Below are 71,752 nucleotides of genomic sequence, written 5' to 3'. Positions count from 1 at the left end.
CTATAATATCCTCAATAGGTGCCACACCAATATGCCCATATATAATCATTCTATATATTTTTTTGTGTGTCACACATCCATCTTGGCATTCTCATTATCAGAATATAGTTGGTTTGATAGAGTTTGGTAGAGTTTCCCTTTGCGTCTCCAATCACCTTTCCTCCTTCTCTATTCCGCTGCCATTGATCTTCAAGAAGCAAAATACTCCACTGATGAAGAAGATTCAAGGCCTACAAGCTCTACATGGAGCTACATCATGTGGTATCAAGAGCATCTTCATCAAGGTGATGTTCTTTTGCTTCCTCTATCTTTTTGTTCAGTCAATTCACATTAATTCCTTGTTTTTCATCTTATTCTCCATGTATATCCTCCATTGTCTTGTGGTTTGGTGCTGTTTAGAGTAGATTCAAAAAAAATAAACCGATTAAATCTTCGATCTACACTTGTTCTTGCATTTCTATGGTTCAAATTTTATAGATCTACTCTTGAATCATGTTTTTGTGTTGATTTTAGGTTCCATCATTTTTCAGTCATAATCTTCTTGTGCTGAACCTTTAGATCTAAATTTTCTTCCAAAATATTGATTAGAAAAAAAACACAAAAATCTAAGTATAAATCACTTAATCCATGTTGCCTTAGAGTCATGTTTAGTCATAATAATTGTCACATAATGTTCTAAGTTTGTGTTGAATTTTGATTTTGTTGATTGAATTATAGATACATTTGTTCATGTATTCTAGTCATTCTTAGCCTATCTTTTGAATTTTGAGTCTAATTCATGCATGTTATTTAGTTCATAACATGTTCTAAATCAATTCCTAGAAGTAGTCTTGTTGTTGAACTTTTTTTTGTTTTCTAAGTTTCCTACATGATGCCTATGAAGAAGTTGAGTTGTGGTGCTGAGTTGTAGCTAGATTTGTGAATCAAAATAAGTCTTAAGCTCTCTTGAATTATGTTATTCAAGACAATTGAGCATAAGCAAATAAAAATTGTAACTATCCAAGCCTTAAGCAACATAAACACTACTATTGATTTCTAGGTTGAAATCGCAGGTGTTACCAGCTTGAACATACGAACTAGTAAAAATTACTTGGAATTGGTTGAGCTGAAATTTTTACTGAATTTTCTAGACATCTGGACCAAAATTATAAAAAAGGAACCAAGTGATTTGGATAAACAAAAAAAATAAGAAAAAGCATACATGTTGGTAGGAAAATCAGTGTCCAAAAAAAGTGAAAGGGAAGTGTACTTGTTGTTACGCTCAAAATTTGTTCTATAATTGGTGCCTATTTTATACCAATGTTAGTTATGAAATTTCAATTGAAAAGTAGTGTGTAAACAAGTCCCAAAACTAGAGGTTTCTTGATTTTATTTTTTTTTAGTTTTTCTACTCTACTCTAGAGCCATTCTAGGTTTCTCTTTGAGTCCTAGCTTGCTTTTATGTGCTTTTCATTGCTTTAATTGTTGAATAATCCTTGAAAATTTGTCTTGTTAAAACTCTATTGGTTTAGCTTTCATTTCATTTTTTTTGGTCTTTGGTTATTGCTTGTCTCTTTGTCTCCTTGTTTGTGAGTTGCCATATAGGGAATTAGAAAGGAGGATTGGTGCCATCCCTTGAGGAATTTGAGTCAAGAAGCAAGGGGCCAACCAACTTAAGAGCTATTGGACTAAGAATCACTCCAAATTGAGTAAATCACCAAAGAGAGAACAACCACCAAAATTGAGGACCGTTTTGTAATTTTGTAATTGGCAATTTACTTACCTTCATTGCGTTCAAGTTTTGTAACAAAAAGGTCTTTCATTGGAAGTGTGTTGGGAGCCTCCAATAGGTTACCAAGCTTTCATTTGTGTGTAATAATTTTAGGCAATTTTCCCTTAGGATAGTGAGTGTTTTGTTGGGAACCTTAAATGTGGTCATCCAAACACTCCTAGGATTTCTTGCTCTTTAATTTATTGCTTACTTTCATAGCGAATTTTCTTTACTAGTCACGCCTAGTTTATCTTGTAATTACATAATACTTTCTTCTTACTTATCACGCTTATCTTGAGTTCTTTTGAACCCTAGCTTTTACCTTTTACAAATCCTCAACAAGAAAGAACCACAACTTAGGAATCAACATGAGTCATCATTCATCTAGTGTTAATGGTGAGGGTACTAGTCATAAGGATCCTCTATCTAGAATCTTAGATGAGTTAAGTTCCCTCAAGTTATGGAAAGAAAAACTAGAAAGAAAAGAAAAAGGAAAAGAGAGGGTAGAAATAAATCAAGATGAGAGAGAACAAATAAGAGAGGAAGAAAGAAGAAAAATAATGAAAGAGTTAAGAAAAGAAAAATATGTCTCCTATAGTAGTCATGACTCTTGCAAAGCCTAAGTGAAGAACTGATGAGAATCCAAAAACTGCCCAAATACAGGGACCCATGACCAGGAGTAGGACCAAAGAATCAGTGGATACCCTCCAACAAATGGTAACAGACACACTTAACAAGACCCAAGTGGAGAAGGATGAAGGCCTAGAGGTAGAGGCACTACTAAGAATATTAATTGTTTCTGAAGGCCCAGACTAATTTGGAGGCCCATGCCAAACATGTTCTATTTTTTACATTTATAATTTTTCGTTGTAATTTTGGCTCAAACTGTTTTAAGGCCCATGTCTATTTCTATCTTTTTGTTCAGATACACTATATGTATGGATTTCATTTTCAATAGAAGGGACTTTTGGCATTTGATAAAATTTTGTGAGAACTTCTCTCTAGGTTCCTCGCTGAACCAATCTCGGTCTTATCAAGGTAATCCTTGTGGCGTCTACCCTGACTTATCTTCCCTCCCTGGAAGTGGCTTCATCCAAAACTCTGTAACCTGTATCAAGCAATCCGCTCCTAGTAAGGATCATATCATCTAGTATCAGAGCTTCGGCTCTTGTTACAGGTTCTATCCTATCCAATTTTTATTTTTTTCTCTTTGTAAATTTTCTCAGGTTCATGTTTTGTTCTGTTATTTGCGTTCTTGTTTGTGTCTTGTTGTGTTCTTGTTGTGTTCTTGTTCTTGTTCTTGTTTCTTTCAAATTCTGTGTAAAAAAAAATTCAAATTGTTACAAACAAATTCTGTTACAAATTCTGTTTGGGGAAAATTTGGCTTACTGGAAGAATTTTGGGGGTTTAGGGTTTAATAGGCCATTGAATTTCTCATTTTTGTTTGTTTGACTATTAAACAAATTTCCCAATTTCCAATTGAATTTGGACTAGTGGAATTGATTGAGTGAAAAACAGTTTATTCTCCTAGACGAATTTTGAAAAAGAAAGCAAAAAAAAAAAGCTGCAGAAAGTTTTTTAAAAAAATGGGTGTTTGAATCTTTGAACACGAATTTGAGGCAGTTAGAGGCATTTTATTTTGGCAAAAATCTGTTATCCAAGTTTGTTATCCAATCTGTTAGTTTGTTATCCAATCTGTTAGTTTGTTATCCAATCTGTTAGTTTGTTATCCTAGTTTGTTATCCAAGTTTGTCATCCAATCTGTTAGTTTGTTATCCAATCTGCTATTCCATAATTAAGTTGTCTTTCCTGTTTTATTACCTTTGTGCATCCAATTTGATTCATCCAGTAACTGAATAGGGAGTGAGCGATAAAAGGCAAGAGTGAAAAAAAACATCATACAAAAGCCTATATTGAGCGCATCAAACACGAGTGAACTACCATCAAAGAGAGAAACACGTGAGTAGAGTATGGTGAGGTCTTGTAATCTTTGTTTATATTACTGCAGAATTGTTTGTTCCTTAATCATGGAAAGAACTGGTGACGGTGGTGGTGAATATCATCAACTGGACAGATCTCAACGCTTATTACTGGACGTGATGACTACACAAATGCAACGTTTGTTGAACTGTAACAATGAAGAGCTCTACAGACGAATAGAAGGACTAGAGCACCAAATGAATCCAAATGTTGGGAGACCTTATGGTAGGAACAGAAGGGCCAATGATGGACCGAACCGAATGGAGGGGCAGAACATAATTGAGGGAGTAAAATTCAAGGTACCCCCTTTCAAAGGCAGGAGTGACCCAGACGCCTACCTTGATTGGGAGATGAAGATTCAACATGCATTCTCCTGCAATGATTACCCTGAAGAGCAGAAGGTGAAGTTAGCAGCAGCTGAATTCTGAGACTATGCCCTTGTTTGGTGGAATAAAAATCAAAGAGAGATGATGAGAGGGGAGGGGCGGGAGATAGATACATGGACTGAGATGAGAAGGGTTATACGAAAGAGGTATGTTCCAACTAGCTACAACAGAACCATGCGACAAAAACTCTAGAGGTTGTCCCAGGGAAGTTTGATTGTGGAGGAGTACTACAAGGAAATGGAGATGGCACTAGTGAGGGCCAACATTGAAGAGGACACAGAGGACACAATGGCTCATTTTTTAAGTGGCCTAAATCCTGACGTTAGAGATGTTGTTGAATTATAGGAGTACGTGGAATTAGATGACTTGCTACATAAGGTAGTTCGGGTTGAACAGCAGTTGAAGAGGAAAATTGCAGTAAGAAGGAACTCATCCAACAATTTCAACCAGAATTGGACCGACATATCCAAGAAGGAGGGAGGCAACTCGTCCAGTCCCCATGGAAAGTCAACAATTTCTAGCGCTGAAACCAAGCATAATTTTGCCTCATCATCCAACACTAGTACCAGAAACATAAAATGCTTCAAATGCTTAGGCAGAGGACATACTGCTTCTGAGTGTCCAACCAAGAGGACCATGATCATGAAGGCAGATGGAGAAATCACTAGAGAATCTAAAATTAGTGAAGAAAAAGAAGTGGAGGAAGAGCTTGAGGAAGAAGCTATGTAGGGTGATATGCTAATAGTGAGAAGGCTCTTAAGAAGTTGATGCAGCCACAAGACGACACCCAAAGAGAAAATATTTTCCACACCAGATGTACAATTAATGGTAAGCTTTGCTATTTAATTGTTGATGGAGGAAGCTATACGAATGTTGCAAGTTCCAGGTTAGTGTCCAAAGTGAATTTGGATACTAAGCCCCATCTTAGGCCATATAGACTTCAGTGGCTTAGTGAAGATAAACAGGTAAAAGTGACTCAGCAAGTTGAGGTGTGACTCATATACTGTTAGGAAGACCATGGCAGTATGACACCAAAGCAAGACATGATGGCTTCACCAACAATATTTCTTTCCAACACCATGACTAGAAGAGTATTCTTAAACCTTTATCCCCTAGAGAAATGTGTGATGACCAAATCATAATGAGAGAAAAGAGAGAGCAAGAGAAAGAAAAGAGTGAGGCACCAAAGAGGAATAGGAAAAAGAAGAGTGAGAAAAAGTGATACACATGAGAGAAAGAGTGATACACATGAGAGAAAATTTAATTGTTTAGCAAAGGCGAGTAAAGTGAGGAAAGTTTACTTGCTCATAAGCCACTCTATCTACTGTATTGCAAAGACAGTAAAATTTCTATTGACAATTCTAATGAGTTAACTATTTCTGTTTCTCCTAGTGTTGAGCCCTTATTGTAGGAATTTAAAGATGTCTTTCCCAAGGAGATTCCTCATGGACTGACACCTTCAAGAGGCATAGAACATCAAATTGACCTCTTTCCAGGAGCTTCATTGCCTAACAGGCCAACTTACAAAAGCAATCCCCAAGAAACTCAGCATAAGGATGCACAGGCTAAAGTTGGGTATGTGAAAAGATTACATGACCAAGTGAAGGCGCAAATTGCAAAGAAGAATGAAAGTTATGCCAAGCAAGCCAACAAGAATAGGAAGGAAGTGGTACTTGAACCAAGTGATTGGGTTAGGGTACACATGAGGAAGAAGAGGTTCTCTAAACAAAGGAAGTCTAAACTTCAACCTAAAGGAGATGGACCCTTCCAAGTACTAGAGAGGATCAATGACAATGCTTACAAGATCAATATTCCTTGTGAGTATGGAGTAAGTTCTTCAATTAATGTTGTTGACTTGACTCCATTTGTGGCAGGTGATGATTCAGAACATTTGAGGGCAAATGCGTTTCAAGAAGGAGGGAATGATGAGAATCCAAAACTGCCCAAATACAGGGACCTATGACAAGGAGTAGGACCAAACAGTCAGTAGATACCCTCCAACAAATGGTAGCAGACACACTTAACAAGGCCCAAGTGGAGAAGGATGAAGGCCTGGAGGCAAAGGCACTACTAAGAATATTAATTGTTGCTGAAGGCCCAGACTAATTTGAAGGCCCATGCCAAACATGTTCTATTTTTTATATTTATAATTTTTCGTTGTAATTTTGATCCAAACTGTTTTGAAGGCCCATGTATATTTCTATCTTTTCATTCAGATACACTATATGCATGAATTTTGTTTTCAATAGAAGGGACTTTTGGCATTTGATTAAATTTTGTGAGAACTTCTCTCTAGGTTCCTCCCTGAACCAATCTAGATACACATCCTAGACCTTACTCCTATAGGAGAGAAAAGGAAAGAAAGCCTCAAGAAGCTAACATTAACCTTCCATACTTCCACGGAAAGGACAATGTAGAGACTTATTTAGATTGGGAAATGAAGGTTGAGCAACTCTTTGCTTGCCATCATACAAGTGAGGAAAGGAAGGTTCCTTTGGCTACCCTTAGCTTCTAAGGGTATGCCCTCTATTGGTGGACTTCCCTAGTTAGGGAAAGTAGGATTCATGGGGATCTTCTAGTAGAGTATTGGAATGACTTGAAAAGTGCCCTTAGGAAGCGGCACATCCTGATGCAATCCTACCCCTAAGGGCATTGGATAGAAGACTCCAAGAAGATTGGGCCAGAGATGCAAGAAAAGACCCTAGGATTCTCATGAGCCTTAGGGTAGATTTTGGGTCCATGGCTTAAGTATGAGCCAACTTATCTTTGTACATATTAGATTAAGGTTTCATTATTTTTGGGTCTTGTATTTAGGGCTCCATAATGTAGGTAGGGTACCCTAGAAATATAGGATTTTTCACCCCTTGTATTTTAGGGCACCTAGACTAGTTTTTGTATTAGGGGTAGTTTTGTAATTTCACATGCATTAAGTAAATATTTGATGTATGTGTTGGAAAATAAATTTAATTGAACTAGGAGAAGCCTAATCCAATTAAATTTTAGAGGGGGAGGTGAGCATTTGCTTGCTACACCCCATTGCCACATTATATAGTCACACTTTGTGCATGTCCTTCATGCTTTACATGTCTCATGACACCTAAGCACACTTAGTGGAGAATCTTGGACTTGATCTTGGATTAGTGGGTTGAACCATAGCTAAAATTCACTAATTATAATTAGTGAAATTTTGGCTCCAAAATTTGGCTCCACAAATTCAACTTCAAATTCAAATGAAATTTGAATAGAAATTCAAATTTCCCTCCAATTTTGTGTAACACTTAGGCTATAAATAGAGGCCATGTGTGTGCATTTTTTGAACTTTGATCATTTGAGAAATTTGACTTCAAAGTTCAGACCTCATTTGAGGCATAAAATTCGTGCCCCCCTCTCTCCTTCTCCCTCTACTCATTTTCTCCTACCTTCAAGCCGTTATTCATGACCTCCTATGGTGGTGAGCTTGTTCTTGACTCATTTTCTCCTTGAAGTGGCATCTCCAATCACCTTTCCTCATTCTCCTTTCCGCTGCCATTGATCTTCAAGAAGCAAAGGACTCTATTGATGAAGAAGATCCAAGGCCTACAAGCTCTACATGGAGCTACATCACAACCGGTCACTAAGGCACAGTTGGTCACTAAGGCACAAACTTTACCGTTGTGCCAGGGCTCGCCCTCTGCCTATTTAATGCTAATGCATATTAAAATTCTTTTAACATGAAACGCCTGGTTGTTGTTGATTGGTATATTTTGAATCTTCAATCAATGTGTGTGTGTGTGTATGTATGAATGCATGATGCATGTAATGGTATCCTATTACTGAGTTTGATGGTTGACAGGTTAGGAATACAGGAAGTTGGATGGAAATTGGAAATAGTATTAGTCATTTTGGCATCATGAGTGCCCCAGTTGTTTTTGTTCTATTGCTCTTTGCCCTCACAAATACATACACAAAAGACATCCATTGTAACTTAGTAGTATATCATCGACACGCAAGGCAAATTAGGTTTCACCAAAGTCGCCCTAAAGAGCTACCTTATTGTCGTGGAAATGAATACTCATTCTTGGTGTTTGCTTTGATGGTTATGACTAACCTGGTATTATGTTTCTACCCTAGCTAACTTCCATTTTTGTGTGAGCTCTAGAATAGGACTTACCTATCCTTGTTGACCTTACTACTGGAGCTGAAATTTTGGCACTTTAACTGATTTTCCATAGTTGTATTCATTTCCATCTATGGTATTCAGGATTCAGAAAGAGTAGCAATGATCTAGAACTCAGGGAAAGGCGAGCAAACATTGTGCCTCACCATGTAAACAAAGAACTTTCATATAAACTTTTTCCTTTATATTACTGCCTCTTGGTAGTTGATTTGTATAGGTCTTGGTCCAGGCTTGAGTGATGGAATTTTTGTTTGATTGTTTACCGTGGTCAACATAATGTTAATGTACTTTTTTCACGTAGATAGATTAGTGAGCTTATCTATTGAGACATTACTTTCTCCTACAAACTTGCATAAATTTAAATGTCGGGTACTAAAAAAAGGATGATAAGAAAAAGCTGAGTTTCTTCTATTCGAGAGTGTATACAAATGTTTGAGCATTTGGCCAAAAGTGAAGAACGAGAAATGCTAAAAATTGTTGTCCTTTAAAATATTTGATATTTAATAAACGAAATATTTTTATTTCTTAAAATGAATTACTTTTCTCAAGCTAAAGTTCCCTTAAAAATAAAGATTTTATAATCTTGTTATACTTGTGTTCCACGGAACTGTAAATGACAATTCAGTTCATAAAACACTTGATTTAAAAATAAGAAAAAAATGATAAGGAATAATGGACATAGTATATAAATTAACTAACAATAAAAACACACAAATCAGAAACTTAGTTTACAAGAGGCTTAATTATACAATTGATATCTTAATTTTAATTATTAAAAAGTTCAATAAGGTCTTCTAATTATTAAAAATGCTACAATCATACTCTTGTCGGTTCCATTCGTTTGATTGGCAAAAATAAATATTTTTACATCGGTTGTAAAACAAGAACTGCCTGCAAAATATAAGAATCAATAACAACGAGACATTTCATGTTAAAAGAATTTTAATTTGCAGTAGCATTAAACAGGTAGAGGGTGAATCCTGGCACAATAGTAAAGTTTGTGCCTTAGTGACTCAATTATTAAAAAGTTCAATATGATCTTGTAATTATTAAAAATTCTACAATCATACTCTTTCTGTCAGTTCCATTAGTTTGATTGACGAAAATAAATATTTTTACATCGATTGTAAAACAAGAACTTTTTACATTGGTTGCCAATGCAACTAAAAATGAGATCCTTGTTAAGATTTGTGATTGATGTAAATAGACATTTTACATTGGTTATCAATACAATTAATGTAAAAATGTCTATTTACAAAATTTTGTCAATCAAACTAATGGAACTGACTTAAAGAATATAATTGTAGCATTTTAAATAATTAAAGGTGTTTTAACTTTTTTTAATAATCGAGCCACCCAATTGAACTTTAATTATAATTAAGCCTTTAGAAAATACTTTGGAATTGTTTTCATCTTCCTAATTTTTGTTTTTATTAAGGTTTGTTTTATCATTTGTTTTGGTCCTATCCTCTCATGTTTCCTTTGTACTTTTTATTAATCTTTTTAATAAATCTATGGTGTGTTGTAGATGATGGATAAGGTTCTGGGTGCCAACCTCATTGAGATTCTTATTCTCAACTATGATGCTTTTGCATGCCTGATCTTTATTTAAAAGAAGTTTAGACTTTATTTGAAAAAAATGTTTATGAAATTCTTGATTTAAAACACCCAAAATTATACTTTTATGCTTTCTTATGTTTATTTAAAACACACAAAATTGTTTCATCCTTATCAAAACCTTAAGGTCCGTTTTATTAGAAGGCAAACTAATCAAGTCCCTCACAATCTTGTTAGGGCGTCTAGGTTTAATGCTAGTCACTAAAGTTTTTTTATTTCTCACCATCTGGTATTGAATCTCTTATCTTGAGTAAAATGATATAAATACTTCTTTAAAAAAATGTTTATATAAAGTCTCAATTTAGTTTCTACATCTCAATTTCACTTTCTAACTTTATATTTGATTACAATGTTTTGCTTTTGTTAATCTTTGTCTCACTTAATGATGGGAAGGCCTTACATATCTTAATTGATAAATAATTTTTTTAAAAAAATCTCAAACATTAATTTAGATAATTTAAGATTCTAATTTAAGATATCAAAACTTATGTTGAATTTATCTTAATATTATTTTTGTTTTTTTATTAATTATTTTTCATATAAGATTTATTTTATTTTGTTGTTCACTTCTATTTGATAAAAAAATACACTTTTCTTTTTGTTACTTCCTTGGAGACTCAGAATGTCTCTCAATATGTCTTATTTAATTAGTAATAATAATAGTAGTAAAAATTAAGTGTTATCACTCTAGAAATAATGTAATTGAAACCAATCTCTTCAAAATAATCAAAATATCGATTTAAAATATTTTTTAAAAAAATAAAAGTATTAAAAATTATTAATCATAAAAATACAAAATTTAAGTACATGTAAAGATAATAGTTACATTAACAAATATGAATACTCAGCTTAAATAATTATTAATTTATATATTTAGTATTTTTTTAATTTCTATATTTCATATAAATATTACGCCATTATTATTTGAAAAAACAACAATCAAAATAAATTTTAATGCACTTAATTTTGTAAAACAGCATCTGAATTAATATCTTAGTTATAATATCCTATTAAATATTATAAAAATTAATTTTATTAATATTATATTTTTTATATATAAATATTAAATACTTATATAAAAAATATATAATTTAATCATAAATCTCTACCACTTATATTAATTATTTCTTGTTTGAGATAGATTTGTTTAAAAATTGAAATATAAACTAAAAAAAGATAGATGAGTGAAAAGAGAAGAAAAGGGGAAGGAGAATCAAATGGGGTGAGTTGAGTACAGGGGAACGAAGACCAGCAAGCAAGCAGTTGCAGATCTCTGCTGTTGAGTAACGTGATTGACTCTCATAGGAGAAAAAAAAGAAGAAAAGAAGAATGCACAGCGATGGGATCTTAGGAAACAGAGAAGGTAGCGGAAGAAAGTGGCTGAGGAGAAGGGAGAGATGGCTGGTGGTGCTAGGAGTCATCCTCCACGCCGTTTACATGCTCAGCATTTTCGACATCTATTTCAAGACTCCCATTGTCCACGGCGTCGATCCCGTCACTCCTCGCTTCGCTGCCCCTGCCAAACGTCTCGTCCTCCTCGTTGGTTCGTACCGTACCATCCTTCACTTCTCCCCTCCTCTGCTTTAACCTAAATTTATTATGATTAATCAAAACGCAGCTGATGGCTTGCGCGCCGACAAGTTTTTTGAGCTGGATGCGAAAGGGAATCAGCGAGCGCCGTTTCTGAGGAGCATAATCGAAACGCAGGGTCGTTGGGGGGTTTCTCATGCTAGGCCTCCCACAGAGTCCAGGCCCGGCCATGTTGCCATTATTGCTGGCTTCTATGAAGATCCCAGTGCAGTTACAAAAGGTTCGTTCGTTGTTTCACATCAATAATGATTAATGTTAATGTAGTCCTTATAAGGTTTGACTAGTCCTCACCTTAAAAGCCGTTTTGAGTTCCTTGCAGGGTGGAAGGCTAATCCTGTTGAGTTCGATTCCGTGTTCAACAGAAGCCGGCATACCATTTCTTTTGGAAGTCCTGATATAGTTCCCATTTTCTGTGGTGCCTTGCAGCATACCACTTGGGATACCTATCCCCATGAGTTTGAAGACTTCGCAACTGGTTTGACGCCATCCTTCACTGTTTTGTTTGACATACAATACAATATAAACAACTCAAGCTTTTAGGGCAATTGCTTTCCTTAGTTGACTGACCTATTATCACGAATACCGAGAAACTTAGTTTTTGTCTGAACGTTATACTTTATCTTTATCGATTTGCACCTGATGGCTGATAGACATAGACATCAAATGTGGCCATTCATGTATTTTTGTTTTATTGCCTTTCTATGATTTTCTCGGTCTTTATTGTTGCTCCATCACCCCAAGCCTCTCTCTCGCCACTATAATTTCATGAAGGTACATAAAAATAATAAAAAGGTCTAATATTTGACCTTCTTCATACTTTGTAAATGTGCAATATATTGAAAATTTCAGAGATCCTATGTGGTAGCATACTAACTGGAAGATTAAGTATTTACCATGCTACTTAAGTACTTGTTAAATTCTCTAATCCTTAATTTCATTCATTCATCGATTTTGTACTGTTGAATCCTTAATGCAGATGCATCATTCCTCGACATGTGGTCTCTGGATAAATTTCAAAGCCTTCTTAATAGGTCCAGAGAAGACCCAAAATTAAAGGAGTTGCTGCAGCAGGATAATCTTGTTGTATTCCTGCATCTGCTTGGATGTGACTCTAATGGCCATGCACATAGGCCCTTTTCATCCATCTATCTCAACAATGTTAAGGTTGTTGACCATGTAGCTGAAAGTGTTTACAATCTTGTTCAAGATTATTTCAAGGATAATCGGACATCATATATTTTTACAGCAGATCATGGAATGAGTGACAAAGGTTGCAATATCTTTTTTTTTCTATCATACATATATGTCTGGATAATTTTGTACTTCATTTCAAACAAAAATACGTTGATTTAACTATTGATGTTGAAACTTGCTGAAGTAAGTATTTGTCAAAAGGATGATTCAGTATCTACCACCTATTAGCTTCTTAAGTGCTGTATTTTGCTTGCTGCAATTGAAAGACGGTAATTTTTCAAAAAATTGCTGACGCATTAGATTGATGTTGTCTAAACGGCCACTTAGTAAACAAATAATAACAAAGCTTAGTCTGAATCAAGATTGCATATTCCAGTGAAGGGTCATAAGCTGCTTTTGTAACCCCAAATAGGTTATTCCAAATGGTCCCTAATTCCATGAGCTATCTTTTCTCCTAGTAGTAGCTATTAAATTGAAAAGATAATGCCATAAAACTCAACTTTGACACGGAAGTCATTGGTTGAATCGAAAGAGCATGTGATGTTCCAAATTCCAATACTTGGATTGTTTTTAGCTTCAGTTTTTTTTCCCTTTTAGCCATCACTTCTCTAAATTCTTACAAAACAAAAGTCTTTTCCTACTTTGTAGGGTTGGCTTTGTGGATCAAGCCATGTTATTGTGTCCTGTAAAATGCCAAATTTTCGGAGAATCCATTTAGATCTAGGCCTTTTCAGCAGTTTCTCATAATTTTCCCTGGTCTAGCTCTACTCATATTTATTAGTCTATTGTCTATTTGATCAACTCATTCTGAAACTTTGTTGATCTTCTCCCTGCTTGACCATCTCAGACGAGATTCTCTCTTCTGTTCCATGATATGTGCTACTTCTTATTTTCTCCCAAATATATTCATTTCAAATGTTTTCTTGAATGCTCACTCATCCACCACAACATTCTCCTTTCTTCAACATTTGGCTGATGCTCTTCTTACACTTTACTTCTCAACATTCAATAAATAAAACATCACTAGTCTTATGGTTGTGTGGTAAAGCATTCTTTTGAGCTTGGGAGGCACCATTCAACCACAAAACACCTAAACCATTTCTCCATTTCATTCACCTAGCTTGAATCCTATGATTTACGTCTCTCTTTATTTTTGTCACTTTATATTATAGATCCAAATAACCTTACTGTTGAATATGAGTTATGTTGCGATCTTTAGTTTTCATCTTTAAGTCTTTTAGGACAGTGCTTGTTTGTGTTTTGCTAAACTTTCATTCCACTTACTCTTTTTTTAGTTTATTACTTGGGAACCATGTAATTCCAATGCTTCCCTCCACCGCACTACTTTACTGTTTATTCCTGTTGAATTCTAGAGTGAACCTCTTTATAGGTGGTTCACTGGGGAACCATCAGAATAGACCATTTGATATATTAGAATCTCAGGATAACAGAAAGAGGAAATCGAAAATGATAAAGGGGGTTTTCATTAACCACTTTTAACAGTAGTGCACAGATAGGTATATATAGACAGTTCTGTCTTGTTGACAGCTGTCACAACTAAAATATCCACCCAAGATTGCAGTTGGAGAACTGCATCTCTTACAATACTCTGATAGAATAATTTTTTATTAAACTGTTAGATTTGATTAGCAGTTACCTGCTAAAACAAAAATATATTAATTGCAATGTAGTCCAAAATATTGAACAAAATTTCAAAATTTCCGTTGTTGAGGTCTCCCTCCCCCGTCGAAGCCACAAGATCTGGAATCATCAACATTTTTCAACTCAGAAAACTCAAAGTGTTCTTAAACCCAGAAACAGCCCATCCTCGCCTCCCTCCTCACTTAACTCAGCTGCCACCACTTCTCGACCTCGGCTCTCTGTGCATTGTGGCATCCACTGGGACCTCATGGCGCTTGAGCAAACTTTGAACATTGTAAATCTGTTGTATGCTTTCTTATGTGGTTTATTGTTCCCTCATTGCTGCAGCTTCCACGACAGGTTGTGCCTTAACCGGCGAAGCTGCAGGTTCTGGTTGTGCTATGCTGAAACCCCTTGTTGCAGATCTTGCGCATGAAACGTGAAGTGAAGGAGAGGGGATTTGCCCCTGGTTTGCCATGTCTGCAGTGGCACCGTCGTCACGCGGCCCACCATGGGGAGGGAGGGAGAGAAAGAGAGAGTAAGTGAAAGCGATGTGATGCTGTTCATGGAAGCGTGATAGTGTGAGGGATCTGGGTTAGGATGGCATGACTGCATGGAGAGAGAGAGAGAGAGAGAGCGAGCGAGAAATGAGCAGAGGAAGTGGAAGAGAGGAGATCTCTGCTGTCTATGATTGCTGGGAGTCGCCTCAGCGGTGGCTGATGGCGGTTTATGGCAAAAGGCATTTTTTTTTCTTTCTCTTTTCTGTTGAAGAAAGACCCTATTTTAATTTTTCTTCCTCTGCACTTTTTGACGGTGGCAGTTCAGTGAAAAAGTGATGATAGATGCCAACTTTGAATATTATAATTTGTGTATTTTATAATTTTTTTACTTGTAGAATTAAATTGTGGCTCTGTTAGATTTTATCATCAAGCATGAGAGTATTAAGCCAAGAAAGAACCGTCAATTCCCTTGGAAGTTGATTTATTCAGATTGTTGGGAATCTCTTTTGAGATGGATTTGTTCTTCTCCACAACATTACCAAGTTCAAACCAATGAAGATGATAACTTACAAAGTATTAGAACAAAATAATAACGTAACTGATAAGGACTAAATAATAAATATGAAAACTTTATCTAACAGGTTAAAAGTACCTCTAATAGCAGGTTATATTTAGTGCTCCACCGTGAGGTGGTTCACCCTATCCTGAACCTTTATTCCTTCATATGGAGATGAGCACGAAAAAATGCATTGAGTTGTTGCTCCTAGAGTTAGTCCTTGCCTTTGACATGAAAGAATCTTCAATTTCCCAGTACTTGAGTTTCTTTTGCAGGTTTTCCTATATTATTGTTATTTAATTGTTCTTTTGAAGTAAAATGTGCTATAATGGTTTTATAATTTTTTTTGCTTTATGTAATTTCTAATCATAGGAAGCCATGGAGATGGGCACCCTTCGAACACTGATACTCCTCTTGTTGCGTGGGGAGCTGGTGTTAAGTATCCAAGGCCTATATCTAGCAGCAACCATTCTGATTGTGGTTTTAGGTTTGTTGATGACCATGTGCATGACACACCAACTCCAGTTGAATGGGGCTTGAATGAGATAGAAAGGGTGGATGTCAATCAGGCTGATATTGCACCACTCATGGTTGTAAAGTTTATATTTCCTTAAGGATTTCTGTTCATAGTGTAATGAATATTTCCTCTGCGATCCTTAGGTTTCATTTATCTAATATACTTGATTTTCTGACAGTCTACACTGCTCGGTCTGCCATGTCCTGTCAATTCAGTTGGAAGTTTACCCCTAGATTACATTAACATGACCAAGGTATCTTCCTCTTGTTTTGACTTCTGATTGATTTAGAATTTATTGTTAATTTTTATAATAGCAGGCTGATAGAAACCACTGTCAATGGATGACAAACACAATTGAGAAGAACAGTGAGTTATGGAAACTAATGTGGAAATGCGTATTAATCAAGGAAAAGCAAATACAGAGGGATCAGTATCCCTACTGCCCAGGGCTAAGCTCCTCCAGAGGCTAAGGCTCTCTGTCCATAACTAACTATAATATTCTGTACTTCTCTCTCACTACCAGCATCCCCTTATACCGTATTCCACTGACATGTATCTCTTTCTTCTACCTCAGCAATTATTCTGTGTTTTCCTTCCTATTCCTCTTAGTGTAGACTCTCCATATGGTGGGCCTGGCCAACTGTAGAGAACAAGGCCCATTAGTATCAGAGCCCAATAATGAGGTCCTAACATTGTCCCCCTCTTGAGAAACAGACTTGTCCTCAAGTCTGAACATGGGAAATTGACTCCGAATGTTGAACTATTCCTCCCAAGTGGCTTCCTCAACAGCCTTCCCTTTCCATTGCACCAACAGTTGACTCACCAAATCCCCCCATTTTTCAATGGTCCGGGCTGCCAACACTGTTTCAGGCTCCTGGACAGTAGCGGTATCACCCTCCAAATTGTTGGGAAGGTCTTTTTCAACACGGTAGTCTCCAATAGCCTTTTTTAAGAGGGACACATGGAAAACAGGATGAATAGGAGCAGATTCAGGTAACTGGAGTTTGTAGGCCACTGCACCTATTTTTTCCAGCACCTGAAAAGGGCCATAATACTGAGGAGACAATTTGGGATTGATATGGGTCTCTACTTTTTATTGACCATGGGAATGTAGTTTGAGGAAAACCCACTCACCTACTGCAAAACTCCTCTTTTTTCACTTGAGATCAACCTGAGTCTTCATCCGGCACTGAGCTCGTTGTAGGTGATGCTTTAGTTGACGCAAATCTTCATCACGATCCGACAACTTTCGCTGCACTGCTTCTACCTTTGTTTCTACTATCAAAAAACGAGTAATTTCTGGGGGGGGGGGGGTCTACCATACACCACCTCGAAAGAAGTAGTGCTCGTAGACACATGAAAGGTGGTATTGTACCAATACTCAGCCCATGGCAGCCATAACACCCAAGTCTTGGGTTGATCAACAATAAAACATCAAAGAAATGTTTCCAGGCATCTGTTAATGACCTTAGTTTGCCAATCTGTTTGTGGATGGTAGGCCGTGCTCATCTTCAACCGACTGCCTTGAAGCTTAAATAACTCCCGCCAGAAACCACTGACAAAAATAGGATCTCTGTCACTCAAAATAGATGCGGGAATACCGTGGAGTCGAACTATCTCTTTGGTAAATACTTCAGCTATCACCTTAGCCGTGTAACGGTGTTTCAGCGGAATGAAATGGCTGTACTTTGACGACCTGTCCACCACCAAGAGAATGGCTGCAAAACCTTTGGACTTTGGAAGTTCAGTAATGAAGTCCATCGAGATTTCTTCCCAAATCTGATTAGGAATGTTCAGGGGTTGCAATAATCCGCCAAGAGCTGTGGCCAGGTACTTTTGCCTTTGACAAACATCACATTCCTTGACAAACTGTAGGACATACTTTTTCATACCAATCCAATATAGGTTAGCTTCAATACGCCTATAAGTTCGGTAAAAACCAGAGTGACCACCTTGAGGAGTGGAATGGAATTCCTGGAGCAGAATAGGGATCCATGGAAAATTGGCAGAAATTACCAGGCTCCCCTTTAGAATAATACACCATTAGTGTAAGAAAAACCTCGCTTGGCCTCAGGATTCTGTTTTAATGCAGCAATAATGGTGGTCAATACTGCATTGCGATGCACCTCGCCAATCACTTCCTTGCCTGTCTGTCATTTTGGGTAATGAGCTAACATAATAAGCTTCCCCTTGCCATACATCCTTGATAAAGGATCAGCCCCCGTGTTCTCTAGACCTGGTTTATACATGATGTCAAACCTGTAGCCTAAAAGCTCTGCGGCCCAATTTTGTTGGTTCATTGTGTTTATCCGTTGCAGCAACAATTGTTTCAAGCTCTTTTGATCTGTGCAAACAGTGAATTTTCTGCTATTAAATATGGTTGCCAATGCTTAATGGCCAAAGCTACTGCCATAAGCTCCTTTTTGTAAGCTGATTTGGCCAAATTTCGTTCACTTAGTGCCTTGCTAAAATAGGCCACGGGTTTGCCCTGTTGTGTGAGGATGGCCCCTAACCCTTGGCCTGAAGCATCACTTTCGATGACAAACTCTAGGTTGAAATCTGGTAAGGCTAACACCAGTGCCATGATTATCTTTTCTTTGAGTATTTCAAAAGTCTCCTGAGCTTGAGGTCCCCACTGGAACCCCTCCTTGGTGAGAACAGTCAATGGTTGAGCTATTTTACCTTTGTCTTTGATAAACTTCCGGTAATAGCCGGTGACACCCAAAAAACCTCGCACGCCTTTCACGTGCTTAGGTACCGACCATTGGTGCACACTCTTGATTTTATTAGGATCCATTGCTACCTCGTCTTTGGAGATGATGTGTCCCAAATACTCCACTGAAGTTTGAGCAAAATAACACTTCTTTTGGTTGGTCAGCAACTGTTCTCTGCGTAGAACCTCCAACACCGCCATCAAATGCTGCATGAGAAGCCCAATCTGGCCTAAAGACTAATATGTCATCAAAGAAAACTAACACCCACTTCCTCAACATTCCTCTAAAAATTTTATTCATTAATGCTTGAAACGTAGAGGGTGCATTCATTAACCCAAATGGCATTACTAAGTATTCGTAATGCCCCTCATGGGTTTGAAAGGCAGTTTTATGTATGTCCTCATCTCTAACCCGAACTTGATGGTGGCCAGATTTGAGATCCAATTTCGAGAAAAAACTAAGCTCTATGTAGTTCGTCCAATAACTCATCTATCACAGGTATTGGAAATTTATATGGCACTGTCACCTTATTTAGAGCTCTATAATCCACGCACATACACCATGTTGCATCCTTCACCAGAATCAAGGGACTAGAAAAAGCACTTTGATTCAGCTGTATCATTCACCTACTTCATCTGCTTCTCAATCTCGTTCTTGTGGTGGTTCGGATAACGATAGGGCCGCACATTAATGGGACCTTGTCCCTCCAAAAGAATGATGGCATGCTCCTTTTTCCGTGGTGGTGGTAAGCCTCGGGGTTTCTTGAAAATATCTTGGTACTGAGTCAGCAAATTGTTGACCTCGTGTTCCTGCTCAGAGAGAGACCTATCACTACTGATTCTTGGCCTAATAGCATTACTGACCTGCAATTTTGTGCTGAAAAACAAACCTTTGACCACTTGGTAAGGCTTATTACCGAATAAGCTTTGAAGTGCCACCTGCCCGGTAACCCCATTTTCCTCACCATGTAATTCAACCCATTCATCACCATGTTGGAATTGCATGCTCTGTTTCCTCAAATCAACCCAGATCTATCCAAGAGAGGTTAGCCACGACATTCCTAAAACCACATCAATGCCCTCCAATGCAAACAGCAGTGCATCAATTGAAAACTGAAGAGCCCCTAATTTGAGCTCTACCCCTTTACACGCTCCTGTAGTTATGACCTTATGGCCATCCCCCATCTTAATGCGCATTGGACAAGTGTCCTCTATCTGAATTCCCATTGCTGTCACCAATTTCGAAGAAATGAAATTGTGTGTAGCTCCACTATTGACCAATATCAGAATAGGAACCCCTCTTACAAACCCTTTCAACTTTATAGTGTTAGGTTTCCAGCCTTTCTCTGGATTGAGGCTTCCCAAATGCATCACACTGCATTCACCATCTAACTTTGTTGCATCCGTTTGATTCGCAGTTAACACCTGGGCTTCGCCTTCGTCCTCGTCATCGTCATCTAACACCATGGCCCGCAACTGCCGATCTAGGCATTGGTGGTGAGAGTGGAACACCCCACCACATCGGTAACACAACCCCTTTTGTTGTTGATGCAGAAGCTCACGATATGGCAAATTTATGAAATCCTTGTAGCTGAGAACGAAATGGCTCTCTTGATGGGCCAGGCCCATTAGTTTCTTCTTCCCGCACCTCTTTACTTCCTCACATGGACCCCCATTAGAGCCATTGATGTGACTTGCAAGAATTGGGCTGGTTGTGACATGTTGGTTGGATCGGTAATTGGAGCCCGACCCAAACCTGTAACGAAACCCAGGAGTCTGTTGCATCTGATTTCCTCCTTCCTTCTTTGACAACTCTTGTTCCACCGCTCTTGTGAGATTCAACAACCGTGAACGTGAGTGAGCCTATAACTCGCATGTTGCGTGTACGTCCTCTTATGCCTTCCTTTAACCCATGGATGAAATACCCAAAATATTGATCTTCTGGGAGGCGGTGTACCTGGGCAATCAAATGTTCAAACTCTTGGATGTACTCATCTACAGCACCCACTTGCTAGAGTGCTGAAAGTTGCTCATAAAAATCCTCTTCTTTTGATTTCACCATATCGCTCCAACAACTCGCGTTTGAGGTGCTCCCAAGTAACTTCCACTTCATTGTCCAGCAACAATTTGAAGAAATGGATCTTTGACCCCTTCATACAGAGTTGGGCCAAGCTTACTCAGATCTCCGGGCTCGTCTCCTAAAGCTGGAAATAAATCTCCGCACGCACCATCCATCCTGCTGGATCAATTCCATTAAACATAGGCAATTCCACCTTCTTTGCAGATTGGCGGAACTCGTTGATGATGCCTCCCTGCAAGCTCTTCACCCCTGAACCTACGGTGGAACCAATCGACAATTGACAATCATTGGTCAAGCATGGCAAAGCATCGCTTGGTTCTCTTCCGCCTTTGATTGCATTGTTTTGAGGACATTTCGAAGATTTGCGACTTCATTCTCCAGGGACCCTATGCTTCCATCTTCGGTGGCATCTGGCAGGTCGGTCCAGTTTGATAGAAACCACTATCAATGGATGACAAACACAATTGAGAAGAACAGTGAGTTATGGAAATTAACGTGGAAATGTGTATTAATCAAAAGAAAGCAAATACAGAGGGATCAGTATCCCTACTGCTCAAAGCTAAGCTCCTCCAGAGGCCAAGGTTCTCTGCCCATAACAAACTATAGTATTCCCTACTTCTCTCTCACTACCAGCATCCCCTTATCCACTGACCCATATCTCTTTCTTCCACCTCAGCAATTATTCTGTGTTTCCCTTCCTATTCCTCCTAGTGTAGACTCTCCAGATGGTGGGGCCTGGCCAATTGTAGAGGACAAGGCCCATCAGTAGCAGAGCCCTCAAATGAGGTCCTAACACAGGCTAATGTGTTTTGTTCATTTTTTTCATCAGAATGTTATAATTTTTTTATGGATTGTTCGTTGTCATACTTTGGGTAAAGCTTAGGAAAGTAAAAGTTATCTGCATGCAAAAGAGTATTAATGGTGGATGATCTTAGATTTAATTTATATTATGTTCCAGGCTGACGAAGTTGAAGCTGTTTTGTCCAATACAAAAGAAATTCTGAATCAGTTTCTTCGCAAATCATGTATCCTATGCTTATATTGATTATTATCCTTGATATGTACTGATTTTCTCCTCGATTTCAGCATGGCTTCTTCAGCTTTGGTTTTGTGCCACTGGAATGATTATCAAGTCTTCCAAACTTATTTATATATGTTGTTTAGACAAGAACATGCCAAATGCTTTAACCATTAATGGGAAAATATGTAGATTTTCACAGAGCCAATTCATGAGCAAAATGTTAATATGAAAGTAATAACAAAACAAAAATGTTGTTTCTCTCTCAAAGACAATGATAAAGCAAAAGAGTTCCTTACCGATGTTGGTTTCATTGACAACTTCAGATATTAAGCAGTCGAATTCTTTATACTTTAAACATTTCAAACCACTGTCTCATTATTCTTCAATATTGGACAAAATTGAGGGTCTGATATCAGCTAGAGATTATGATGCTGCAATGGATCTATCCCAAAACCTCAGAAGTTTGGCATTGCAAGGGCTTCACTATTTTCAGACTTACGATTGGCTGATGCTCTTTTCTGTAATTACCCTTGGGTATGTTGGCTGGATGATCTATCTTGTTCTTCATGTTCTGCAGTCTTATACCTCACTGCCAGGAAATGCTTTTGGAATGGAGCAAGCAGTTCAGAAAAATAACCGTGGAAAAGTAATGTTTGTGTAAGCTTAGCTTTTCCAAATTGTTATTTCTTTATTTCTTGTGAGCTGCCTATTACATCAAGAGGAACAAGATATTTTATGGAGAAGCATGTACATATTATACAAAAGAATATTTATGAATTATATGGAAAGTCAGTTGATTAAAATTCTTAGCTGAAGATAATTGATTCTTATTGATTTCATATGAAAATCAATTTTCTTATACTTTAGTTTCCATCAATTAAATACATATTATCTTTTGCAGATATATCTATATGGATCTATGGTGACGGGAATGCTTTGTTTGCTTTTGTTGCTGGAGCAGTCTCCTCCTCTTTACCATGCATACATCATAATGACTTCATTTTTATGGGTTCGGATAATTAGTGAATACCAGTTTATAAAAACATTATGGAAGCACTTATCTAGAAGGCGGATGAATTATATTATTAAGCTTCTAGCAATCACTGCTATCTCAGTTTTCATTCTTGAGTTCCTGGTATGAGTGTTTGTCATAATATTCTATAACCTAGTAAGGTTCTGATTCATCTGCTAAAGAAATATTTGGCTTGCATTGCAGGTTAACAGCTTCACTGAGAGGAAGCTCTATACGTGGTGTTTTTTGATTGCCGGGGCCACAGCTTCATTTTATCTTTTTAAGTCAATTCCCTGGAGATCTGGTATACCGATATATGTTTGCCTAGCATGTTGGTTTTTGTCTCTTTTCACATTGATGCCAGCAGAAATTCCTGACAATAATCAATTAGTGTAAGTCACTTCCACTGAATATATATTTATCATAGTGCAAACAAAATCCAAAGGACACTATTGTTTCATGTACTGTGTTTGGTAGGTATAAGATGAAATAGGACCCAATGTCTTGTCTATGTTTGGTATTTATTAAACTGAATAGAATGATGCTTTTAATCACTCTCTCTCTCTCTCTCTCTCTCAATTTTGAGTTAAAACCAATAAAGATTTGAAATTTGAAAATTGTAAAAAAATGATTAATGTTTCCTTGACAAGTTAATCCTCACTCTGAATTCCAATTTAAATTTTTTTTAATGTGCATAGGAGGTAATTTGTAAATAACCGAAAAGGAAGTGCAGAAATGTTACTGAAATTTGATATTTAAAAAACGCAATTAATCGATACTTTCACAATTCGTTGTCTAATTGGAACATTGTAAAATTGATATTGAAGGAGATCACCATCTCTGTCATTCCGCTCGACAGAGAAAGTAGGAAAGGAGAAATAAAACTTACTGATATTTTTGTATTAAAAACTAATAATTGAATGCTGTTGTTCTGTTTCACTTGGTTCTACCCTTTTCCGTTGAACCAAATGGTATCACTTTTTTAAGCTACTGTTCTATGTCCATTTCTGTTCTATTAATAAAATATACCAAACATAAGATAGCACATATATGGTTTGTTCCATCCTGTGCGAACACTTCTATCATGTAAGAAAGATCTTGCACAATTTTTTTACTTTAACTTTTCTCATGTTGAGATTCTCTTCTGCTTTGTTTGTTGCTTTTTCTGTCCCATCATTTTCTAACACTTTCTGAATCCAAACAAGACTGTTAAGCATATCAAATTATTATGTTTGCAGAGTTAGTAGTGGGGTTATTATTATCATTATAGGAATAGTTGCAAGATGGCTAGATTTGCATGCTGGTGGAAGGAAGTATTGGCTAAGTATATGCAATTGCAAGTTGAAAAGTTCCAAATTTTCATCTCTATTTTACTTACAGGTGCATATCATATTCTCTACCATTGAGTTTGGAAGCTTATTTATGTATGACAAATCCACTAATTTCCTTTACTTGTCCATCAGGCTCTTTTGGTTGCTCTATCTTCAGTGATGGTGTATTTATCAACTGTTCACAGAACTGAAAAGCGAGAGTTGCTTGCATCGCACCAATTGATAAATTGGTCTGTTGCTGGTATAATTTCAACCTTTGATTCTTCTGTTCACCTGAATTTATAGTCCCATGCAGGCATTTCTATATAGCTGTTGCCATCCTACTTTTTCCTTGTTCCATCTCAAAATACATGACTTTAACATGTCCATTAACTCACTCTTGTTCTCTCAATGTATATATGGCATGGCTGGAAATTGAGAAAATGAGAAAGGAATTTTTTTGAATGTGCTTGGGTGTCATTCTCCATCAAGCAGAATAGATTTAGGCTTAAATAACTCTTTGGTCCCTATAAAATAGGGTGTTTTTGATTTTAGTCCTTTATATATATATATATATATATATATATATATATATATATATATATATTATTGGTGTTATTAAAAAGCGGCCATGGCGGAATGGCGTCGTGGAATTTTGGAAAAACGCCACCAAATAGCGGTGGCGTTGCGGGTTGCTTATGGCGGCCGCCATAGCCATGGCGGAATCGCGTGAATGGCGGAATAACGGATTTTTTATTTTAAAAAACGTGCGCGACAGGGGTTGGGCTGACCCGAGCCAACCATACCTGAGTTTCTCCTCTTTAGCGGCGCGACCAGCAGCAGTCTCCAGTGCGACGAACGGTGGCGTGGGCTTCGGCGACGCACACGACAACCGCAGACGACGTTCTCGAGCGCGACGGCAATAGACCAGCAGACGACTCATACGAGAGATCGACGACCGACGACCAATGCACGACGCACGCGACCGTCGCATGATGCATGACGCACGTTGACGGCGACGGCAGTGCTTTGGTGCGTTTTATTTTTGTTTTGTCCATGGCAAGCTGGCCTCTTAAACAAAGAAGGAAGAAAGTCTAGGCATTTGAGAATTGTCTGTTTTCTTTTTTCCTGGGATGAGGTCGTTTTCTTTTTTCTGTTTGACACCCGTTTTTGATGAGGATAGCTTTTTTTTCCCTTTTTCTATTTGACACCCTTTTTTATTTTTGACACCCATTTTTTGTTTTTTGTTTTTTTGTTTTCTGTTATTTGAATGCAATCCATTGTTTTCTTAATTTTTTATTTATATTTATACGTATATTTTTTTTTTGTCCGCCATAACGTCTGCCATTTTTCGCTATGCCATTTGTCATATTTTTATGGTGGATTTTTGACTTTCCGCCATGAATCGCCATCCGCCATTAACAACATTGATATATATATATATATATATATATCTAGTTCCTTGTCAAGTAACAGTTTTAACTGATGACATATTGACATTGGTAGTCCATTGCTTGGCACATCATCAAGGAGTCTGACAAGACAATCACATGCAATTGTTTTGGTAAACTATATTTTTAAATCCCTCATCAACAAGTCTGATGTCATCAACAAAATACACGTGACTGCCCGTCAGATTCCTTGATGATGTGGCAAGTCAATGGGTTGCCAACGTCGATATTATGTCATTAGTTAATGTTGTTCGTTGATAGCAGAGACTAAAAATAAAATAAATTTATAGGGACTAAAATAAAATGAAAATCTTTAAAGGACTAGAATATAAAACCCCTATTTTATAGGGACGAAAAGGTTATTTATGCATAAATTTATGGGTTAACTAAGTTTTTAGTTTCTAAACTTTTTTGAAATTCAGTTTTTAATCCCTAAACATTTGTTTGACTGGTCAAAGTCCCTTAACTTATTTCCATTAAGGTTTTTAGTCCCTAAACTTTTGTTTGACTGGTCAAGGTCCCTTAACTTTTTTCCATTAAGGTTTTTAGTCCCTAAACATTTGTTTGACTGGTCAATGTCCCTCAACTTTTTTCCATTAAGGTTTTAGTCCCTAAACTTTTGAAAAATTCAGTTTTTAGTCCTTGAAATCTCATTATCATTAAATAAATGGGTTCAAACTTTTGTTTAGAGACTAAAAACTAAAATTTCTAAACGTTTAAGGACCTTGACCAGTCAAACAAAAGTGTAGGGACTAAAAATCTTAATGGAAAAAAGTTGAGGGACCTTGACCAGTCAAACATAAGTTTAGGAACTAAAAACTGAATTTCGAAAAAGTTTAGGGATTAAAAACTTAGTTAACCCTAAATTTATTTATATTCATGAGTATTACAAAGATAATTAATGCCAAACCAACATACAAGAGAACAATTAAGATACAACTACTTCCTAAGATGCATTGAACCAAACTATACCAAGTATCTTGACAACTTGGAAAAATAAACATTAAAAGAAGCTCTTATCTCCTAAAATATTCCTATTTTCAACACTCCCCTTCAAGCTAGAGAACAAATATTTTTGTCAAAATCGTGTTACTTAGTGTGTATTTTAGGAAAGTTTATATTTTATCCCTGATTATATTTTTATTCTTTATCACAGCTGTATATTGCTATTAATACTAGGATTATGTATTTAGAATAAATCCCATAATTATAGGTATTTGTCTCCCTAGAATTAGTTGTCCATATTTCCTAAAATAGCCAGCAGACTCATGTACATATAGGTCCAATGAAACCCTAAGTTGCAGCCCTCATTGTTGCGCAACCTTGAAACCTATCGCAGCCTTCATTGCTGCCTTCATTACTCACCACAGCCTTGATCTCACCCATGGCTGAAATTGTGAATCTTGTTCCTGAAATAGGGGACAAATTCCAGATTGCTGGAGAATTGCAGAATATTCATTCTGCTTATCGGTTAACTGGAAAGAATTATCTTAAATGGTCTCAACTCATTAGGAGCATATTGAAGGGAAAAGGAAAGGGCAGTCACCTGACTGATAATGCCCCTGATGAAAAGGATGCCAAGTTCAAATCATGGGATGAAGAAGACTCCATGATCATGGCATGGTTGTGGAATTCAATGGTCCCAGAAATCAGTGATACCTGTATGTTCCTTAAATCAGCAAAGGAAATTTGGGAGGCAGTAGAACAAACCTATTCTAAGGCCAAAGATGCTGCACAAATATATGATGTAAAGGTGAAAACCTTGGGTGCCAAACAGGGAAACAAATCAGTCACAGAATATGCCAATCAACTCAAATCCCTATGGATGGAATTGGATCACTATCGAGTCATAAAAGCAAGGTGTTTAGAAGACTCAACAATCCTTAAGGAGTACATTGAACAAGATAGAGTTTATGATTTTTTGGTAGGCCTGAATTCTGAATATGACCAGGTCCGAATCCAAATTCTGGGAAAAGAGAAAGTCCCAGGACTTAATGAAGTGATAGTCATCATCCGGAGTGATGAAAGTAGGCGAGAACTGATGCTGGAAACCCCAACTGCTGAAACCTCAACAATGATAGCTGAAGGAGGAACAACCATGGTTGTTAACCAGAAGAAAAACGGATTTCCCAATATGGAGAAAAAACATGAGGAAGGCTGGTATACCTACTGCAACAAGCCACGCCACACAAGGGAGAAGTGCTGGAAATTACATGGAAAACCCCCAAGTCGAGAATGGGGGCAGAAAGGAGGTCCTAAAAAAGGGGGAGGACAAGGGCAAGCACACATTGCTAATGCTGGACATAGCGAAGAGGTTGTTCAGCTAAATCTTGAAGAGATAGAAAGGGTAAGATCCTTCCTTAGTAAACTGGAGAAGCCCACAGGTACGTGCTCCTTAACATATTCTGGTAAGCAGTGTTGTTAATGGCGGATGGCGGAAAGCCAAAAATCCATCATAAAAATATGGCAGATGGCGTAGCGGAAAATGGCGGATCTCATGGCGGACAAAATATATATATATATATATATATATATATATATATATATACATATATATATATATATATATATATATATATATACATATATATAATTATAAATAACCAAGTACCAACACCAAATAAACTCATTGAAATTGAAAAAACAATGGATTGCATTCAAATAAACTAAAAAAATTAAAAAAGTTTCATGAGTTCATACAATAAAAGAGGACTGAACAGAAAAAAAAAACATGATGTCAAATAGAAAATAAAAATAAAAATGGGACTGTCAAAAATAAAAAAGGGTGTCAAATAGAAAAACAAAAAAAAGATGCAGACATCAAAAACGGGTGTCAAACAGCAAAGAAAAAGAAAAAAAAACAAATAAAAAGGCACCACTGTCCATCGTCCACAACGTTCGTCTTCGCCGTCGTGCTGCTATTCGCGCTGCCGTTCGTCACCGCCGTTCGTGGTGCTGCTGGTCGCTGCGATGCTGCTGGGTGCGGGTGCTGGTCGCTGCTTCGCGGGGTCGTGCTGCTGCCGGTCGTCGCTGCTGGTAGTGGTGGCTGCTGGGTCCGGGTGCTGGTTCGCTGCTGTTCTGTTTCTGTTTGTGGCTGCTGCGCTTTTCAAAATATATTATCGGGTAGGGTTAGGTCGGGTCAGACCAACACCTACTGCGAAAAAAACATAAAAGGCCGCTATTCCGCCTTTCCCGCTATTCCGCCATGACCTGCCATGGCTATGGAGGCCGCCATGGTGCCGCCATTAGCAACCCGCCATGCCACCACTATTCGGTGGCGTTTTTTCATAATTCAGCCACGCTTTTCCGCCATGGCGCTGCCATGGCCGCCATTTAATAACACTCCTGGTAAGTTTCCATTTTCTTTTGGACTTAATGTTTCAGATACACCATTTATCCCCTATTGGATATTAGATTCTGGATCCACAGACCACATGACCCCTCTACCCAAATACTTCTCCACATATTCTCCATGTCCTAGCAACAAGAAAATTTCCACAGTAGATGGAACCCTTATAACTGTAGCAGGACAAGGAGAGGTCCAAATAATCCCATCCATAACATTAAAAAATGTCCTTCATGTTCCTAAGCTGTCCACCAATCTGATTTCTATACAAAAACTCACAAAAGATCTCTCATGTAATGTTTTTTATAACAATTCTTGTATATTACCGGACTAGAACTCCGGGAAGATTAGACATGCTAGAGAATGGAATGGCTTGTACTACATAAAGGATCCTAATATGCCTACCAGGAGCCACTCTCTCATCTCTGAATCCACCATGACCAGCAAAGAGAAAATTCAACTATACCATTGCCGGATGGGACATCCATCATTTCAAGTTGTAAAAGCGATATTTCCTTCCTTGTTTAAGAATTTAAATGTGGGGAGTCTGCATTGTGAGGTGTGTGAGCTTGCTAAACACAAGCGTGTATCTTTTCCCATTAGTAATAAGATGAGTTCTTTCCCTTTTTCTCTTGTTCATACTGATGTATGGGGTCCTGCTCATGTCCCTAATATCTCGGGTGCTAAATGGTTTTTAACCTTCATAGATGATTGTACTCGGGTGACTTGGGTTTTCTTATTAAAACAAAAATCTGAAGTTAGCTCTGTTTTTATTCAGTTTGTCTTGATGATTAAAAACCAATTTGGAGTCAACATTAAGAGAATTAGGTCTGACAATGCCAGGGACTACTTTAATCTTGTGCTCAAATCTTTTTATCAAAAGGATGGGGTAATCCATGAGTCTTCATGTGTTAACACACCCCAACAGAATGAGATTGCAGAAAGGAAAAATGGGCACTTATTAAACCAAACCAGAGCCTTGCTTTTTCAAAATCATGTCCCTAAAAAGTTTTGGGGGGAAGCTCTCCTTACTACCTCCTACCTAATCAATAGGTTACCCTCAAAAATCTTAGAATAAAAAAGTCCCATGCAAGTCCTATCCTCATTCTACCCACACTTGGACCCTACAAATAAACTCCAACCTAGAATATTTGGGTGTGTATCCTTTGTACATGTTCATAGTAATGAAAGGGGAAAACTGGATCCTAGGGTTGTCAAGTGTGTATTCTTGGGGTACTCAACCACACAAAAGGGATACAAATGCTTTCACCCTCCATCAAGAAGATTCTATGTGTCAAGGGATGTCACCTTCAACGAACAAGAAAGCTACTTCAAGCAACCTCATCTTCAGAGGGAGAATGTAATAGAGGAAGATGAGCCTCTAATGCTTCCGAATATGACATTTGGACCTGAAATTGGGACAACTAGCGCTGCTGTACCTGAAACTGAAAGAAGTCCAAATTCAGCAAGACAATCCCCTGATTCAACAACAGGACCTGCAACTCAACTTGAGACTAATGGTGGGAAGTTTGGGAAAAATCTGGTATATTCAAGTAGAGAAAAGGCCATTCCAGATTCTATCCATGTCCAAGAATCTGATCCACCATCATTACATGAGGTAACATCTTCTAATCCTATAAATAATTCTAATGAGTTTGTTGCTGGAATTTCAGAAGTATAGGTGAACCAAAACCTTGACCTTCCCATTGCCCTTAGAAAAGGAACTAGAAGATGCACCCAACAACCACTTTACTCTCTATCAAGTTTCCTATCCTTTAAAAAATTCTCTCCTACCCATAAAACCTTTCTCACAAACCTAAACACTACACCCACACCTTCCTCTGTATCTGAAGCATTTTTTGACAGGAAATGGAAACAAGCCATGGATGTGGAAATGGAGGCGTTAAACAAGAACAAGACCTAGGAACTTGCCACTTTGCCAACTGGAAAAAAACCAGTTGGGTGCAAATGGGTATACACCATAAAGTATTGAGTTGATGGGACCATTGAACGTTATAAGGCAAGGTTAGTGGCCAAAGGATTCATTCAGACATATGGAGTGGATTACTTGGAAACATTTTCCCCAGTTGCTAAGATAAACACGGTCAGAGTAATATTGTCATTAGCAGCAAACCATGATTGGGACCTGCAGCAGTTTGATGTGAAGAACACATTCCTACATGGAGATCTTGAAGAAGAAATATACATGGAGTTACCCCTTGGTTATTGTGGACAGGTTGCTACTGGAACTGTTTGCAAGCTAAAAAAGGCTCTATATGGGCTGAAACAATCCCCGAGAGCATGGTTTGGAAGATTCACCAAAGTTATGACAAGTTTGGGCTATAAATAGAGTCAAGGTGATCACACTTTATTTATCAAACATTCAGTTTCAGGGGAAGTAACAATAATTACTGGTGTATGTAGATGATATTATAGTAACTGGGGATGACAAAAGGGAGCAGCAAGAGTTAAGTCAATGCCTTGCCACAAAATTTGAGATTAAGACATTAGGGAGACTTAAATATTTTTTGGCAATTGAAGTGGCCCATTCTAAGAAAGGAATCTTCATATCTCAACAAAATACATCACTGACTTGCTTAAAGAAACATGTAAAACAGCTTGCAGACCAGCAAGTACTCCAATTGATCCAAACATAAAGTTAGGAAGTGCAGAGGAGGATATTGCCGTGGACAAGGAAATGTATCAGAGACTTGTGGACAGACTTATTTACTTATCCCATACTACGCCAGATATTGCTTTTGCTGTAAGCTTAGTCAGCCAATTTATGCACCAACCAAAGGAAGCACATTTACAAGCTGCCCTTAGAATTGTTCAATATTTAAAAGGGACTCCAGGAAAAGGGATTTTGTTCAAACAAAACAAGAGTGTAAGTCTTGAAGCATATGCGGATGCAGATTATGCTAGGTCAGTTGTGGATAGGAGATCAACTACTGGATACTGCACTTTCCTTGGTGGAAACTTGGTGACTTGGAAGAGCAAAAAACAAAGTGTAGTAGCTAGATCAAGTGCTGAAGCAGAATTTTGAGCAATGGCCCAAGGAATATGTGAACTTCTATGGCTGAAGATTATATTGGAAGACTTAAAGATAAGGTGGGATGAACCTATGAGATTATATTGTGACAATAAATCTGCAATTAGTATAGCCCACAATCCAGTGCAACATGATAGAACCAAACATATTGAGGTGGATAGAAATTTTATCAAAGAAAAGCTAGACAATGGCTTGATTTGCACTCCATATGTGTCCACTCAAAATCAACTTGCAAATATACTCACCAAGGGGCTGAACTATATCAACTTTGAAAGAATTATATCCAAGCTGGGAATGGAGAACATTTATTCACCAGCTTGAGGGGGAGTGTCAAAATCGTGTTACTTAGTGTGTATTTTAGAAAAGTTTATATTTTATCCCTGATTGTATTTTTATTCTTCATCACAGCTGTATATTGCTATTAATACTAGGATTATGTATTTAGAATAAATCCCATACTTTATGCATTACAGGAAACTGCTTCTCTATTTCTCCTTTTCCTCCCATTATACCCAAAGCCATGTACTTTCAAGTTTCAACAGAAAGCATGGGAATGGTGGCTGTCTCCTAAAATGGAAGAGATGAGAGAGAAACACCTTAGAGAGAGAGTGAAACACTTCAGAGAGAGAGAGGGAGAGAGAGAGATACACCTAAGAGAAAGAGTGGCTGAGAGAGGGAGAGCACGTGAAATAGAGAGACAGAGAGATATCCTGAGAGAACGAGAGTTTGCGAGAGATCGATCAGGCGACAACAGAAGAATATGCAGACGTAACAGGGAGAGGGGGAGAGACAGAGATAGGAGGAAAGAGGAACATTCCTCATGTCGTCGGAGCAATTCCAGAAAGTTGCGGTATGAAGGAAACAAATGGAAGCTCGAAGGGGGGGAACCAGGAACACAATCGACATTACGAGGAATGCTGGAACAAGAACGTGAATGACGACAGACTTGGTACAAAGGAAGAATGGACAAAGGTGATCAGTAGGAGGGAAGCAAAGACAGTAAAGAAGATTATTCCAGAGAACAGAACAACCCATAATCTTTCGTCCAAGCGTCCCAACTGGAGAGATAAGGAGGATATTACATCCTTCTATTTCACTAACTTCACAGACGATGTTAATGAAGTGTGGCTTTGGGAGAAGTTTAAGACTTGGGGTGATGTCCGTGAAGTTTTTATAGCCAAACGCTGTAACAAGGAGGGTAGAAGGTTTGGTTTTGGGAGGTTCAAGGGTGTTTCGGATGTAAAGATTCTGGAGACGCACCTGGATAACATTTTCATAGACGACCACAAGCTGTTCGTCAACCTTCCCAGGTTCACAAGGTTAGCTTCGAATCTCCAGACGCATACAAGAGTAGATAAAGGGGGGAAGCAAAACAAAGAAGATGTCAAGGGTCTTCCGGTTACTAACAGACCTCGGGTGTGATCATACGTGGAGGTGGTGGGTCAGAAAGGAGTTTCAGGAGGAACGATGACAGGTGCAGATGGTACTCCAACAATTACCATCGAACCCACTAAAGGTCGTGATTTCTGGTGTAAAGGGGCTTGGGTTGGTAAGTTGAAGAAACCCATGAAGATGGAGAAAATGGAGGATTACATATCGTGGGAGCTGGGATATAACATCAGCACTAGATTCCTTGGAGACGACATGGTCCTTCTCATTGGACTTTCAGAGGATCAAGCTCAACAGCTTATCAACTCAGAGATAAACGGCGGCAATACCCTATTCTATTCCCTTGAGAGATGGCGACCAGGCTACAGGTCATCTAATCGGGTTGTGTGGCTTCAATTATGGGGCTTTCCGATTGAAGCATGGGAAGTGGACCACATGAAGCACATTGTCTCAACTATTGGAGATGTCATAGAGGCTGACGAAGACACCGAAGACCGGCGACGACTGGACCGTGCGCGCTTGCTGGTTCGAACTCCTTTGCCGCCGGCAATCAGCAAGGAAGTGAAGGTTCGTTGTGGGGGAGAAGATCACAGGGTGTGGCTGGTGGAGGAGGTAGGTGTCGATGGGGATGCGTGGAGAACCAAAACGTCCATGTCCGAAGAGTGGACGGAGGAGATCACGTCGGAGGAGGAAGGTGTCGACGCGGAAGAAGACGACGACGATACCTCCTTTTCGTATTCATCGGAGTTGTCAGCCACCAACAACAAGGCCTCTTCGAACCACCAGTCAAACGATTTACCCAGCGGTTTCTACGGCCAATCTCGGAATCGTGTTGACCCAGTGGATAATAACCCATTTTTTGATGCATGCAAACATAGCGCAGGAGACGCAGCGAGACACGTTCAGGACTCTACTTTGGCAAAGGTTGACCAACGGACTGCTGGTGCAGAGAAAAAGCAGGGAAATATTTCCTCAGAGGTCATAACCTTGGACCCTGTTATAGTCGGGCCTCGAAAGGCTGAGGAAGACCAAGATGGAAAGTTTTTAAATTCTGAGGAAGCAGCAAGAAATCAGATTAACATCCAAGGGGCATATAAGACATGTGCAACGGATACAAGATATTATCATGACATAAGCCAGACTCAGGGTCAAAAGGAGATTGGGCCAAGTTCCATATCGGGCCCAATAAAGATATTGGAGGAGTGCAAAAAGAAAAAACATATAATCTTGACCCAAGCATCAAAAAGGAATATGGACTGGTTCCCTAAAGTTTATGCTAGGCAAAGACACGCCCCATCAAAGGGCTGCCTTCTTATGCCTGTAGCTGAAGAAAATACATCATTAATGGAGGATAAGGCTGATCCGGGTTTAAAGGATAACCTTTTCAAAGGCACAAACCGTAGTAACACGGTGGAGATGGAGGAGATTAACAGTGTGGATGGAAATTCTCTTGAAGAATTTGAAGAGGCCAACCAGCAGTGGATTCTTGCGAAATCCTTAGGCCTCCAACATGAATCGGATCAGGACGGTATTCACAGCTTCAAGAACATGGAGATTCGGGATAGGAAAGAGGCTTTGCAGCTGGGAAACAAGAATATTCATAGATGAATATTATGTCTTATAATATTAGAGGGCTGGGTAGAGGCCTAAAATGGGCTTCTATCAGGAGTTTGGTGGGGAAGTTTCATGTTGATCTTTTATGTCTTCAAGAAACCAAAAAGGAATATCTGGACAAAGCTACATGTCAATTCTTATGGGGACAAAGTGATCTGGCTTGGGAATGGCAGCCTGCTATACATGCTGCTGGGGGATTATTATGCATATGGGATAATAATAAATTCCAGGTTGATTTTAGATGTTCAGATAAAGATTACATTATGTTGGGTGGAGTTTGGTTGCCTCAAATGCAAAGAGTAGTAGTTATTAATCTTTATGCCCCTTGTGACACTGCTGGGAAAAGGCAGCTATGGCAGAACCTCAGCAATAGAAAATCTCGGTCCCTCGATCCCTGCTGGTGTTTGGCTGGGGACTTCAATTGCATCAGATACTCTTCAGAAAGAATGGGGATTAATAATACCAATACAGATTCTCAAATCATAGAAGAATTTAATGACTGGATTGCTGATATGGAGGTGGAGGACATTCCTTGCTTGGGTAAACCTTTTACTTGGGTAAGGCCTAATGGGACTTGTAAAAGTAAGCTTGACAGGATTCTAGTTTCGGATGGATGGCTTGATTTATGGCCTGATAGTTCTCAATTCAACCTTGAGAGAAACTATTCTGACCACTGCCCTATTTTACTTCAATCCAAGACTAGTGACTGGGGCCCTAAGCCTTTTAAGGTCTTTGATGGATGGTTAAAGATCAAGGAGTTCCAGCAAGTGGTGAAAGAATGCTGGTCTGATTATCAGCCCTTGGGATGGGGGGTTTTGCCTTAAAAACCAAGCTCAAGAATCTTAAACACAGGTTGAAAAGGTGGAGTAAGGAGAATTCAGCAGATATTAATATTCAAATAAAGCAGTTGCAACAGAGTATGAATGAGTTGGAGAACTCTATGCCATCTCAGCCTTTGGAGCATCAAATCAAACAGCTGAAGGATCTTCAATCTCAGCTATGGGAAAAGGCTAGTCTCCATGAGTCTATCTTGAGACAGAAAGCTAGAAGTAGATGGGTTAAAGAGGGGGACTGCAACAGTTTATATTTTCACAAATTAATAAACTATAGTAGGAGGAGAAATGCGATTAGGGGGTTGTTCATTGATGGTGTATGGGTAGAAGATCCTTCCCTGGTCAAGGCAGAGGTTCTGCAGCACTTTCAAAATAGATTTCATGAACCTCAGTATCAAAGACCCAACCTGGATGGAGTCCACTTCAATGTCCTATCTGTTCTTCAAAAGGATAGCATGGTAGAGCCTTTTAAAGAAGAGGAGATCACTTGTGCTGTGTGGAGCTGTGGCAATGAAAAAAGCCCTGGGCCTGATGGGCTTAACTTCAGATTCATTAAGCATTTCTGGCAGGAGCTCAAACCTGATTTTCTGAGATTTTTTGATGAATTTTTTGTTAATGCTTCCTTCCCCAAAGGCAGCAACTCCTCCTTTATTGCCCTCATCCCTAAAGTGAAAGATCCCCAAGCTATCAACGATTTCAGACCTATATCCCTTATAGGCTGCACTTATAAAATTATTGCCAAAGTGTTGGCTAATAGGCTGAAAAAAGTCATGCCTCATCTTGTAGATGAAAGGCAGACAACATTTATACAGGGTAGACAATTGCTTCATGGAGTTCTGGTGGCTAATGAAGTGATTGAGGAGGCTAGAAGATCCGAGAAGTCTTGTATGGTTTTTAAGGTGGACTTTGAGAAGGCCTATGATTCTGTATCTTGGCAATTTCTCATTTATATGCTGAAGAGAATGGGGTTCCATGAGAGATGGATTAGATGGATAAGGGCCTGCCTTAATTCGGCTTCCATTTCTGTTCTTGTTAATGGCAGCCCAACTTCAGAATTTAATCCTCAAAGAGGATTGAGACAAGGTGACCCCTTGGCACCTCTCCTCTTTGATTTAGTGGCTGAGGGATTGACAGGGTTGATGAGAGAAGCAGTTTCCCAAAATAGGTTCAGAAGTTTTTTGGTGGGGAAGAACAAAGTTCCTGTGAATGTTCTTCAATATGCTGATGATACTGTGTTTTTTGGAGAAGCTTCCATGGAGAATGTCAGAGCAGTGAAGGCCGTTCTTAGAAGCTTTGAGATGACTTCTGGGCTGAGGATCAACTTTGCTAAGAGTCAGTTTGGTGCTGTTGGCCAATCTGAGGTTTGGTGCAGCTCTGCTGCTACTTATCTCAATTGTGCATTACTGCAACTTCCTTTCTGCTATTTAGGAATTCCAGTGGGTGCTAATCCTAGAAGGAGGAGGGTCTGGGATCCTATCATAAGGAAGTTTGAGGCTAAGTTGAACAAATGGAACCAGAGATATATCTCTATGGCTGGTAGGATCACACTCATCAATGCTGTCCTAACAGCACTACCTTTATTTTTCCTGTCCTTTTTCAGGGTTCCTTCAGCTATCATTCACAGGATTTCTGCCATTCAAAGACAATTCCTTTGGGGGGGGGAAGCTAGAAGGAAGGAAGATCGCTTGGATATCTTGGAGTCAATGCTGTACTCCTAAACATATGGGAGGATTGGGGATCAAAGATATTCAAATTCTCAACAAGGCTCTGCTGTTTAAATGGAAGTGGATGATGTTCCATCAACCAGACCAACTTTGGACCAGAATTCTGAATTCTAAGTACAATGGTTGGAGGGGATTGGATCCTGGACCTCGAAAGCAGTACTTCTCCACTTGGTGGGCTGACTTAAGGGCCATATCTCAACAACAGAATGTGATCAATGCTGCTAACCAAATCTGGTGGAAGTTGGGAAGAGGCGATAAATTCCTCTTTTGGGAAGATCCTTGGGGAGATGAAGGAGTTCCTCTCAAGGACCAATTCCCTGAATTATTTAGAATTTCTTCACAAAGAGATCTAAAAGTGGCAGAGGTGGGATCTTGGACAGAGAATGGGTGGGGTTGGAACATGGCTTGGAGAAGAAACCTGTTTGATAATGAGATGCAGCTAGCTTCTAAATTCATTGATCACATCCATGCAATCAGGTTCAATAACAACTTCAACGACACCTGGGTTTGGAGAGCTGAAGCCACTGGGATTATCTCAACTAAATCTGCTTACCAAGTTATTAAATCTGAGATGGATGATGAAGGTCAGTACCTGGGATTCAAGAAACTTTGGGAGATCAAAGTCCCTCCTAAAGCCCTATCTTTTGTTTGGAGGTTATTATGGGATAGACTTCCCACGAAGGACAATTTGATCAAGAGGCAAATTCAGGTTGAAAATGATCTATGTCCCTTCTGTCATAGTCAATCTGAAACCGCATCCCACTTGTTTTTCACTTGTGGCAAAATAATGCCTTTGTGGTGGGAATTCCTATCTTGGGTAAAGGAAGACAAGGTGTTTCACTTCAGGCCAATGGATAATTTTCTCCAGCACTATTCCTCAGCAGCATCAAAGGCTTCTAACACAAGAAGGACAATGTGGTGGATAGCAGCTACAAACTCAATTTGGAGGCTCAGGAATGATATCATTTTCCAGAATCAAGCCTTTGATATCACTAGGCTGACAGATAGCACTCTGTTCCTATTATGGACTTGGTTGAAGGGGTGGGAAAGGAACTTCAAGATTCCTTATTATTGTTGGTCTTCAAATATGTCTATAGCTTTTACCTAAAGTTTTGTTAGTAGGGTATTCACTTGTGTAGGGTGCTGTATCTCCTGATCTCTCAGGACTTTCATTTGTACTATGTAGTACCTCTGGTACTTTTATCCTATATTATAAATTATCTTTGCCTTCCAAAAAAAAAGAATAAATCCCATAATTATAGGGATTTGTCTCCCTAGAATTAGTTGTCCATATTTCCTAAAATAGCCAGCAGACTCATGTACATATAGGTCCAATGACCTCATAATTCAATATGAGAAAATAAAATATTATTCCTTCTAAATTTAAGAATTTTCCATTACCCGGTTGCATACAATTCTTATCACACTCTTTGCTTTTTCTTTCACAACGTGAAATATCTAGCTCTGCTTGTCCTTTTAGACAAATTAGTATGGCTGGAGAATGGGAATTTTTTGGTCAGCATAATTAATTTTGATTCTCCTTTAGTTTATCAACTATCATTGTTATTTGTATACGCTATACAATTTGTCATTTGATTGTTCAAGGCTTCAAGCTGTTCGATATTCTGCAAGTGCAAGAGTTTAGATACTCATAGGATTTTCGGTACTGACATTCTTATATAAAATATGTATTCTTATAAATAAACAATTTTTGTTATACATATATAACTAAAGAATGTTGTTTTGTTCTTTATACATCATTGCTTATTTATAAATTACTAGTGCATCAGATATTTAAATTTGCTGATTCAATGTCTGTGGATTGATATTGACCACCTATTCAGGTTTTTCAATGGTGCTCCCGCTGTTCTCAGAAAATAGCCTCTTATCCCGACTTACTTCGATATTTCTTGGCTTTGCACCTCCATTCCTTCTTCTCTCCATTGGGTATTATCTCATTCTCCTGGATATTTCTTTAGTTTCTCTTGTAGACTTGTTGATGTCTTGATGCATTTGCTTTTACTTTTACTGCTTGAAACTTATGCAGATACGAAGCTATATTCTATGCTGCTCTTGCTCTTGTACTGATGGCTTGGATACTATTTGAAAATACAATTCTCAACTTAAATATTGTGAATAAGTCATCTGATTCCACTAAAAGTGTTACAAATCATCTCATCCATGGATCTGATAATAGATCTTTGCAGTTATCTGATGTGAGGATTCCATTGGTCTTTGTAAGTTTTATTCTTTTCTTTATCTTTTTTCCTTCATAACTTAATTAAATCCAATCTTCCTTTTGTTTTTAAACTTACATTAAATCCGAACTTCCTTTTGTTTTTAATCATAGTATTTTACTCTTTAGTTTCTGATTGTATACTTTCTATTGTACAAGTGGCTTTAGGTTGACAGCTGTACACCTAACTAACCTTCAGTTTTTTAGGTTTGTTACATACTTAGTTCAACTATATATTGCTATTATAATCTTTGTAAGTGTGTAACATTCATTTTATTAGAACCTGATATTTTCCTTTGTTCATTTCCTTTTTCTGTGAACATTCATAAACCCTAATAAGCTGTAATAGCAGTATACTATGATTTAACTAAGAGAAAATGTACACAAGAGTTTACATTTAGCTCATACCCTAATAGTGTTTGTTAAGATTCAGGGTGAACTAATGCATCTACAATTATGCTTAGCTTTTCTTATTATGCCCCTAAAGGAAATCAGATAAGCTCTGATATAGTGATTATTAATAATTTAATATAATTGATACTTGATTTGACCTTCAAACTAACTACTGTATTATGCAGATGGTTTTATTCAATGTTGCTTTTTTTGGAACGGGAAATTTTGCAAGTATTGCTAGTTTTGAGATTTCATCTGTCTATCGGTTCATTACCATCTTTAGTGTAAGTGAAAATTGAACTTCTTTTGATATCTTAGGTATCTTTAATAAGCTTTTGAACTGATGTGTTTCTTCACTAATGCAGCCCTTCCTGATGGCAGCGCTACTCATCTTCAAATTATTTATACCTTTCTTGCTTGTAATGTAAGTGCATTAATGCTATTTATAACTGCCCCACAATTTTACTTCTTTGAGACTTGGTTTTCCTAATATCAAATGTCTTTTTTTTTTTTTTAAACTGTGTCAATGCAATACATCCCAAGTATATGATATGCGGTCATATACAGACTTCTAAGGCTGTAGATTTTCACATGATTGCTTATCACCATTATTATTTTAGAAATAAAATGCTATCAATTCTGCCCAAGGTAGATTTATATATCCACCCAAGGACTGATTTTTATTTTTTAGATCAGTCACCAGGTATTGCACATTGTGCATCTTGAATACATCTAGTTCTTGCATGTAACCATATGACAAAACTTTCTAAATCTCTAAACTATTTCTGTTTGGTGAAACTGAGTAGACGGAGAAAATATATTTCACTGTTATAATCTGTAGATTCCAAATTCCATATTTCATAAATGGTGTGTTTTACATCAGTATTCAGCTTTATGGTTTTAAAACTTTCTTCAGGTTCTGCTTTTCACTAACATATTACCAATGACAGTTGTAGTAGTTCTAAATCTTATATACAATTTTTCATCTTATATTTCTTGTAATGGACTGAACTGCAGATGCGTATTCAGTGCGATTACCAAACTAAACCAAGTTCCAAGGTTGGGATGCTATTTTCTTGTTATATTGTTCTCAGACATGATGACCATTCACTTCTTCTTCCTGGTATACTCACCCTATTCTTTTTAATTTCTTATGGTTTCTGTTAGATATATCTTGTAAAAGGCTGTCTTTTTTCCTTCTTTTGTTATGTAGCCGACTGTCATAGGGGTACAGCTTGTAATCCCTTTTGGTCTCAATGTCTTGTACTTATGTACTAGGTGTAAGTCCAAAAACATACACCAAATTTCATCCATTGAATTGAGTTAGTCTAATGCCTCAAAATGTTTCAAACAAAAAATAAATAAAATAAAGACAGCAAATCACGTGATCTTAAAACCAAAACACCCTATGTCTTTGTCTTCTCACTGCATGTAATTCATGATCATTCATGGCCACACAAATAAACATTATGTTGTCGTATGTTTATTCAATCCAGTAGCATAAACATTTGACAGAAAACCTATTCTATTATCCCTATTTTGTACCAATTATGCCAATACACCACCAAAACTACTATACTAGTTAAGCCATATTCGTAATCTTCTTGCTATTTGTGATTGGGTGTTACCGTGTTAGAATTATCACCTTCAAGACCATGCAACCATTGATCATGTGGAATTTTCCCTTTCCAGCCAAATTTAAATCATATGATCATTAGGGTTTTAACATTACATGATTTGTCTTTGTTTTTGTTTTTATTTTTTAATTGGTCTCACTAATCTCAACAAGTCACATGCCTTGTTTTAAATTTTAATTTTTCTTTTCAACTGAGATATATTGAGCCAATAGATTAACTCAATTTAATGGATGAAATTTGACTTACACCTGGTGTAAAGGGATCCTATCCCCCCCCCCCCCCCCCCCACCCCCACATATATATAAATAATATTTACATATAAATACTTTTTAGGAGCTGAGTGTGAGGGAGCACACTCAAGCTTTTTCTCTAAATTCTCTCAACTGTTTCCATAGTCTTCAGTAAATTCTTTTGTCTCCTGTTTCTTGATTTTTCATACCACAGATATGTGTCTTCATTTCATTATAGTAAATGAAAGGGGTCAAATGATAAACTGTTAGAAGTGCCATAGATGCTGCCAATTTCTTTCTTCCATCACCATTAACTTCTTTTTTTCTTTGTTTTGTTATTTTTTGTTGGATTCCTAGTACCACAGTTGTTGATAACTGTGAATATTTAATTATGGTATAAAGTCTTACTAATAAAATCAGCTGCCTTTTATAATTTTCTCTGATATATTTTCTTAACTAGCATTATGTTAATGTTTAGTGACATAAAATGATAATCAACTACAACAATAGACTAATTCCACTTGGTGAAGTTGACTACATAAATCATATAACACCACTGGACTTTTAGAGATGTTATTCACTATGAGATCTCTGTTAATAATTTTCTTCGGTGTCCTTTGTCTTTGTGTAACCCTTTTCACAGGGTTAAAACCATGTGATCTACTCTTCTCACTAGTGTCTTCTGTGGCCTTCTTTATACATGTCTAAATTACATTAATCGATTTTCTATCATCTCCTCAATAGGTGCCACACCAATATGCCCATATATAATCATTCTATATATTTTTTTGTGTCACACATCCATCTTAGCATTCTCATTATCAGAGTATAGTTGGTTTGATAGAGTTTGGTAGAGTTTCCCTTTGAGTTTGGTAGGTACTTTGCGATCACAAAGAACTCTTGATGTCTTTTTCAATTTTAACTTCCTAACTTGTATCTTGTGCCAATACTTCTTAGATTTACTGTACTTTTCTAAATAATATTTTTATTATAATTCAAAGAGCTGTGTTGGAAAACTGCTTTAATTGCGCCCCCCCTAGCTCGGCTTAGTTGCGGCCTTAATTGCAGCCTCTTTGGGAGCTGCCTTAATTGCAGCCTCAAGGATGGTGGTTTAGTCCCACATACATGTAGAAATATGGCTAAATTGCAGTATATAAGTGAATGTCATTCCACACCTTACAAAGTGGTTTTTTGAAGCTGGTTTTGTAGGGAAGAGTTAAGCCCTAATCCACATTCTAAGATGCTATTTTGTTGGAATGAGTTAGGAATAGGCTCAAACCCAATTTCTAAGATGATATCAGATCCTATCCTAGATCCATATTTGAGCTACCTGCATTTGCCCCGCACTAGGATGAAAATCCTCGGCGTGAGGGGGAGTGTTGGAAAGCCTCCTTAGTTGTGGACCCACTATAGCCCGCCTTAGTTGTGGCCTCTTGGGGGCTGTCTTAATTGCAGAGGGTGGTGGTTTAGTCCCACTAACCTAAATTTTGAGGTCTGCTAACCTTTCATCCATAAAATATTTAACAATTTTATGAAGGTTCTATTTTTGGTGCTAAAAAATTCATATATGATTTGAGGATTTGCAAACTGTATCAAAAGGTAAGGACTAAGGATGTCTGTTATACAGGGACAAGTTTTGTGGTGCCTGTTTAATGCTACTAAACTAAACTAACATACCCCAGTGCCCTGAGGCTCCTTGCTATGCTAAGGTATGGGGGAGGGTCATTGCATGCAGTCTTACCCTTGCATATGCAAAGAAACGGTTTCCGGATTCAAACCCATGACCAACCAGTCACCAAGACACAGCTGGTCACTAAGGCACAAACTTTACCGCTGTGCCAGGGCTCGCCCTCTGCCTGTTTAATGCTCATGCGTATTAAAATTCTTTTAACTTGAAATGTCTGGTTGTTTTTGATTGGTATATTTTGAATCTTCGATCAATGTGTGTGTGTATGTATGAATGCATGATGCATGTATATAGTATCTATTACTGAGTTTGATGGTTGGCAGGTTAGGAATACAGGAAGTTGGATGGAAATTGGAAATAGTATCAGTCATTTTGGCATCATGAGTGCCCAAGTTGTTTTTGTTCTATTACTCTTTGCCCTCACAAATACATACACAAAAGACATCCACTGTAACTCAGCAGTATCATCGACTCGTAAGGCAAATTAGGTTTCACCAAAGTCGCTCTAAACGAGCTACCTTATTGCCATGGAAATGACTACTCATTCTTGGTGTTTGCTTTGATGGTTATGACCAACCTGGTATTATGTTTCTACCCTAGCTAACTTCCATTTTTGTGTGAGCTCCAGAATAGGACTTACCTATCCTTGTTGAGCTTACTACTGGAGCTGAAATTTTGGCACTTCAACTGATTTTCCATAGTTGTATTCATTTCCATCTATGGTATTCAGGATTGAGAACGGGCGGCAGTGATCTGGAACTCAGGGAAAGGCGAGCAAACATTGTGCCTCACCATGTAAACAAAGAACTTTCATATAAACTTTTTCCTTATATTACTGCCTCTTGGTAGTTGATCTGTACAGGTCCTGGTCCTGGCCCTGGCCCGGGTGATGGAATTTTTGTTTGATTGTTTACTGTGGTCAACGTAATGTTAATGCACTTTTTTCACCCAAATAGATTAGTGAGGTTATCTATTGAGACATTACTTTCTCCGACAAACTTGCGTAAATTTAAATGCCGGGTACTAAAAAAAGGATGAGCGGAAAAAGTTAGTTTCTTCTATTCGATAGTGTATACAAAAGTTTGAGCAGTTGGCCAAAAGTGTAGAATGAGAAATGCAATCCTTTAAAATATTTGATATTTAATAAACGAAATATTTTTATTTCTTAAAACGAATTAGTTTTCTCAGGGTTAAAGTTCCCTTAAAAATAAAAATTTTATAATCTTGTTATACTTGTGTTCAACGGAAGTGTAAATGAGAATTAAGTTTAAAAAACACTTGATTTAAAAATAAGAAAAAAATGATAAGGAATAATGAACAAAGTATATAAATTAACTAACAATAAAAACACAAATGAGAAACTTAGTTCATTAGAGGTTTAATTATACAATTGATATCTTAATTTTAATTTGAAGTTCAATTTAGTCCTTTAATTATTATAAAGTTCAATAAGGTCTTTTAATTATTAAAAATGTTACAATTATACTCTTTCTGTCGGTTTCATCCATTAGTTTGATCGAAGAAAATAAATATTGTTACATCGATTGTAAAATAAGAACTTTTTACATTGGTTGTCAATGTAAAAATGAGATCCTTGTTAATATTTGTGATTGATGTAAATAGATATTTTGCATTGGTTATTAATATAATTAATGTAAAAATGTCTATTTACAAAATTTTGTCAATCAAACTAATGGAACTGACATAAAGAATATAATTGTAACGTTTTAAATAATTAAAGGTGTTTTAACTTTTTTTAATAATTGAGTCACCCAATTGAACTTAAATTATAATTAAGCCTTTAGAAAATACTTTGGAATCATTTTCATCTTCTTAATTTTTGTTTTTGTTAATGTTTGTTTTTATCATTTGTTTTGGTTCAATCCTCTCATGTTTCCTTTGTACTTTTTATTAATCTTTTTAATAAATCTATGGTGTGTTGTAGATGATGGGTAGGGTTATGTGTACAAACCTCATTGACATTCTTATTCTCAATTGTGATGCTTTTGCATGCCTGATCTTTATTTAAAAGAAGTTTAGACTTTATTTGAAATTTTTTTTTATAAAACTCTTGATTTAAAACACCCAAAATTATACTTTTTTATGCTTTCTTATGTTTATTTAAAATGTACAAAATTGTTTCATCCTTATCAAAATCTTAAGATTTGTTTTATTAGGAGGCAAGCTAACTAAGTCGTTCATAATGTTGTTAGGGCATCTAGGTTAGATGCTAGTCACTAAAATTTTTTATTTCTTACCATCAGGTATTGAATCTCTTATCTTGAATAAAATGATATAAATACTTCTTTAAGAAAATGTTTATATGAAGTCTCAATTTAGTTTCCACATCTCAATTTCTCTTTCTAACTTTAAATTTGATTACAATATTTTGCTTTTGTTAGTTTTTGTCTCACTTAATGAAAACTGGGAAGGTCTTACAACTCTTAATTGTCACTAATATTATTCTTGTTGGTATCTATACCTATTATTTTTTCTTCTTTCTCTTTCTTTCCTTCCTTCTATATTTTTTAAGCAAATGCAATGGACCCATTGTTATTCATTTCATGTCTTTCATCTCTATGTTGTACCATACATGTGCTTATTTTTTTGTATAGACCACAAGTATTCTTTACTAGAGACAACCTTGCTTGAGTTCGGTAAGACCACTAGGGGCGACAAAGCTCCCCCTCCGAGTATTTAGTGCAATTGCATACTTAAGACCATTGGTTAAGTTGGAATGACCTACACTAGTTCATTCACTTGCTCAAAGCTCCATTGGCTTTGGATCCCTCATATAACATTTTTTTCCAATGATATCTCAACCTTTAATTGAAAAACAAGAGAGAGAGAGAGAGAGAGAGAGAGAGAGAGAGAGTATTAAATAATAAAAAAGGCACATGTGATTTTTTATGGAAAAAATTTTCACATGAGAGAATCCAAGTGATAATTCCAATTAAGAGAATCTATTCCCCTGCCACATTGTCTCCAATACCACCCAATATAAAGTTTGTTTCTCTTCATCCACCAAAAGACAAGCAACCACCTATGGAAGAGCATGGTGAAGAACTTTTCATTCCTAAAAGTTTGTAAAAGAATGTTTCAACATTCGAGACCAAATAAGATTATTAGGATTGACACTTTTTGGTAACCACTTCAATTGTTGGTATGATGGCCCTTATGCTTATTTCTAGGCCTCGACTAAAGAGGTTAAAGGAACTACAATAGGTCATGTGGGAGATACATAGGTAATGATCTCATTTGACATTATAGCTATCATGTCCGGATGCACTGAAGAAGCATGCAAGTACACCATAGATTAGGAAGAAGCCATTACTTAAGCCACTGTGGGTATAATGCTCTACGAACCTCCAAGACCAAAATTTGTTGACTCTTAAGAGCTCGAAACTATTTCTTTGGTCTACAAACATGAAGCCTACTTCTATACTTATACATAATATGCTTTTGAATGTCTTCCTCCTTAGGGTCAGGTCTAGGGACAACATCTCTAGCAGAGACAAATTCTGCATATACTATTTGACGATGTGTCAAAAGATTAATCTACCCTTATCCCAAGGACTACAATAATAAAAATGAGGATAACAAATTTGTTTGTTGGTTGGATGGACCGTGCTTCCTCCCTGGGAGGCCAACTCATAAGCCATAAGGATGGATGAAGAAGATACATTCATGACTTAAGTGCTTGCACCTTAACAGCCTTAGCACTTAAGGGACTATGGACTGTCCTCCCTCCCTGGTACGCTAACTCATAGCCATAAGGATGGATAAGGAAGATAAATTCATGACTTAAGTGCTTTGGCCTTAACAACCTTAGCACTTGAGGGATTATGGACCATTCTTCCTCCCTGGGAGGCCAACTTATAGCCATAAGGACAAAAATAGACAAGAAGTAGATACACGAAGCAACATGACCCAATGGACGACCTAGCATATAGTAAGAAACACCCTTTAACACTTAGCAGGGACTAGTACACCCTAACACGTTAGAGTCAACAAATCTACAGTACAAGAATGCTAGCATAGTGACAAGACAAGGATGACATATTATCTAACATCTGAGACAAAAGGACGATTCTATTGCCCATAAAGGAATGCCCTCCCCCGATGAATAGTAGCCACCTGGTTGTCATCTGTTGGAGTTAGCTCTAGTGTTCAATCCATTTTAGATTATATTTGTATTGTGATTTAGGTTTATATATTTTATATATAAATGAGGCATGTCAATTATTAGATTTATAACGTAATAATGTCCTTAGAATAGGCAATTCATTTGATGGCAAATCAAGAGGGACTTGATTGTGAGATTCTTTGAAAAATGAAACATTATTCTAAAAGCATTCGTAATCAAGTATTATTGTTGACTAGGATGAAAAATGAAACACTATTCTAAAAGCAAATGAATTTCTGCTCGTGAACTTTATTATTCCTAAAGTAGGAAGTACAAATGAATAGGTGTAGGTAGCCTTCGCATTTCAAAATTTGGCCAAATTATTTTAATTTGAGAAATTGAAGTTAACTTCCACTTTTTCTATCTCCCTGAATGATGACATGCGTTAGTTGTATATATTGGGGTCTCTTGATATTTAGATAAATGCGTATGTTTGATATTTAGTTCAAGATCGAGTTATTATTAATTTTTTAATTTTGCACCTTTAGGGAAGCTGATATTTGAAAAATAGGATACCTGATTGAGAGGATATATATATATATATATATATATATATTATAATTGTATGTACATATATGTGAATTAGCTAGTGAGTAATGTCTTTGTACATTTGCACATGAAGGAGTACATTGGTATTTGTATATTGATGTGTTTGATTAAGTATGATTGTGAATGATGTATTGTTTATATCATAAATTGATAATTTTGAATTATATGATAGATACCTCCATCTGGGATTAGGAAGAGATTCTGGATACCTCCATCTATGATGGGGAAGGCAGCGGGATGCCATTGCATGGAATACGAACTCAAATCCTTTGAAGAATGTAAGATCTACATTGGTTTTGGGAATCAAAGAATTAATTCTTGTGATTATGGGAATCACCAAGTTGTGTTTGTTGTTTATTTGCATGCAATGAGGTGTTACTATTTATTTAAATATTTTATTTATTTGGAATGTCATGGATTGTGATTGTTTTAATATGATTTTTATTGGAGTGTATCTATGTATCTGTCTATATATATATATTGTCTTATTTTAAATTCATTGTGGATATCATGGTTGATTTTTCGAATTACCACTCTGGCTTAGAATGTAACACCCTAAAATATTGCTAATTATAAATTGATGTTTAATTGTATTTATCATGTTATTTGACTATATGATTGACTTGAATGAGTTGAGGGATGACTTGAATTAGTCATGTGTGATTTGCTTGATGTGGATGTTGAGTTATGTGGAGTTTTATTGAGCTAAGTTGAAATTATGAGATTACAAAATTTTACCTAAACCTATTTCAGTAAAATTGCGATCCTGGATTTGTTAACCGTTGGATCGTCTTCAAATTTTGGGTGAATGTTTCTAAGACAATTCCCCACAGTTTACCATTGGGAATTTTAAAATAACAAATCTTGATCACTCACTTAGCGTGAGAAGCGCGCTAAGCGCAATTCCAACTCGAGAGGGAATTGCACTAAGCGAGAATTAGTGCGCTAAGTGCAATTCCAACCTGAGAGAGAATTGTGATGAGCGAGAATTGTCGCGCTTAGGGCAAGGGGAGTTGCGCTCAGCGTGATTTGTCGCGCTAAGCTCAAAAAGTGGATTCCCGCCTAGCGAGACGAGCTCGCTAAGCGAGATCTGCATATTATAAATACGTTCTTCAGCGTAAAAAAACATGATTTTTTTCACTCTCCTCCCCTACAAATGCCCACACAAACCCTAACACCTTCTTCTCCACCACCCACAACCACTGGTGGCCACCATGAGCCGCCGTTGCTTGCTGCGGAACCACCACACCTAGAGGAATGTTTTAATCGGAGCGGAATCCTCAGAATCCACCTCAAGGATTCGGTGGAGAACAATCCCTCAAATCCTTTCTTTGGTAGCTTCTCTGAGGTAATCTTGACTTCTAAGCCTTTCTCTTAGTTAGTTTGAGTTTCTCTTAGTGTCTCTTGTGTTTTGGGTATTGTAATAGGGTGTTTTTTACACTTCCTTTGAAAACTCTTGAAAATGAGATATTGTAAAAGTTATCTTTTTATAAAATTGATGTATTTTCGTGACATTCACTGAACCCCGGTCACATTGGAGTGATTGGAATTTCAAAATGATGTCTCCTTTTAGTAGAATCCGAAACACCCCTTAGCCCTTTATGTTTTGATAGAGGTATTTGACCCTGAATGTTGTCATTAACCTTGTTTCTGAAATCTATACTAAATTTCCTTTAAATTGGTATATAGAACCTTGTGTTTGGAATGACAAACGTGAACGAGAGAGGTCTCTGAGCAACACAAAAAGGAACTAACGTAGAGCTCACAGTAGGTGAGGGGAGTTTATTTTAATTTACGGCTTTTAATACCATAGTTGGGGTCTGGGAACCTAACTATGGGGATGTATGTTGATATGAGATGATGTTGTTATTGATGATTATGTTGATATGAGATGATGTTGTTATTGAGGATTATGTTAATATGAGATGATGTTGTTATTGAGGATTATGTTAATATGAGATGATGATGTTGATGTTGAGAATGACATTGAGATGAGACAATGTTGATGTTGATAATGACATTGAGATGAGATGTTGATGATGTTGAAAATGTCATTGTGATGATGTATGTTGTATATGTACATGGGGGGTGTAATGACCTTGTTGGATATCCCTGGTGGGGGAAATAGAATGGTTAAAGAGTTTTAAGCATCTTTGGAGGGGGATGACTTAAAATCTTTAATTTTAATTATCCACGGTCAGTGCATTGATGGTGCCCATGTTTCATACTTCATATTGCATGGAAATAGTATAAACTTTGTCAGTAAGTACTTGTAGTTTCTCATGAGGAGGAATACTTGTACTTGGAGGCATGTCACTCGGTTTGGAACTCCTTTGAGACTCAGGCTGAGCATCATGGGGGTGGGGGGAGTTTCCTGTGCACGCAGGGTGACCTCGACACTTACTACTTAGTTTTCCTAAGTGAGAGTGTCGTGTGGACACACTTAGGCTATTTCCTTAAGGATGGAACCACATTGCATTTGAATGTTGAGGTCAGGTGCATGCATCATACTGAGCATGATTGATTGGAATTATAGATGGATGATGACTACTTGTTAAGTGTGCGTTGGACTAATGAATGTGTGTGTAAGCTTATGATATTTGTTAATGTTTTCTTACTAATTGTGGTCATTTTATTTTTGTATTAATTTCTTTTATAAAAAACTCACCCTTGCAATTTTTGTACTATGTGGTTGGTACCTGTGATGATCGCGAACCTTTGTTTGTGGGAGCAGAAGGACAACAGTAGAGTACGTGAAGTGGGATTCTTTTGTGGAGCCGCCAAACCGATGTGATGACGTTGAGATTATTTTGGGAGAGAGTTGTGTTTTGTTAATCAACTCTTCCATAGCTGGTTCCATTATTATTATTATTTTTTTAATTGAGGATGCAAATAACAAATTTAATTATATGTATGAACTAATTTACTTTCCATTATGTGAATGATGTGTACTGAGTTACTATATATATATATATATATGTATATATTCATTTAATTAATTGTGAGTTGTTTGGTGAATGTATATTGCGAAAAGAATTTACTTTCATTTTTCATAAACAAATTAACGGAGTTTTCATTTAAAAAAATTTTAATTTTTGCGGTTTAGAGTGGTGATATCGTAGTGACGAGGTGGGTCGTTACAGAGAACAACACTATTTGCAAACTCCTATTATTTGTTTTATTTACTGGGATTATCATCTCATTATAAGTATTATTTTTAGAGCATGAGGAAGAAGTTGCTGGGTTTGAGGAGACTTGAAAACATAGTTTTCTTAGTTACATTTATTTTAGCTTGGTTAGTATTCTAGAATAAAACGTTGGATGCGGTCACTTTCGTTATATTTTTGGCATTCTTTTAGTTTAGATGTCCATATTTTGAAGATAATATTTTTACTTATGTAAAGACTTATTTATTTGACTTTATTTATTATACACGAGGTATTTTTAGACTAATATAATTTTGAGATTTTATATTCTTTTAGTATGGGTTGTTATTTTAATGAAGGGTGTTACACCCATTTTGACAATAACCACGTCTCATAGGTCATGAATATGAGATATCAAGTTGACACACTGTGAGAAGACTTCACAATAGTTATGTAAGTGCCATAAGCTTTTCTCATGGTAACGATAAGGTGATAGTAGTACTTCGACTTGAAGTCACTATGATTCCTACATGTAGGAGTTGTAGGCTTTAATGTTATCAAATGTCATCCGTAACAAGGTTAATCGCAAAGGTGGTACTTGGGCCTTTAATGAATCATTTTGAGAGATGTGAGTGATTTAGGTAAGATTCACCCCACCTACATAGCAGAAGTTATGTCTATGGGCCTCTCAATAGAGTGTGACGCGCTATATGCGTGGCCACATGGAAATGAACCAATATGAGATATTGGGTCCATTTGTGTTAATGTGTCCACTTGGGTATGGAGAAATCGATGATTGGACTTAACGAGGATGACACTCTTATGCCTCATGTTCAATCAAAACATTTGGACGAAGGGACAAAAGCTACATGGTGCAAATGGTTGCGGTAAGGTTGAAATCGAATCACTAAATTTTCTCATGGGCTTGGTAGTAGCGGTGCATTGCTAGATGCCAATCACTATCTATCACATTATAAGACAATATTATTGCCAGTCTAGTGGGAGCCTATAAGGTCACACACACAGAGTAATCAATTGGAACATATGAATAAATTAAATGTGATTTAATTTGGTTTATAGTTAATTAATAAAATAAGATTTGATTAATGAAGACGCAATTTGATGAGATAATTAATTAGATATGATTTAATTATATACATACATATATATATATATATGTGTGTGTGTGTGTGTGTGTGTGTGTGTGTGTGTGTGTGTGTGTGTGTGTGTGTGTGTGTGTGTGTGTGTGTGTGTGTGTGTGTGTGTGTGTGTGTGTGTGTGTGTGTGTGTGTGTGTGTGTGTGTGTGTATAATAAGATAATTATTGATAGATTTAAATCAAATAAGATCTGATGAAATCAGATAATATTTGATAAAATAATTCTCTATATCAAATAAGATTTGATTTAATTGTGATTTGGAGAAATTTAGACTCCTATATATATGAGAGACCTAAAACTGACGCACTACATGAAATTTATTATTCATTGGTCATTATTATTGAGAGAGAAAAGTGTGTCATGCCAAATCCTTATGTGTCTATCGTCGGCTAGCACTGAGACCCCGCTCCGATTGTTGCTCCAAGAACAACCTCTCGGTTTTTAAAGTGCACTACAAAGGCATTATTCAAACCCTTAGTGACTTTTGCATAATGCGTGGCCCATGGGATGTGGTTCTTTAGAATGGTTTAATTAATTATTTTAAAATTATAGACCATGAAACCCCAATATCCTCCCATAATGAACTGTAGTCACCTAACACTCAAGGAAGAGGGGGGGGGGGGGGGGGAGGGAAGGGAGGGTCAACCATCAGAGGACGTCCATTATAAATACAGGAGAGACACTCACATTATTCTCAAGGTTCATATTAGGCGCAGGCTTACGAAGAGGTTTCTCTTGAGACCTCCACACTCAAGGTCTCCTCCATAGGCGGTGGCGTTCTTTGGCGTGAACATTTGATGCCCATCGTGGGGTCTTTGGAAAAACTTTTCCCAATGTCTATTAATAACCAAAATTCCTACAACTAAGATGTTGATCACTAGGCACAACCCAAGAGGCGAGGATAATGGTGTTGGAGGGATGAACAACCCCTTTTTGCAAAAACTCCTTCGAGTTGTCACTCAACTTGAGAAGAAGAACGGACAACAATAACTCCTAAACCACAAAGCTGAACGACAAAGTTTGGAGGTGGAAGAACATCATGGAGCTGCCATGCGAGCAACTAAAGAGAGAGAAAAGTCCCTCCAACAAAATTTGGACAACCACCAATAAGAAATGAAGGAGTGACATTTGTGGTTTCTTAAGGAAAGCAAGAAGAGGTCGAACAACTCTCAGCTAATAATCCTCTTGAAGTGACAAAAATACCACAAAAGGGGGGGGGGGGGTTGAATTGTGGTTTCACAAAGTTTTAAACTCTTTTTGAAAATAAACAAGTTTCTGGTATAAGTTTAGAATAAGATGGTTCAAAATGAAGAACTATTTTGAGCTTCGAACGAAAATACAAGTAGTTATGGAAAAAAGGTTTCACTGTTCAAGGCTTTGTTTCAAAAAATGGTTGATTGTTTTAAAAGACTTTAGTGAAAGAGTTCAGTTTTAGGTGTATTTTGTAAAAATGGTTTCTTTCTTAAAGATTAACAAAAACCAGTAAAAAGGTCAAACACAAAATTAGTGTAGAGAGAAAGAGAGAAAGAGAATGATGCACAATGATTTTTATATTGGTTCACCCCAGCTTTTGGCTATGTCCAGTACTCACCTTTCAAGATGAGATTTCACCATCATAAATAGCTATTGCTAGACCAACAAATCACTGGATTTGGACAACCTGCCATTGGACTTTACACTTAGCCAAAACTAGGCCAGAAACACTACACTAGTAACAACCATTGCCAGCCATGGTTGGACTTCCAACAACAAAAGAGTTTGTGTTTTTAACTGCACAGATACAAATCTTCACCTCACAAAAGGGTTTCCACTCAGGAAATTACAACCTCTCACTTCTATCTTAGATCTATTACAAATTACAAGCTTTTTATAGAAGTGTATCTATCTCTATTGAGAGGGTTTAAGCATCAATGGCATATTTCTCACACAGAGAACTTGGCTTGAGTTTCTGTCACTTGGAAGGCTTTAAATTGACTTCATCATGCTCTTGGATAACCTTTTAAAGCTGCAAAGAAGACTGTTGAAGTGGGGTCCACTCAATTGACAAGGTTTTAGAGGAAGTAAATAGAGATGTCAGCTGTAAGAAAATGACAGCTAGTAGAGTTATTCTTAGGTGGTCATTTTGAGGATTCCATTATGAGGAGCCTTTTTTATGATCATATTAGAGATAGGGGGAGCAACATGAGCAACATGTTGAACAACCTAAAGGCTAAAGTTTGAAGCTCAAGGAAAAGCTTGAAGAAGTTTTGGCTTTTACATGCTCAACTCCCTTGAGTGGAATTTATATTGGTTGTTATCTTGGTTGTTGCATCTTAGTACATTTGATATATGTATTGCATCATGCATCATCATGGTTTGTGTGAAGAATAGTTTCTAAGTTAGAAAAATTAATTCAAAGGCAAAAACTCTATTTTAATCGATTATAGCCTCATTGTAATCAATTACAACAATATGTTTGAAGCTTGAAGAGTTGAGTCTTGTATCAGTTTAATCGATTACAACTGTCGCAACCTACCCTTCGGCAGGAGGGCGACGCGTGACTCGCGGGTGCGTCTTCCATGAAAGGAATACGCGCGGAGTCGCCACCAACGTTTATTTGAGGAAAACGTCGGAAAAACCAGAAAAGACGTGGTCTACGAATTTTAAGTGAAAGGTTCGAGAGTTGTATTTATGCACGGGGAAGGTATTAGCACCCCACGCGTTCGTCACAAGAGACGGCAGCCTTTAATCAAATGTGCAAATATTACTTCAATTTATGTTATTTTCCCTTTTTACGTTCTTATGTCTTTTTGTGTCTTTTTATATTTTTATCTTTTTGTGGTCGACAAGGGTGTTTCCCTTTGCTCCTACGTATTCCTCAATTGTGATGAGGAAATCAGACCTACGTATTTCTTTTGTGAACAAAGCATTTTGGTTAAGTTATTTTTTATCCTTTTTTGCAAGATATGTTTTTATTGAATGAAAGGTCATTTAAGGCGTTGGACCATTAGATAATCTTTCGATTCTTTTGAAAAGTGAGAAAACATTAAGGCATTGGATCATTAATGATTTCTTTATTTTTGAAATAGATAACAAAGTTACATATTGATTTTAGGCTTTTTAGAAATCTACATTTAACCAATAAAAGCGGAAAAAACCATTTCAAGGCGTTGGACCTTTGAAAATGGCTTTTTTAGGCGTTGACAAAAAGTTTGGTTTATGAATTGATTTTAGCCTTAGTTTCACTTTAGTTATTAGTCAATTCAATTAAGAAAGAAAAATCCCAAAGAGAAACGTCCGATTGATTTTTTTGTTTTATTTTACTAAAAGATATTTTTTGATTATTATATTATTATTTTACCTCTTCTTGGTTTCCAACGTGGTTACGGCATGACCGAACGGTCGGATTTCATTTTAACAGAAATTAACGGATGTTACAATTCAAATGATCGGTGGAAATTTATTTTATTTTTGATTAGGGGAGAAAATGACTTAAGTAAATGACTAAAGCACGTCAAAAGGGGGTACGGAAAGTAAATGAAATGAAAATAAAAGCACGTGAAACAAATGAGGACCACTAAGGGTACATAGAATGAATTGAAAAGTTCGATTTCGGGAACTTACCGGTTGAAGACCGAAGAATGACGAAGAACGAACGAAGAACGTCGAAGAACGGTTGAAAATCTTCGCGAAATCACCCATGGAAACGTTACAGAAGCGCCTTGGCTTTGATTTTCTTCATGGAAACAATTTTTTTCACTAATTTCAAGTGATCTCGAAATACCAGGAGGGCTAAACATTTTTGTTCTTCCCTCCTTCCCCTATTTATAGGAAAAGGAAGGAGATGCTTGCCACCCAGCTCGCCCAAGTGAGCTCAGCTCGCCCAGGCGAGCTAGGTTGCTTCCTCAAGAAGCAACCGCCTTCTGGAGGAACATCCTGGAATGCCCAAGTGGGCTTGGTTTCTATTTGAACCCCCATTTTTACTAAATACACCCCTACCTCTTTTTGGTGATTCTTTTTTCCGTAAAGTTACGAAACTTACGAATTTCGTAACGATACTTGTTTTCTTTTCGTAATGTTGCGGAACCTTACGGATTACGTAATCATCCCTTTTTTGCCTTCCAGAATGTTACGGAACTTTACGGATTGCGCACTAACACTTCCTTTTAATTTTTGGCATGTCACGGAACTTCACGGATTGTGCTACAACGCTTTTCTTTTAGCTTCCGACATGTCTCGGAACTTCACAAATTGCCTAACGATAGGTGCCAAATACCTTGAAGTGGTCGAGCGAGGGTCGCATCCCAACAACGGATGGTCCCCGGACGAAATTAGGGTATGACAGTTGCCCCTCTTTACTTGTCTTTTATTGGAGATAAAAGGGAAGTAAAGATAAGACACTAATTTCGTTCGAGTGAAACACCATTCGGCCAGTGAACCTCCCTGCCAGCGGAACCTGCAAAAATTTGAAAATGATTAGTACCAACACATCATCTTGATACTGTCGAATTTGTTCCTCTTGGTTGATACAAGACGCAGAATGACCATAATTTGTCTCTGCATTTAGACACGATCGAGCCTGGGCGGCGAGACACAGAATGACCATAATTTGTCTCTGCGTGCCACCGGACACGATCGCCTCTGGATGGCGAAAAGGTGCGCGGAATGACCATAATTTGTCTCCGCCCACCTCTCGACTTATTGTCCCTGAATGACAAAGGGCGTAGAATCTGTCTCTGCGCGTTTATCACTCGACTTGCGAAATCTGAATGACAAAGGGCGTAGAATTCGTCTATGCGCATTTATCACCCAACTTGTTGTTCCTGAATGATAAAGGGCGCAAAATTCGTCTATGCGCGTTTATCACCCAACTTGTGAAATCTGAATGACAAAGGGCGTATAATTTGTTTCTGCGCGTTTATCACCCAACTTGTGAAATCTGAATGACAAAGGGCGCATAATTTGTATCTACGCGTTTACCACCCAACTTGTTGTTTGATAAAGGGCGTAGAATTCGTCTCTGCGCGTTTATCACTCATCGAGCGTGTGGATGACCGCATGTCATCGGGCCCGCCGCCTCTAGATGACAAAAGTTGTAGAAGACGATGTTAGTCTCTGCGTGCTATCATGCTTTGAGTCTTAGAGATAGCAAAAAAAGGTTTAAACGGATAACTACTCCGGTATCTCCGCATGTCACGTGACTCTAGTGTCAGTATGACATAAATTGTCTGCGCGGAAGATAACGTAAATCTCCGCGTGTCAACGGGCTTGTTGGCCGCGCACAAAGGGTGCAGAAGACGACGTTAGTCTCTGCGTGCTATCATGCTTTGAGTCTTAAAGATAGCAAAAGAAAGTTTAAACGGATAACCACTCGGGTATCTCCACATGTCACGTGACTCCAGTGTCAGTATGACAGAAATTGTCTGCACGGAAGATGACGTAAATCTCCGCGTGTCAACGTGCTTGTTGGCTGCGATTGACAAAGGGTGTAGAAGATGATGTTAGTCTCTACGTGCTATCATGCTTTGAGTCTTAGAGATAGCAAAAGAAAGTTTAAACGGATAACCACTCGGGTATCTCCACATGTCATGTGACTCCAGTGTCAGTATGATAGAAATTGTCTGTGCGGAAGATGACGTAAATCTCTGTGTGTCAACGGGCTTGTTGGCCGCGATTGACAAAGGGTGCAGAAGACGACGTTAGTCTCTTCGTGCTATCATGCTTTGAGTCTTAGAGATAGCAAAAGAAAGTTTAAACGGATAACCACTCGGGTATCTTCGCATGTCACGTGACTCCAGTGTCAGTATGACAAAAATTGTGGGGCGGCCGACAAAAGCGAGGCTCCTTCTCCTATGTATCCTCAATGAGGAACTCAGACCTACGTAGTTCTGGATAACTTGTGAGACTAAAATAGTCTCGGTGTTTTCTTCACTAAAATGTGAACACGCTTTAGTAAAGAGACAAAACTTCCAACCAATTAGAGCAACATATGCTTCGGATGAAAAGCAATGTGTCTACCGGGGAAGGGGAGTATGCTGATGAAATCTTCTCATAACCACAAATTAGATTTTGGATGTTTAGCATTTCGTTTCTAAATGACCATTTAGAGGAAACACTGGGTTCAACAAAAATAGAAGAAAATCACTCAAAGTGTATTAATCTCACACAGGTAAGTGTTTCGTCCTAATTCTGAACCATAGATATGCCATTACTTGGCTTTGCAAGTCATTTCCTATCAAATCAAAGATTACATGCGTGATCATGGATCAATAGGACTTTTCTTGGGAATGGTGTTTTTTTTTGTGGGAATTTTGGCTTTGAATGTTTTTGGCCTTTTCCTTTTCTGTTTTTGTTTGGTGCGAGGCGAAAAAGTCGCTGACACACAGGATTTTGGTTGGCAATCAAAGGGAGAGGACCACTTTAGGTCGTGGTTTCCTTTCTTTTCTTGTTTGTTTTCTTGGTGACAATTCTGTATTATTCAGATATTGTTTGGTCCAAAGACCTTTCTGCATATTTTTTCTGTTTTCTTTCGATCCTTGATCGGGAATTTTCTTTCCTTTCTTTTTTGCTTTCTCTCAATCTTTGATTGAGAATTTTCTCTTTTTGCTTTCTTCCGATTCTTTGATCGAGAACTTTCTTTTCTTCTTTTCTCTTCTTTTCTTTTTTTTTCTTTTGAGGGAAAGGTTTATGGTGAGTTGGGATTTTGGCTCAAGGCTTGTAGAACGGCTGGACATGATATATGTCAGGGTTTGGTTTAGTTCAGGGATAAAAGGGGATGTCCCATATTATTTCCATGACACAAATGCAACAATGATGATTTGGAAATTTTATGCAAAACTAGTCGTGCATGCACCTATGTGGACACTCAAGTGTCGAAAATTTTTTGGTCATGTGATGCTAGGGCTCATAATTCATTTTCTCTACTTTAGTCAACCCAGTGTTTCCAAAATATGTTCTTTTATCAATTTGTGCATTCATTCGAGTCTATTTTTAGGTGTTCAGGAAAATTTTCACAGCATTCACCCTTTAGGTGTATACACATTTTTTTTCAAAAACTAGTTATGATCAGTGAAATTTTTTTTCAAAGAAAAGTTGGAAATTATCTCTTTTCACAAGCATATTGTTTTTTTTAGCTAGACAACTTTTTATTTTTATTTTCTTTTTTTCTTTTTTATCATTTGTTTATTTCTTTTTCTTGTTTGTTTTTGTTTTTGTTTTTCTTTTCATGAGGTATTTTGCTACCTAAACATGTGTATATTTTTGTGAGGTATTTTTGCTATATACATGCATATCCAAGGTATCTTGCTACCTATATATATATATATATATATATATATATATATATATATATATATATATATATATTGTGAGGTATTTTTGCTATATACATGCATATCTAAGGTATCTTGCTACCTAAACATACATATATATATTTTGTGAGGTATTTTTGCTATATACATGCATATTAAGGTATCTTGCTACCTAAACATACATATATATCTTTTTGAGGTATTTTTTGCTACATACATGCATATCCAAGGTATCTTTCTACCTAAACATACATATACATATTTTGTGAAGTATTTTTTGTTACATACATGCATATCCAAGGTATCTTGCTACCTAAACATACATATATATCTTTTGTGAAGTATTTTTTGTTTACATACATGCATATCTAGGGTATCTTCCTACCTAAACATATATATATATATATATATATATATATATATATATATGTTTTGTGAAGTATATTTTTTGTTTACATACATGCATATCTAAGGTATTTTCACTACCTAAACATACATATATATATATTTTGTGAGGTATGACTACCTTCTGAGCTTGTGCTTGTTTTATTTAAATTCCTAGGATCATGAGCAACTAGGTGCGTCCTACTATAAAAAGTGATCAAATAACAAGCATAGATTCAAAAGGTACTAGGTTGCCTCCTAGTAGAGCTTCTTTAACATCTTGAGCTGGACGCCTGATGACTTGTCGGTCACGGACCTAGTACTTTTGCTTACCTTTGGCTTTGGACTTTGGTCGCCTATTGGTCGACCATGTGTCGTAGGCAACACTCTAAACTTTTTGTGGATGAGCTGAGGTGAACTCTAGAGGTGGTGGCGGTGCGTCTATTGCCTGCTACCGACCATCCCAATGCTGCTGTGGTGTCTCGCCCTGTGCCTGCTTGGGGGCGCAGTACTTCTTGATGAAAGCCCGGTTAATGCGGGGCCTAATGACCTTGTTGGGGGTGATAGGCACTCCGTAAAACTGACAGAGGCTCGTAATAAGAGCCGGAAACCCCAGGACCCTGTTGGACTTCTCCGGGTCCACTGGGTGTCTTGCGGGCACGATCCCTGCAAACAATAGATGACATCAGAAATCAGTTAAGCGATGTGCATACTTACCTATGTCAGAACAATATGAACTTGCTGGGGGGAATGGGCACCCTGTAGGACTGACAGAGGCCCGTAACCAAAGCTGGAGACCCCAGGGCCCTGTTGGACTTCTCTGGGCTCACTGGGTGTCTTGTGGGTACGATCCCTGCAAATAGTAAATGGCATTAGAAATCAGTTGAACCATATGCATACTTACCTATGTCAAGACGACTCAGACCAACTGATTCTTCTGCAGGGGGAGATCGACATTACGGTCGCTGGCCAGAATGTTGCTAAGTAGCAACGTCATCCATATCTGTGTAATAGTGGTCATGTTGGTGCGCATGATCTGCACTTGTCTCTTTGCAGCAGCACGGTTGAAATGTTGCCCCGGTATGCATAGTAGCTGCACGATAGCCTCCTCCTTTGGTTGTGCTTGCACAGTTGGTCGCCCTCCAATATCAGGGGGTGGCCCAGGAACTGATAAAAGGAAACTACTGGCCCCTTAACCGGGAGTACAAGTCTCGGTTAAGCATTTAAGGGCAGAGGACCTTAAATTCTCTTAAGGTGCATATGTGGAGCCTTCTGAAAGCGAGGACGCGTAGCCCTCTAAAGGCGAGGGAGTGTGCAGACCTCCAAAGGCGAGGACGTGTCGCCTTCTAAAGGCGAGGGCGTGTCGCCCTCTGAAAAGGGGCACATGTAGTCCTCTGAAGGCGAGGGCGTGCAGCCCTCTGAAGGCGAGGACGTCTAGTCCTATGAGGGCGAGGAATTCTAGTCCTCTAAAGGTGAGGGCGTGTAGCCATATGAAGGTGAGAACGTGTAGTCCTCTTAAGGTGAGGGTGTGTAACCCTACGAAGGCGAGGGCGTGTAGCCCTCTGAAGGTGAGAACATGTAGTCCTCGGAAGGTGAGGGCATGTAGCCATACGAAGGTGAGGGCGTGTAGCCCTCTAAAGGTGAGGGCGTGCAGCCCTCTAATGGCGAGGATGTGTAGTCCTCTGAAGGTGAGGACATGTAGTCCTCGGAAGGTGAGGGCATGTAGCCCTATGAAGGCAAGGGCGTGTAGCCTTCTGAAGGTGAGGACATGTAGTCCTCGGAAGGTGAGGGCGTGTAGCCCTACGAAGGCGATGGCGTGTAGCCCTCTGAAGGTGAGGGCGTGTAGCCCTCTGATGGCGAGGACATGTTGTCCTCTGAAGGCAAGGACGTGTAGCCCTCTGAAGGCGAGGACGTGTAGTCCTCTGAAGGTGAGGGCGTATAGCCTTCTGAAGGTGAGGACATGTAGTCCTCGGAAGGTGAGGGCGTGTAGCCCTATGAAGGCGAGGGCGTGTAGCCCTCTGAAGGTGAGGACATGTAGTCCTCGGAAGGTGAGGGCGTGCAGCCCTACGAAGGCGAGAGTGTGTAGCCTTCTGATGGCGAGGACGTGTAGTCCTCTGAAGGTGAAGGCGTGAAGCCCTCTGAAGGTGATAGGTACTAGTACCCAAGGGTTCACCCTTATGAGAAAGCAAGAGATCAACTCATCGAGAGGGTCGGTCATTCCAAATCCACACGATTGGATATTAGATGTAGGAAATCTATACAGTTAACATGATTTTTAGGGATGCAGATGCATGCAACCTTTGTCATGAAATTTGGTAAATGCGGACATCATATGAAACAATGCAATGTAATGGAAAGTTGTACAATGTTCATGACATTCTTTCCCTATTTTGTGATTTTGATTTTGATTTAATTTTTGGAAAACATAGATTTGACTGTCCTTTCGAAAGAGGTGATAATTCATGCAACCTTATCCTATCTTTTGCTAATCTTTCCGGGAACTCGCTCAGAGTGTATGTTCTGTTTGATTTAGTCACTTGACCATTTTGGAGTGACGGCAATGGAGTCATTTGACGTTTAATCAATCCATATAAATTCCAGGGTTTGTCCCCTGTTTTTTTGTTTAAAAACATCGACGGGTGAGAACTTTTGATCTGCCCCTATGTTCACTTGAGGCTCATGCACGATGCCCCTCATTGCCCCAGTGTAAGGCTTTGAGGTACCAATTTTTATCTTTCATCATGACCTTGTAGCAGGGAACCTATTGGGTGAGAACTTCTAATCTGCCCCTAGGTTTACTTGACGCTCATGCACGGTGCCCCTCATTGCCCCAGTGTAAGGCTTTGAGGTACCAATCGTTGTCTTTCGTCATGACCTTGTAGTACGGAACCTATTGGGTGGGAACTTCTAATCTGCCCCTAGGTTCACTTGAGGTCCATGCACGATGCCCCTCATTGCCCCAGTGTAGGGCTCTGAGGTATCCATCTTTGTTTTCACAACCTAGTAGCAAGGAAGAATGAAAAAAACGGTTGATTCTTGCAAAAAGAATTTTCCAAGGACGAGAAATAGTTGAAGGATTTTTTCAATCGACGGATTAAGTCAAATGACTCCTATTCTTGATAACTCACTTCTCTCTAAAAAGACAAAAATTTTTGGAATGATAAAATGAGGTCACATGAATGTCTATATTTTTACTTGAAAACACAGTCAATCAAATGCTTTTTTTTCTTTTTGAACTTTTCTGCTTTACTCGTTGTTTACGGCACCCTCACCAACGTGCAGGACGAGTAATCTCTGATTGAACGGTCTTGGAAATCAACACTTAGGAGCGCAGGTCGCTTTGAGAAAACAAACCAATGGCTTACACTCACATTCCGATGGAAGTTGAATAAGCAAAGATGTGTTTATGAAAGGATGAGAGAGACAAGGATGTCAAATTCATCCATTTTAGCATTGTAACTATGGTTTACAATAATGGCATAAACTTGGAAATCCTGATGAGTCATTAGAGACACCTAACAACAGCTTTCAAAATTGCCTCTTGTGTGGTGTCGCTTGTCAATGTCAGGACTCATACGCGATTCTCTTCAAATTTCAGCCAGCCCGCATCAATTAGACTTTGCACCTTATGCTTCAGGGTCATACAATGATCAATGGAATGTCCCGGGGCTCCTCCATGACAAGCACACATTGCGTTCGAGTTGTATCCTCGGAAGAATAGGGGTTGAGGAAACCTAGCAGGGGTTACGGCTACCATTGCAATATCAAGTAGATAATGGAGCAAGTTAGCATAGGACACCAGAATTGGGGTGTGTGAATGTATGTATACATGATTTTGATGATGTCAAAGAAGAATCTAAGAACGCTGCTTCAAATGATAAGCATTTTCTTCAAGAATAATTCAAGATTGCTTCAACAAACAAAGCCTTGTTTCAAGATTCACTAAAGACCAAGTCTTGCCTTAAAACAAAGTGCTTTCAAGACATACAAGGCTTTGGTAATCGATTACCAAGAAGTGTAATCGATTACCAGAAGACAGGGTTGAGCAATAGCTGTTGAAAATGATTTTGAATTTGAATTTTCAACATGTAATCGATTATCATATGTCTGTAATCGATTACCAGCAACGAAATTTTTGAGATTCAAATTCAAAAGTCATGACCCTTCAAATTATAACTGTGTAATCGATTACACAAACATTGTAATCGATTACCAGTGGAGAGTTTTCAGAAAATCTGCCAATAGTCACATCTTTTCATTGGATTTGTGAATGACCATCAAAGGCCTATAAATAGGTGGTGACTTGGGCACGAATTAAAGAGAGAGTTTTGATTGATCAAAATGTTTTATCCTCTCAAAAGATTAAGAGAGTTTTGCTTGGCAAAAATGTCTTATCCTCTCAAAAGACAATGAGAGAGATTCCAAAAGAACTTCATTGTCAAAGGCTCTCTCAAAAGAAATCCTTGGCCAAACACTTGCAAAATCTATAAGGATTCCTACATGATCTTTATTGTAATATTCTTCTCTTGAAGAAAGAATTCTTCTTCCATTCTTCTTATTCAATGAGATTGGTTAAGAGACTGTGAGTCTCTTGTTGTAAAGGATTCCTGAACACAAGGGATGGGTTGTCCCTGTGTGGTTCAGACTTTGTAATGGATTTTACAAAGATAGTGGAAATCTCAAGTGGGTTGCTTGAGTACTGGATGTAGGCACGGGAAGTGGCCGAACCAGTATAAAATTGTGTTTGCATTCTCTCTTCCCTTATCTCATTTATGTTATTGCAATCAATTTTGCCTTGCATGTTTATAGAACATTATTAAATTGATTATTGTTGCTTCTTCTGCATTCTAAGCATATCCCTCTTAAGATTATTGAGGCCACAAGGTCCAACAGGGTGAATTCTACAGGCTTTTTGCTGCAAAATTCCTTCCTTGGTTGGTGCTTTGGTTCGTGCTAAAGGTGGTGTTTAGCATTGGTTGTGTGGAAGGTGGGTTTTGTGGTTGACTTAGGGATGACCTTTGTGGATAACTGGGTGGTAGGTAAGGAGAAGGGTTGTTATTGGCTGAGTAATGACATTGTTGGGCTACTGGGAAACTTGGCCGTATAGGAATGGCAGTCACAACATGGGTCTCTCCCTCATTCTCACCCTCTTCATTTGCCCCAGTTTTCTCATTCGTCCAAGCAAGATGATTAAATTTGCCTCTTTTCATACCTATTTTGATCCGTTCGTCCGTGAAAACTAAATCCGCAAAGCTTGAAGGTGTGTAGCCCACCATCTTTTCATAGTAGAATACTGGTAATGCATCTACTATCATTGTTATCATTTTTTTCTCCGTCATTGAGGTGCCACTTGAGCTGCCAGTTCTCTCACCTTTGGGCGTATTCTTTGAAAGATCTGTGCCCATTTTGCACATGTTATGTAGTTGCATCCTATCCGGAACCATATCAAAATTGTACTGATACTGCCTAACGAAGGCAACCATTAGGTCCTTCCAAGAATGGACTCAGGAAGGCTCCAAGTTAGTGTACCAAGTAGCAGCTACTCCAGTAAGACTTTCTTGGAAGAAATGTATCAACAGTTCCTCATCTTTTGCGTATGCCCCCATCTTTCGACAACACATCTTTAGATGGTTCTTAGGGCAAGTAGTCCCCTTGTACTTGTCAAAGTCCGGCACCTTGAACTTGGGAATGACCATGTTTGGGTACTAGGAACAACTCTTCTAGATTAGCAAAGGCATAATCTTTGCCTCCTTCAATGGCCCTGAGCCTTTCCTCCAGATGATCCAACTTTTCCCTTTCCTTCCATAATAGGAGGGATTTTACCTGCTGTGAAATGCAAAGGTTGTGGTTGGGGGCAAAATTGAGGGCCCTCTAAAGTGTTTTGCAAGGGTATACCACCAACTGCTTGCCCTTCAGTGGCATATCCAAGGCAAGGCTCGAAGTCGGCTAGATTGTGGTGGGGAATTTCATGTGTCTCCCCCACGGTTTGAGAGACATGTACATGATGAGGTTGTCAGCTCTTAATGAGTAAGGGAGCGGAGTTATTGACATCCTCATTGGGAGTGTATGCCACATTGGGTGGTGTATAGTTGGGAGGCAAGCCATATGGTGGGAAGGCATGCTTGTTTTTAATTTGCGCATAATAGGGGCCGCCTGTACTTCCCAAATCTTTGCCTGCCCTAGCTGAGGTTGGATGATTCATTTGGTTGAGATCAGATGGGGGCATCGGGTTCACCTTAGCAACAGCGCTGGTAGCGGCAATTGCAACCGTATTGGCTTTCATTATCTTCTTTATGCTCATCATGGCCTCCACCATTGTGGCCATTTTCTCTTTCATGGCCTCCATGTCGGCCTTCATCTGCTCTTGCACCTCATCTACTTCACCCATTACTCTAGCTCTAGCACGAGTTCGGCAAGGGCACCATAAAGTGTGTTCTTTTCTTTTTGATAACAATGATTAAGTTCATTTTTTTTTCAAGGAAAGAATGCAATGAGCAATGCAACCAATGAAAAACATGGATGTATGCGAATGATGCATGTGGCGTCCCCAAAATAATGACTGGTTTAATAGTAATGATTTAAATAACAAAAACCATGGTAAATTTTTTTTTCTTCTTTTTCTTTTTCATTTCTTTCTCTCTTCACAATAATTAGGTTCAGAAGGAAAATCCTCACTATAGAGTCCTGAATGGCCAGTTCACAACTCTATCCGGAGTCATTTCTTTCTTACCACTCGTAATCCTTAAATTATTTTTTTGTTTCAAAGGAAGAGTATACCAGCCATTACTTTAGGTTGTCACGTGAAAATAATAAAATAAAATACGGTCGGTAAACTCTTTTGTAAATAAAGTTTTCTAATGCTTTCTTTTCAAATAACAAGGTTAAACGTAAGTACATTCATCATTTAATAGCTGTCCAAAATATGGGAGTTTTACAAAATACATAGTGTCATCCAGAGCAAAGGTGTCCACAGTGGTGGCTTCAGCCACATGTATACAATCATCAAATTCCTATACAATAGGTCTACCCATACAAAAAAAAAGAGTAAACCTAACAGTCAGTATTAGATACACCCACCCTCAAAAGTATATAAAACTAGTCCATAGAACTGTTTACTATGATGAAGAGCCTCCACTGATCGCCATCTCTCCAGGGCCACTATCCTCCGTAGAGTTTGCCTCGGATGCCGACATGACGTCCTCGGGAGAATCCACCTCAGGGAGTGGGTCCTCATCACCCTCTAGAAAGTCAAGAGCATCCACAGCAGGCTCAGGAGGTAGATCCTCTAGATCCTCCTCAGGGTCTTCCTCGGATGACGTTACCTCGATCACTTGGACTGGCTCCACTAGACGGTATGGTGTAGGCGTGGGTAGTATCCACTCCACAATACGCTGAAGCGTGCGCGCGGGTTCATCTGGATGCACCAATGAAGTAGCTGTAAATCGAATCGTGCCTCGAAATCGGCACCTCGTGTTGCCTTCGAGGGTCTCCCAAGCTCCCTCTAGGCACTCCATCTCCACTCGATCATGGATTAGCTGCGCCGCCATCACGATCTACAAGAAAGAAAAGAAAGGGGTAGACTCTTTCACGAGAGATCTAACTGCGGTAGCAACACAATGCGTCTCATAACCACTACATGCAATTAAAAGGGGTATCTCTAGGCTTTTCATCTCTGGTAATCGATTACACAGCCTTGGTAATCAATTACCAGAGGCCAAACTCGAATTACACAGCTTCAGGACATGTAAACCTGAAAAAGGCACTGTGTAATCGATTACACATACCTGGTAATCGATTACCAGTGGCCTGTTCCTCTGTGTAATCGATTACACAGGCTGGTAATCGATTACCACAGGCCTCCTCAGTCTTCCAGTCCCATTTTAAGCCTGGTAATCGATTACACCCTTCTTAACTTCCTGATCTCGTTTTCAAGCCTGGTAATCGATTACACCCCTTGGTAATCGATTACCAGAGGCCATCTTAGCCTCCTGTCTTCATTTTTAAGCCTTGTAATCGATTACCCACCCATGGTAATCGATTACCAGAGGCCACATCCCATATATCAATCAAGTTTCACAGTTGGCCAGCCACCACACAAGCCTCCTTGCTTTGTGGTCTTTGTTCCTTTTATCTGTTGACTGCCAGGAGCTCGCCTGCTTAGGTACATCACAGGTTCTCACTGACTGACTATGCCCAGGTTGGGTCGGGATTGGTCAAGCTTGGTTTTGGGCAATAGCACCCCACCTGACGTCCCCAAGGTCTCCTGACCCCCGCGACATATCTCCAGGTACCACTCTGTGGTCAACGAATAAAAGCAGGAAGTCTCACCCTTCTACACTTCCTCATTTCAAGCTTGTCGGATTATGGGGTATCCATCACATGTGGTACTAGGTGGCGGTCGGGCGATGGTGCAAAATGATTCTCCACATCCACAAATCACGTATAACCCACCATCCCCTGTTGCCCACCTCCAACTGAGCTCACGTACTCCCACGTAGCCCTTATCCTCGTTCCTCTCAACGCCGGGTCCCCATCAATCCTCCCAAGCTTCCAAAACATCCAAGTAATTCCACATCCAATCATCATGGACTAACAAAATCAAGCAAAACAGGGCAAAGGCAGAAAACTCTGCCCAAAACACAACTCAAAATCACAGCTTTTCACATACAAATACCCTAGTAACATTTCCTTTGTTCCAATTCGTTAACCGTTGGATCGACTTGAAAATTTTACTGGAAGTCTCTAGTACATAAGTCTACATTTTGACCGTTGGGATCGGCTAGCAAATTTCCATAACCCCATATGTACTACCCTTTTTACAACCAGCCATACACAAGCATTTTTCTGCACTTATACAAAATTCTGCTGCACATTTCAACAGCAAAATTCTGCATAAAGTGCAGATTTCGAAAACCACTCTTTCCCTCATCCAATTTTGCCCAAATTGAATCCTACAAGTCCCAAATCATGTACCAATCATGTCTAAACCAAGGGCAAGCTTCAGACCAAGGCAACACAAAATCTAGGTATCCAAAACCCCTCAATTTAATGGATTTTCAAGGTTTGAGAAGTGAAATTGAGAATGAGGTAAATTTGGAGCAAACTCTCACCTCACACAAGTCTATAACATCAATTTAAACTTGCTCAAACTGGATTTACACCTAAAATTCCACCGAATCAAAATTTGACTCCTCAACACCCAATTTTACCCTAGAAATGACTCTTTGTTCACTTTGGTCATTTGTTTTTCTCTCTAGCACAGCCCAAACTTTTTCGTAAGTCCTAAATGACATTTCAAGCTAGGATTAACTCACTTTAACCTCCAAATGCCACTAAATGCAGATTTGGCCTTCCAACTCTCAAAACTCACTCTTTTTCCACTCATAACACCATATTCTCACTTTCTAACCCTAGGTTAACTCTACCCTTCATCTCTAACCGTTTTCCATAAGCAATTTCAGCACATAAACATCACAAGCATCATCATAAAAACCCTAAAACTGAATGGGTAAGCTTAACTCATCCAAACATGGCAAGTTCAACATGCTTTCAACAAATTTCTTCACAAATAACTATCATGAAGCAGAAACCTAGCAAAACTACCCATCATATCTCCCAAAACCCAATACCCACGAAAATCAAGTGAGAAAGAAGTCTACCCAAACCTGAAATTTCGAGGTCCCACACGTAGAGATGCGCTTCACGACTCCGAAAATGCCTTCCTTTCGCGATTTGGAGCAGAAATGGGCACCAAAGGTTGGAGCTTTAATGGAGTTTCAATGGAGGATGAAGAAGAAAGAAAAAGCAACGTGAGGGAGAGGGAGGAAGCTTCTGAAATGTGGGCTGAGTGAGGAGAGAGAGAGAGTTGCTTTTTGGTTTAAAAGGCTTTTTCTCTTTTCTATTATTTTATTTTAAGCTATGCCACATGTCTCCATTTGAGTGGAGCAAAAGGGCCCACTTTTTCTCTTGATGTGACTCATGCTCAGCCACATGAAGAGAAAAATCTGACCTTTTGAAATGCCAAAGTCCTACCTCGGTTTGCGTGCCATTTCTCTGGTTCCAGTCCCTCGCGTTTCTCTGCGCCCGTCGGGGCCAGTTTTCGAAAGTAGGCAATATATATATCAAAACGCTCAGAATGGAACCCCGAGCGTGGTTCAGAGGTTGGTTTTGTTAAATTCTAAGTCGCACGTAAAACGATGATTTTAGACTAATTAATTGAGAGTTAATCCATAACCATCCAGTCATGGATTTCTCTTCGTTAATTAGCCTAACCCGCGTATCTTGCCCCCACTATTCCTACTTCTACCAAGAACATATATGCATATACACTGAATAATACTTATATATATATATAATCATTCAAAATACACCGTTTACAAAAATTCCGGGTAGAAATTTTCAGGATGTCACAATGCACAGTTGAAGTATTGCAAATTTTTACACAGGATATGGGGTTGAATCAATTTAGATTTTCAACATGGTCCATGACATCTTCGTCAAGGTGAAACTGGAAGTAACAAGGACATCAACAGTCCTAAATGTGTTTGGCAGTAGACGAAGCAGCGATGTAACTCAATCCATCTTTTGCCCCAATTTTTTGCAAGATGGTTACTTCCATACTTCAACTTGACTTGATGAACCTTTTCGTAAAAGCATGAGCTTGGTTCAACCCGGTAATCCAAGGAATGGAAATTCTGACCGCCAATACTTCAACAACATTTCATAGGGATGAAAGACTCGGGAATACGTATGCTATGCACGGAAAATGTAATTATGGAATTGAGATGCCCGAAGAAACATCATTTCCTAGTTAACCACGCATTAGGTACCATGTTCACTCATTTTGTTTTTAAGTGAAACGGGTTTATGATCCCAACATGGTTGACTCATGGTACCAAATATATGCAACCAAGAGTGCATCATGAATCTTCATGCTTCCTCTTTTTTTTTTTGTTTTTTTTGTTTTGTTTTTTTTTTACAGAGGAAAATGCAAGGATCATGCATGAGCGAACATGAAAACAAAAGGTATGCAGTTTGTAGAACAAAAAGTATGTTGAACGAATATGCATGATGATGCAATGACTTATGCAAAATGTGATGCTGGAATATGATAACGGACAAATGCATGAACGATATGTTCATTATGATGCCATGAAGAGATGCTTATGCATGCTAGAGATAAAATGCAGGAGTGATTTGATTCGCACTGATCTTTGGAGTAAAAACGCGGGATAAACTCATTTTATTTAGAAAGTTTATAACTAGTCAAGATCTGAGTGACAATACAAACTTCCTAGCGGTTTCTAATTATATGGGCCATTAAGTCTATCATATGCTGACAATAGTTGAGAAGTCCGTGGATCTCCTCGGGGGCGGAGTAGGTATCCACCATTGCTTTGGCCTTGGCTAGCAATCGGGGAAGTT

General features: G+C 38.2%; 1 protein-coding gene across 3 annotated transcripts; it reads left to right on the top strand.

Moving 5' to 3' along the window:
• The first annotated feature begins 11,066 nt into the window (after positions 1–11,066).
• Positions 11,067–44,592, top strand: LOC100800363 (GPI ethanolamine phosphate transferase 1). Of its 3 annotated transcripts, none has more exons than XM_006573164.4 (19): positions 11,067–11,432; positions 11,508–11,699; positions 11,799–11,954; positions 12,456–12,749; positions 15,743–15,960; positions 16,066–16,140; positions 21,639–21,705; positions 22,025–22,347; positions 22,603–22,836; positions 22,918–23,105; positions 23,952–24,093; positions 24,177–24,285; positions 39,277–39,379; positions 39,480–39,669; positions 40,247–40,345; positions 40,427–40,485; positions 41,079–41,184; positions 43,939–44,195; positions 44,317–44,592. In XM_006573164.4, exons 1-18 carry the CDS (start codon positions 11,219–11,221, stop codon positions 44,101–44,103), a joined length of 2,934 nt encoding a protein of 977 aa, XP_006573227.1. In that variant the 5' UTR covers positions 11,067–11,218; the 3' UTR covers positions 44,104–44,195; positions 44,317–44,592. The 3 variants fall into 3 exon arrangements, with proteins under 3 accessions (XP_006573227.1, XP_006573226.1, XP_014629470.1); XM_006573163.4 differs by having other exon boundaries at positions 11,068–11,432; positions 44,346–44,592; XM_014773984.3 differs by lacking the exon at positions 21,639–21,705 and having other exon boundaries at positions 11,068–11,432; positions 22,279–22,347; positions 44,346–44,592.
• The last annotated feature ends 27,160 nt before the right edge of the window (positions 44,593–71,752 follow it).

Source organism: Glycine max, chromosome 1 (assembly GCF_000004515.6).
Source record: "Glycine max cultivar Williams 82 chromosome 1, Glycine_max_v4.0, whole genome shotgun sequence".
Classification (NCBI taxonomy): Eukaryota; Viridiplantae; Streptophyta; class Magnoliopsida; order Fabales; family Fabaceae; genus Glycine; species Glycine max.
This window is presented reverse-complemented; position numbering and strand designations above follow the sequence as displayed.

Bases quoted from the DNA above. Each gene is read 5' to 3' on its own strand.
- LOC100800363 (XM_006573164.4), top strand. From the start codon at position 11,219: ATGCACAGCGATGGGATCTTAGGAAACAGAGAAGGTAGCGGAAGAAAG. The intron at 39,670-40,246 runs GTAAGTTTTATT...TGTATTATGCAG, and splicing joins TGAGGATTCCATTGGTCTTT to ATGGTTTTATTCAATGTTGC. The intron at 40,486-41,078 runs GTAAGTGCATTA...ACTGAACTGCAG, and splicing joins ATACCTTTCTTGCTTGTAAT to ATGCGTATTCAGTGCGATTA.